Source organism: Ictidomys tridecemlineatus, unplaced genomic scaffold, assembly GCF_052094955.1.
Source record: "Ictidomys tridecemlineatus isolate mIctTri1 unplaced genomic scaffold, mIctTri1.hap1 Scaffold_48, whole genome shotgun sequence".
In the NCBI taxonomy this organism is placed as follows: Eukaryota; Metazoa; Chordata; class Mammalia; order Rodentia; family Sciuridae; genus Ictidomys; species Ictidomys tridecemlineatus.
Window position 1 is genome coordinate 1,663,506 of NW_027523119.1, and position 72,089 is coordinate 1,735,594.

A 72,089-nucleotide genomic window follows, 5' to 3' on the forward strand; every position below is an offset into this window, starting at 1 on the left:
TCTGTGATTTCTTTTTTTAAATAATAAAAATTTAATGATATAAGTAGCATATACCCCACATACGTTTTGGTATATGGAAAAGTACACAATTATCAACATTGTGAATTTTTATGTTTGGTTGCCAGAAAGTATTCATGTGATTTACAATCAGATGTAATAATGTTGTTCTATTGGAATAAAATCTACTATGACCTTATATATAACTTTTATTAATTTTATTCTATTGGACAATTGGAGACCTCCTATGATTTTTTTTTAAATAACAGAGTAGAGACCTCAGCTCATTTTAAACTTTTTAACTTCATGCTTGTCTCTAGCTAAATTTCTTCCATAAATTTCTATTCAAAGAAACATTGATGCAGCACCAAGCTAAGGCTCAAAGAATTGGTTAGAATTAATCCAGAAGTCAAATAAACTAGATTTTTTAACTTAAATATTTTTCTCAATTGTTATGAAGTTTAGTTGAAGAGGGCCATACCTGAATCATTAATAACATCAAATTTTTATGGCTTCACTGCTTAAATGTCAAAGCTAATGGAGATAGCTTAGGAGTCTGGGTACAGTGGCACAAGCCTGTAATTCCAGCAACTGGAGAGGCTGAGGCAGGAGGATAGTAAGTTCAAGGCCAGCCTCAGAAACTAGGTGATTTCTAACATAATTTTAACACTACTGCTGAAATTTTTAGTTTTTGAAAGTAGTTATAAATAATGCAAAACCAGCTATTTGTAATGTACAAATATTTGCACAAGCTCAGGCTCTATTGCTTATAGAAATTGGAAGTTTATGATACACTCTCTGGAAGAGAATTCCCTAATTTTAGATGCTCAGTATATGGAGAAACTCCTTCTTAAAACAATCATAGGCCTGGAATTATTTCTGGAGTGAATAAGGGTTGGTCAGTGCTCAAGAAGTGCTCAAATCTTATTGAGACTATCAGTAGTTTGCTTAATATTCCCCTTTTGTACCTATAACTGCATCAAGAGAGAAGGAATTCTTCCTGCACAGAAGTGAGCAAAACTACTGGTAAATCTCTTTTTTTGTGGACAAATTGACATCTTTGACATTTAACTTCTCTGCTCTGGCTTCAGGTTATGAAGGAAATAAAAAGACACCAGGTAAAAGATTACCACTTTGTCATTTTTATATTTATATATTATTTCTTCTCTAATCAATGGATATATTAAAATGAAAATCACAGAAATTTTAAAAGTAAGCTTATATATGATCTCAATTTCTTCTTATTTAAGATGACCCCTGATTTTGGGGGGATTTTTTTCTCACATCAGATACCTAGGTGTATCCCAGCTATCTCTATTCATTTCATTGTAGGTATTTTTTTTAGTTGTCAGATATATCTAAATCTCAATTGTCCAATGTATCTGAACTAATTTACAACTTTGTCAAAGAAGGACCCATAACATGAGTAGATGTGTAATCAATGAATCAGTAGAGGGAAAAAGGATTAGAAGCCTCATATTCTGCTATATGTCTGTTATGATACAGTTGTTGGTGTCCCCCAAAAGCTCACGTGTGAGACAATGCAGAAAGGTTAAGAGAAGAAATTATTTTGTTATAGCCTTAACCTCATTAGTGAATTAATGATCAACTATGGTAACTGAAGTGATAATGTGTAACTGGAGGAAGTGGAAATTGGGAATTTGGCTTTGGAGTATAAATTTGTATATTCCCCCAAAACAGTCTCTCTTTGCTTCATGATTACTATGTAAGTTTCTTCCCTATGCTACACCTTTCTGCCATATTCTATCTCACCTTGAGCCCTGAGAAATAGAGAAGTCAACCATAGACTAAGGCCTCTGAAACCCTAAGCCTGCAAATAAACTTTTATTTCTCTACTACTTCTATGGTCAATTTATTTAGTCACAGTGGTGAAAAAGACTGATTAAACAACTTCTAACTTCACCTCACCTGAACATCTGCTTTTTGTGATGAATATGAATGCAGTACCTTACATATTCTGCACACAAACTCTCAGGGAACTGTGACCCAAGCCCAAACATCTAACTTTAGCTTGTATTGTATTATCCATTTACTTCTAGTGTTATTTTGGATATGGATAGGATTAGACCATTCAATTGCTCTTAAAAATACAAAAATAAAATTGCATGCATTTGAATTTATCTTTGTGTTTGGTTCATACTATGACTCATGGCTCTTTATTATTGTATTATAGTTTTATAATATACATCACTGTCACTTAATGATACTACTAGTTCATTTGCTCCTCTGAAGCAGAGGTTTTGGGGGTATTTCATATATACTTTTCCTCCAAATTATTTTTTCTTTAGTCTCTTTCCTTTAAAAGAGAAGCATGCTAAAATTTCTTTGTTATTGTTTTTTTTCATAGTTGTATTTATATATAATACCTTTATTTTATTTATTTATTTTTATGTGGTGCTGATGATTTAACTCAGTGCCTACATGTGCTAGGTGAGCACTATACCACTGAGCAAAAACCCCTGGCCCACATGCTAAAATTTTCATTTTTACAAAATTTTCAAATTTTTCAGATTACATTCATGGAAAATTCTTTGCTTTGTAATGATGAGTCATATCTAAACATATATGTGTAACTGGGCCTTTTATGTCCTTGCTCAAGTTTTATTTTCCAATAAATTCTACATATTTTCTTTTAAACATATATGCACTTGTGTGAAGTAGTATACAAATGTGACATATAATACTGGTGTGGTGTTTTGTACTTTTGGTTAGGCTGAATATAGTGTGACCAAAATATGTGTCAACCTTAGAAACCATTTTATTCACACTTTATTATTTGTATCTTCTTATGTGTACATTATCTTTTCTGTCAACTTAGAGATTTCAACTGTATGGACCATTCAGCTCTACTTTATATGCTATTTTGATTTTTAAGGGCAATCATGTCTATATTTTAATGCTACTGGTAGAGAAAAAATCATATCCTTCAATAGTCAAACAATTTTACAAAAAATAGTAACTTATACTTCATCTGTAGTTCATAAAAACTTTTCCCTCCACATCTTCATGAATACTGTTTAATTTTATGTATTTGGTTTTATTATATTTAATCTTTTTCTAATTTCTTAAGATGCTGATATTTCTATGAGTACTTAGCACTTAGATATCAACAGTATAAAGAGGCTATTCAAGTCACTTGACTGTTCTTTTCTCAGTGTACTTGTCTCTTCTTATTAAATATATTTAGTCATTTGTCAGGTAAATTATCTTACCTGTCAATTTCTTGTTAAGTGTATTTAGACATTTTCTTATCTGCAAATGAAGCTTAATCATTTTCTTGAGTTCTTTAAATGGAAAAAAATGATTCCCTGTGAAAAATATTATCAAATATATACTTAATAACAACTCATAGTTTCTCATTTAACCTACAACCAGAAGAAAAGTACCATTACCATTTCCTTTTACAGGCGAATGTTGCAAGGGAAAGCCCATATTTGAGGCAGATTGTCAGAATCAGGGTCCTTGCCCTGCCCTGACAACAAACTAGTTGCTTGCCACCCCCATTGTATTTTTTTTCTCTACAAACTCAGAAAATTGAATTTTCTTAAAATTGAGAATTAAGCTTTTGAAGGAGTAGCTTGATTTTCCAACCACATTTTTTAAAAAATAAAAACATAGCATAATAAACACAACTCATTGCTCTCGTAGCAAGGGATAATAACACTTCTATTTTTTCTTTAGTTTCTTACCTACAAACGACCACTGGCCATGGGAGTGCCTCTCAGCAAACAGCTGTTATGTATTTTTTTTAATTCCTAAATTTAGTACCTTGATTTACATTTAAGAGAAATTCAACTGTATAACATGGACAAGAGAAATGTTATTACATTATTATGGCTTCAATTCATCTACAAAATAGTTAGAATTAACCATTATTAATGATAAAAATAAACAATTGTTTTCAAACTTATAGCCTGTGTTGAAACATTTTAGATACGTACTTATCAATGAGACTGCTTTCAGTGAGATACTGATATAAATATTTTTAAGTCTTTTTTCCCCTCTCTCCCAAACTTTATCCTATTCCATATCTTGGAAGGGATACCAGCCAACGATGTTAGTTATAGTTACCAAAACCACCACAAATAGAAAGAAAAAGTAGACATTAATAGAAATGTGATAGATTTGTTAATAGAAACAAAAAGTAGATTTGTTCATTAAGTCCAAAGAAACATTAGCTCTCTTCAGAATTACTCCTGGCTATTCTAATTTATGTTTCATAAGACAGCAACAGAGAGAGGCATCTGTGACCAATGTTAACAACAACAACAACAACAACAACAACAAAAAGACTTTAAGAACTAACACCTGAAGCTGCAGTTATACCTCAGCAGTAGAGTACTTGCCTGGCATGTGTGGAAGCATTTGGTTTGATCCTCAGCACCACATAAAAATAAATAAATAAAATAAAGTTATTATGTCCATCAACAACTGAAAAAATAAAATAAATGTTTTGGGGGTATTTCATATATACTTTTCTTCCAAAGTATTTTTTGGTGCTTGCCTATAATTTCAGCTGCTAAAGAGAGGCAATAGAATCATAAGTTCAAGGCCAACTTCAGCAACTGAGACCCTGCCCACAAATAAAAAATAAAAAGGACTGTAGCTCAGTGGCAGATCACCCCTGAGTTTAATAGCTGGCACTGTAAAAACCGAAAAAAAAAAAAAAAGAGAAAAAAGTAACATTTAGAATTTGCTCTCAAAGATTTTTTTCACAGATTTTAACAAAGTAATGTACCTCAAACATCAGTCTCTCCTAGGTCCTATTTTTTCTAATCTTTATTTATTTATTGATTTTTATGTGGTGCTGAGAATCAAATCTAGTGCCTCATATGTGTGAGGCAAGCACTCTACCACTGAGCTACAGCCCCAGCCCTCCTAGGTCCTCTTAATCCCACTCCTCACAAGCTAAGCACTCTCTCTATATTTTCCATGACCTTTACTTCCTCTATTATATTTATTAAACTCGAAGAAAAAAAAACATAGGCTATGCATCTTAACTGTTTGTCTGTTTTAAGTTCTCTGTGACTCAATGTCTTTTTATGTCTCAGGGTGGAAACAACTTAAATCACGATCTTCAAAGAACCATATTTTATGTATAAAATTTTAAAATATGGCAAAGAAATAATTAAAAATACTTGCAGAGAGTAAATGAGTAAAGAAAGTAATGAAGAAAGAGCAGAAAGATCAATAAATTTTAAAAAATAGAGAAAAATAAACTAATTAAAGGCTGGTTTGGGGGCTGGGGTTTAACAGTATAACAGTGTGTGCTTAGCATGTATAAGCCCCTGGCTTGATCCCAAGCACCAAAGGGGGAAAACAAACAAACAAACAAACAAAACTGGTTCTTTGAGGAGACAGATGAAAGTGGTAAACCTCTAGTTGGGCTGATCAGGGAAAAAAGAGAGAATATACATATTACCAATATCAGAAAAGAGAAAAGGTGATATCTTCATAGTTTGTAGAAATATGAAAATAACATATGGTGAAATATTATGAAAAAATAGGAAATATTATAAAAACAATTATGCCAATAAATCCTTAAAAAATTTTATGCCAATAAATCCTAAAGGAAGATGACAAATTTCTAGAAAGATACCATCAAACTCATCTACAAAGAAAACCTAAATTGAATTTATTTTTTAAACCTTTATTTATAAATAAAGGTTTATTTTTTAAAGAATTTGTGGTTTAAAAAATCTTCCCTTAAATTTTTTTTCAGATCCAGATAGCTTCAATGGTAAATTCCAACACACATGGAGGACAAAAAAAAAAAAAACCAATTCTATAAGAAAACTGAAGAGGAGGAAATACTTCCTAACTTATTCTGAGGCTAGCATTAACCTGCTATCAAAGCCAGACAGTTACATTAAAAAAGATATGACACCCCTCATAAACACAGATGCGGAATCCTATATAAAATTGTGTGGGGTGGGTAGGGTTGTAAAAAGGGATAGAACTCAGGGCTTCACACATGCTAAGCTAATGCTCTAATGTGGCTAGGATAATGCCACATCCTCAGCCCTTTTTATTTTGATACAGGGTCTCACTGAGTTACCAGCCTAGCCTTGAATCCTCAGTGCCACATAAAAATAAATAAATAAATAAATAAAGATTTTTTTTAAAAAGATACACGATCTCTCAGGAGACTTGGAGGCTGACCCAGTCTGCCACCAATCCCTGTGGGACTCTCTGGGCCTGATTTCTGTCCTTTAACCAACGAGGTCCTTAGGCTCATGACTCTCCAAATCTACTGCCAGCCCCAACAGACCAGCATTCAATGCACAAGTTCACCCTGGAGTTAGGAATGGACACAGTCCTGATGGTGAATAACCAGGTGCAGTGGCAGAGAGCTCAGTTCCACATTCTCTTATCTCTTATCTGGTGGCCTTAGGACAAGACAGTGATTTTGACTGTTCTTGGCTCTGCTCTAGAATGGGGCAAGGTATGCAGGCAGAAGTCCCGGGTCTCCCCTTCTCTGCTTATTCTTGTTCACTCTGGTGGGACAAATAATAGGACGCAGAGGGAAATCTCCTTTCTCCAACTTGACCATTCACAAGAATACTCCCAGCAGACCCTCAGAAAAACATCAAAGCCTTTCTCCTCCTACATTTCTTTTCTGAGTTTAAAAATAAAATAACTCTGTGGACTTGGAGGTGGAGGTGGAAAAAGTAACACAAAGAAGTGGGAGGAGAAGAGGAGGCTAGGCAAACTGGAGGTTCATCCAGCAGTTGTGATGGAGACCTGAGAGGACGTCCCAGCAGGTGTACATGTCCTACAAAGGCCTGGCCTGGCCCAGGGTCCACACTTCCAGGGTCCACAGCTTCCAAGCCAGAGCAGGACCACAGAGAAACACAGTGATGGAGCCCAGTGGATCTTGGGCCTGTGGGAGTTTTGTTATACTGAGTCATAGACTCATGGAATTGCACAAGGGCTTAGAACTTGTCCTCATGCGGGAATATCCTCCATGATTCCCTGACTGCTCACCCTTCAACCTCTGCTTAACCATTTCCATCAACAAGGCACATACTACTTTACAAGAAAGTCCATTTCAGGTGGGCATCTCTGATGATAAACATTGCTCCAAAGATTTGATAAAAATTGCCTCCAAGGAAGAGCATGAGAAAAAGATTTAACATTAAACAGGGATGAGAGGTGGGAGGGAAATTGCATGGAAATGGAAGGAGACCCTCATTGTTATACAAAATTACATATAAGAAGATGTGAGGGGAAAGGGAAAAAAATCAAGGGAGAGAAATGAATTACAGTAGATGGGGTAGAGAGAGAAGATGGGAGGGGAGGGGAGGGGGATAGTAGAGGATAGGAAAGATAGCAGAATACAACAGTCACTAGTATGGCAGTATGTAAAAACGTGGATGTGTAACCAATGTGATTCTGCAATCTGTATACGGGGTAAAAATGGGAGTTCATAACCCACTTGAATCAAATGTATGAAATATGATATGTCAAGAGCTTTGTAATGTTTTGAACAACCAATATAAATAAATAAATAAATAAATAAATAAATAAATAAATAAATAAATAAATAAAACAAAATTGCCTCTAAGAAGCCTAAGAATTACCATTTGGAGTTTTCTAGAATAAAATGTTGAATCATTTATACCTCCTTTAGCAATGTGACCAGGACATACCTCAAGACCTAGGCTACTTCTTTTTCATAACCCCTTTTAGCAGCTCTTCAGAAAAAAGATACAAAGAAAAATTAGAACCCGAAGAACATTCGTGTGCCTTGTGAATTCGATATTCTAACTCTACAAATGACAAAGAAGCCCAAGAAGATCTACCTACTTAACCTAAAAAGGAGAACATCCTCCAGCCCCATAATCTTCCTATATTTTCACATTTGTCTTGTTTTGCCCTCTCACTTCAATCAGAGAAAGTTGTCAAGGAGATGAAGTAATAGAGGAAAAGAATAGCTGAGACCTAGAAGCTCTGGGCTCTTGCCCCATCCATCTGCTAAAAATTTTAACAAAATAACCAAACAACTCCATAAAATGTAGTTAACACTCCCCTCTGGCACTCTGACTGATGCTCAATAATTCCTGGGTTTGGACTCAGAGTCATGGTGTGACACACCCTCTTACCTTCTAACTGGAGGAAGTCAGAATCACTGAGCTCCCCGTGGAAAGTAAGGCAAGGACCCTTTCCAGCAGCCCATCTAGATGAGGCCTGGGACATGGAGGTGGTCTCAGATCTCCCTGAGAAGATCCCTACATGTCCACAGAGCAAAGTTGAGTCTTGGTGACATCCTGTTACAAAGCGAGTAACAAGGGGGACAGGCAGCCATGCTACTAAGAAGGCTCAGAAGGAGGACAGCCTCTATAGGTATCTCGGAGACCTGCTGGGTCACATTGTCAGTCTGCATGAGCCAACATATGCCATGGTAAAGCAACCAGCAGGTATTGGCAAATCCAGAGCCCCATAGTGACCACAGTGCCAGGTTCTCTCATTAAGATGCTGTTAGGACACGATTCACCTGATGGAGGCTTTATTTGCAGATCCTGGCTCTTGCTGGGCCCTCTTCCGCCTTCCTGAGCTGCAGATGCAAAAATGACTCAGACTGCAGCAGATATTTCTATCTAAACAGCCTAAACTAAATCCAACACAGATTTTGCCAACGCGGCTCAATTCCCCAAACCTTTTACCACTCCTACCCACCTTGCCTTGTCCTCTGAGGGACCTTCACCTTTTCAGAGGACCTTGTCTTAGAAGAAAGAGCAGCAGGCTGGTCCCACCTGAGCATTTGGCTGCCTTCCTGTGATTACAATGAAAGTTCTGAAAGACCCTTCCAGAAGGCACTCTCCTCACTCCCCACTGGTCTGCCACAGTGAAAGACAGTCACCTCCTCCACCTTTGAATGTGTTGGGAAATCAACCCACTTCACACACTGAGTTCTATTAGTGAGTTTGTCTAAATACACTGTACTCCTTACCCTGTGACTCAGGCCTGGCAAAACTCACAGTGGTGGGCAATGACCCAAGACAGGTCAAAGAGACTCAGGACAAAAGTTTGGGGGTGACTCACAAAGAGACTCTGCACTGAGGACATTAGGTTGCCTGTGCTTATATATATATTCCTTTGGATTTGGAAGCATTAAAATTTCCTGTGAACACCAGGAAACATAACACTCTCAACTTGAACTCAGTAAGTGGAACTCTGTAGTCCATGAGCTGAGAACTTGAGGGCAACAGGGTGCTGTGGTTTGCATGTTTCACCCAAAAGTTCATGTGTTGAAACTTTAATTCTCTGATTCCATTTTGGGGAAATGTAATCTAGTGGGAGGTATTTGGGTCATGGGGACTGAACCCTTGAGAATGAATTAATTCCATTTTCATGTGAGTGAGTGAGTTCTCACTTTTGTAGGATTAGATTAATTGCCTCAAGAGGGGGTTGTTAGAGACATATATAGAAAGATTTCCAGTTGCTCTAGATTCCACAGAATTTCATTATTTTGTTTGAAGTAAATTCTGAGACCATAAGGCATCTCCCATATGTACACAATGGATGTAAACATAAAAGATAAATAAAATATAAATAAAGATTTTGAAGAAAAGAGGGGTTTGTTAGAAAGCAAAACCTCCTCATGTTTTGTCTCTTTGGTATATAGCTGCTTTCCCTTCTGCTTTCTACCATAAGTTGAAGTAGTACAAGGCTCTTTCCAGAAGCTGAGCAGATTCTGGAGCTCTGCTCTTTAACTTCCCAGAGTTGCCAAAAAACTCTTTTATCTTTATAAATCACCCAGTCTCCAGTATTTTGCTATAGCAACAGAAAACACAATAAGATTCAGGGTATGGGGTTGGTAAAAATAACACTAAAAATAAGAAGAGGGGAGAAAAAAAGAACACAGACATTTTTGTTGTTGTTGTTCTTCACAGTTACATTTCATTCCCCCCAAAGCACTTTTTTTTCTGGTAGAGATCTATTATTTGTTAAAGTCTGTTTTTTATAATTCTTGGAAAAGTGGTCACCTACATAGTGAATCCCTGACAACACTCCATTAAGTAGAGTGTCTGAGGAACCAGAAGGCCCCAGGGGTGTTCAGTTGAAAAGCATAATGATGATGAATCCTATCCATATTATTTATGATTTAACAACTGGTTTATTATGTAGGATGTTCTGGGTCACTACGGGAAAACTATTTAAACAAATAACCTGTAGTTAAATGATCTAATAGAACAAGTGTTGTCAGGTTCTTGGAAAATACCCATGATCTAAAGCTATTCATAGATTCTTAGAATTGAAAGGTACTTTCAATATCTTCTAATAAGATTCCTTTACTATATTAGTATATAAACCAGGGCCTAGAGCAATTGGGAAATTTGCACAAGGACAGAATTTGCCTTCTTTACACAATCCTTAGCATTCAATGGCTGATGTCATTTCCACCACTGAAATTTCCCTGGTGTAATGGAAAGACCTATTTCTACTTCAGGCTCTGACACACTTCCATGCATGATCTTAGGGAAGGGGCTTAAGCTTTCTGAACTAAAACCAGTTATATGGCCCCCTTTGTCATCAAATGGTTTCATGTAGTCATTATCTAAAAAAAACCCTGCTATATCTTGTGCCTCAGGTGTTGAACAAAACCTACTCCGCCACCTTATCATAATTGAGGGGACCAAGGAATGGCAGCAGAAAAAGGAAACATATCAGCCAAGGGTGAGAAAGACCAATCACTACAGAGATGGAATAATATGAGATCTTCCCAGAAGGCCACCAGCAGGAGCTGACAGCACTTATATGCTACATGTGACAGGATCTCTTGGGTCAAGCATCTCTCACCCCTTTCTCCTTCCCAGAAGGAGAAGTGTTCACATGTCCACACTCCCCTATTTATCTGTGTGCCTTCAGATGTATATTCTGAATATACTAACCTACTCAAGGTAATCTCATCTCTCTGACCCAGTGCTGACTCAGGTTTAGGCCAATGAGCACGTTTGTCCAGAAGTGGGCACATGACCTAAGGACGAATCAGGTAGGAAGGAAGGACATTCATTCCAGGGCAGGGAAGTATTTCACCCTAGCACTGTGTCCATGACTTCCCTTCAAAGAGTGTAGGAGTCAGTTTGGAGGGAAGGAAAGGGATATGCTTTCCTTGTCTGCCTATTTAGAAAATAAAAAAGCATACTGCCCCAATCACTGCTGCCATCTTGAATCCATGAGGAAGGGCTGGGTATGTAGCTCTGTGGTAGATCACCTGTCAAACACACACAAGGCCCTGGGTTCAATCCCCAGTACAGGAAGGAAGGAAAGAAGGAAGGAAGGGAGGGAGGGAGGACAGGAGGTGTAAGGAAGGGGAACCATGAGATAACGTCTGAGCCAAGACTAAACCTCTGAGAGGAAACCAATTCAGGCTAATAATATCTTGCCTAAAGTTCACCCTACCACCAGACTTTCTCTGTGTGAGATTTTAAATCTCATTCACTTAAATTTGAGATTCTGGATTTTGCAGTTGGAGACATCTTAACTAACAGATTAAGTAAATTAAAATGCAAAAATAAGAAGGCAAGTCTCTGGACATCATAGTGAACAGTAAGTGAGGTGGAGGGTTTGTTCAGTGCTATACCCTGCTACCCTGAAAGCACTGCTATGGAAACCACAGACCACATTGCTCTGTGTGTCTGAAGTGAACTCCAGGAACTGAAACTTGACCTAGGGCCTCTCTTTTAACCTTCAAGCATCTGACCAATACATTCTCTGGTTCTCAGTTTCCATCTGTAAAACTGCACTGACAATTCTTGTCCAGCTGACTTTCACAGTCCACCTAATAAGTCCATTTGCCACTTCCCAAACCTCATCCATTTTTCTTCTACTCATTCTGCCTCTGTGTCCATGACTCACCCTTCAAAGAGTGTAGAGGTCAGTTTGGAGTCAAGAAAAGGGATATGCTAGAGCCACCACAGCAGAACAGGCATGGTTTGCTCTGAGGACAGGCCAGAGGCTCTGAGACACTAGAAAATTCACTAATAGAGACTGTATCATCCTCAACCTCCACCCCAAGCCTGATGACACCTTGCAGAATGGGTGGAGGGCTCCAGTTCTTACTCTGAGTGCTCTGTCAGTCGTTTTAGCCTTTAGAAGCTAAAAGGGCTCAAGATAGAGCTGGAGCACAGCAGGTCACTTTGCTCTTTCCCTGAGAACTTCTGCCAGGTCGACCCTGGACAGGTTCTGAGAATGGGACCATCTTGGAGTGGATTGGGGATACCAAAGCTCATGGTATAGCCTCCTCCTCCCCAACACCACTTCACACCACACCATTTCAGCCAGGAGCTGCTGGTTAACAGTAAATGCAGAAGGCAACTCTATAAGGAATGAGAAATCAAACAAAATTTTATGATGGAGCCAAAAAGAGATACATACAGGCCTCCTTCTCTTTCCCAAGGGTACAATAAAGCAATCAATTTTCTTCAAAAACCAGGATTCAATCACCAAAATGTTCTTTTCATTACTTTCTGTCTTCATCTCTTTAGTATTGTGATGACAAAATATCACAGACTGGGTGATTTGTAAAGAATAGAAATTTATTTCCTCCTATCCTGAAGACTAGGACGTCAGAGACCATAGGGTAGGGCTGGCATAGAAAGGTTAAAAGTGGACCAAACTCATTCTTGTATAAGAACCCCACTCCTGCAGTAATGAGCCACTCTGGTAGTAACAGCATTCATCCATTCACCCTACCCCCAAGGCCTAATCACCTCTCATTAGGCCCCGCCTCCCAACACAGGAGCATTGGGGATTAAGTTTCCAATACATGTTTTCTAGGGCACAAACCATAGCACCTTGGTCAAGTTATAACAACATTCAGATGCTTTACCTGAAAAACAAAGAGATTGGGAGAGGGAATCACTTCAGACTATGTATTCTTGGTCATGACACCTCCTAGAAAGGAATTCATGAGGTTTCTGAAACTTAAGGTGTGAGCCAAGTGGCTTCGCTGTGGCCTCAGTGTCTTCAGCTGTCCCTTGGAGCCTTCCCTGTTCTTGAAGTTTTGACCCAGAAACAGAGGAGTAAATGAGGGGAAATAGTCACTTGTCCTATTTTCATATACTGGAATCATATGGAAATATTTCCAGGTGGTTTCCCTCTTTAATTTCTCCCTCTTGCTCCCTGACTTCCTCTTTGCCCTTCTCCCTCTCTCTCTCTCAGTCTCAGGAGGGAGTCACTTCCCACCCTGCTCTCCCTCCGTGTTGTATCTCTGGTCTCAGCATTCCTAGGGATTTGGGATACCACCTCTTTCCACAACTCTCTGCAGCTGGAAAAGTCAACTCGACTTTGAAGAAATTATTCCAAGCTGCAAACAGCCACCTTGTGTGGCTTTCTGCAGTTCGTCTTTGACAGAGCCCTTCCAGGTGTCCTGCCCCTGAAGCAGTGGCAGGGACACTAAGGCCAGCCTCCCAGTTCAGCTGTAGGTCACAGCATGGCCCGCGCACACCCAGAGGTTCCCAGCGAGGCCTTCCGGCTGCCTGTCTGGGGTGGCGACAAGCAGCAGCCAGCTCCACCTGGCTTCTGGTCTGTCTTGGAATGCTTGGGCAGTGGGGGAGATGGCCCACGGGGCTAAGGAAATGTCTGCTCCTCTTCCCTTTCCCTGTCTTTCCCTCTGTTCAGTTTAGCAACTAAAGTTCAAGTCAGGGTCAGGGAAAGGGGGCTTGAAATTGCTTGCTGAGCACCTACCACATGCCAGGCTTTCTATCTTAGCCTGGGGAGGTCAGCAGGGGCCCTACAGAGCCCATAGTGGAAGAAGAGACATCCTAATGATAACAAAGGGCTGACTATGTGTGTGGTTTGTGCACAGGGCCTCAGAACCCTGGGGAAGATGACAACAGCTTTGCAGTGCTACAGGTTGTGTGCCACGAAGACAGAACAGTCAGGGAGGAATGCTCTCTTCTGTCCATAAGCAGAACCAGCTATGTTTACGATATGATTTCTACAGTCACCCTTTCCTTGCCCTGACTAGAGTCAAGCTTCAAGTCTTGTGAATGGACTCTCTCATTCTGTGCATGACACACTGCCCGTGGGACCCATCGTGGCAGTTCTGCCTGAGGCAGGATCAGCTCAGGGCAATATTTGCCTCTAGTCTTTTATTCAGCACCCAATCAATTATTAAATATTAATTAAATGCCTACTGTATGCCACGACTATGCTGATTTGGGCAATGATAATTTTATTTAGTCAATTGTAGTCCTCATAAGACTACATATTTCATGAGGGCAAGAGAACAGGTCTGACCTGCTCATTCTTATCTCTAAAACTTCAGCACAGTGCCCAGTACACATAGGTCCTCAAAAAACATTTGTTGAATGAGTGAAACAAATGATTCAGCAGCCAAGGAGACTATGGTGAGTAGTATTCATAAAACCATGACTGCAGACAGGAGTCAGCTCTAATATCTTCTTCTTTCCCAAACCATAAATTAAGCAAACAAAAATCTAGGTACATCATAGCCATTAATAGGGTAAATGGGACAGAATAGTTAATTGAGAAGTTCCTGGGGAAAAAACCTGTAAGACATATAATCACAGTACAAGCTTAATCCTCTTCTTTCTTCCTAGCTTCTTCTACCTTCGTGCCCAGTCTAGCCCAGAGCCCATGTTCACCAGTCCATGCCAAATTATATGAAGTTTGGTGAAACACATTCAAAAAGAACTGAAAGAATAATCTCACTAAGAGGATGTCTGCACTCAGTGAAGGGTTCTGCAATTTAACAGTTCAGCCAACCATTGGTGAAAATTCAGTTGGTGAAGTTACCAGGAAATCACAGATAAATCAGACATCTTTCCAAGGATAAAATGAATTATACAAAATCACACTGAATGACTTTTAACTGAATGTTAAAAGTCTGAGAAACTTACAGAGGAATGTTGGGGACTTAGAGGAGGGGAAATCCAGGAAATTCTCATGGAACAAGTAGCATTGAGATAGAGCTCACCATTCTTCATGCAGATGACAGAGGGCCAGGTACTCAAAATGAAAGAAACTACATGAGTAAAAGGAAGAAACATGGATTTGGCGTGAACTTTTCCTGCCAGCTGGAGTTCAGAGCACCTAGAAGACTTAGGCAAGACGTCAATAATCATAACAATAGCAGCTAATATTTTTTGAGGTCTTACAACATGGTGGGTGTTCCTCATCTAACCCTCATGACTTAGTAAGTGGGTCACATTACCACTCCCATTTTACACAGGGAAGAAACTGAAGTATAGGGAAGCCACATAACTGACTCAAGCTCATCCCCCTTTTCAGCAGTGAAGCTAGGATTTGAATCTATACTATTAGAACTACCATGTCATAATGTCAGGACCAAAAAAGGTGGAAGATTCTGCATACCAGATTGGAGACCTCGAACTTCACTTTATGTGCCTTGGGATAGGATATGACCAGAGAACAGCAGTCACTAGAGTGGCTTGGAGGGAGAGAAACCTGAAGCAGGGCCTTCAACTAGAAGGGAGGAAAGACTAGGCTGTTTAGTAGTCAATGCATATCTCCTCCATAACATTCCACCATGGTGACACATTGGGGCCGTGGCAGATATTAGAGATGAAGTGAACTTAAATGGCCAACTCAAATGCCTTTATATCAGTCCACTTTATGTTATCATAATGAAATTCTTTAGACTGGGTACTTTATGAAGACAAGAGATTTATGGAGCTCACAGTTCTGAAGGTCCAGGGGCATAGGGCATGGTATTGAGGAAGGGCTCATGAGGGATGGTACTATTGTGGCAAGAGTGCATGCAAGAGGGAGAGACCACAGGTGAGACAGGAAGCCAGAGTGAGGAAGTATAAGGCCTTGTTCCTTTTAGAGCAACATTCTCTCAGGGACCCATGAGAATTACTTTACCCTTTCTGAGGACAGTACCCCCAAATGACCTCCCACTAGGCCTTGGGATAGTCTCACCACCTCTTAACAGCACCACACTAAGGATCAAGCTTCCTACACAGGAAACTTTGGAGAACCAATTCAAACCATATCCAAACAATAGCTGCCTTTTTATTCAGGTCCTCATACTTATTCATTGGTGTGGATTTGAATATTCATCTGTAAATCTGTAACTGCCTACCCTTCTTACTTAGGAATTTAATGTTGTGCTTTTCTAAAGCTTTAAGACATCTAAGGCCATATTTTTTAAACTGTGTTCCAAGGAACACTGGCTTTCTGAGATGCCACCTTCATTTCCTACTCTCTAAAAGAGAATTCTGCAGCAGTCAAATAAGTTTAAGAAGTCCCCTGTCCTCTAGCACCCTTCCCAAGAATTACCACACAGGTATATATTTAAAATTTTCATAAGTCTTGTGATAAAGAAATGTGTTTAACCCCATGTTTTTCATGTAGATTGAATGAGAAAACTACATTCAGCTGGCACTATTAACAACCCAAGGTAACATTGTCTGCAGGAAACTCTTGGAAAATACTGCCTTATAAATTATTCCTCTCATTCTCTTCCTTAATTACTTATAATTCCTGAGAGGAATAATAATAGTTTCTATTCATTTAACTCTAGGGGTTTTCCAACTTCTTTTACAAATATTATCTCATAATATTTAAAGTTTCAGCCAAACAAATTCCAAATTCCATCTTTTTCCTTCTTTGAAGAAGAATCCCAAAAGATTACAATTAGTAGTTCTATCTCAGAAAATTAATACTTAGGTCTATCTTTCCTTTTTTCAAGATTAGAGGGTGAAATTTTGTACTACTTAAAAAAAGAGAGAGAAATCCTTTTCTCCTAATAGATTTTATCAATTTTCAAGAATTACTTAAAATGCACTTTGTAAATGTCAAAGATTAACACTTCCCAGCTCCCTGAAAAGGTTTACCTCCCAGACATTTATTCTGATACAAGCTACTTTCTGTTGAGCATTACTTTGCAAGGAGCACAATTAATCTAAAGTAAAACACTGTATAAGAAAATGAGGGGGGTAGTTAATGAAGCATTTTAAGGAATAAAAGACTTCCTCTTCCAAAATTATTTGCATTCAAAAACTGAGAAAAACTGGAGAGCAGGGTTGGGGTTGAGGCTTAGAAGTAGCGCTTGCATGAGGCACGGGATTCCTTCCCCAGCACCACATAAAAATAAACAAATAAAATAAAGGTATTGTGTCCATATACAACTAAAAAAACAATAACAACAAAAAAACCTGGAGGGCAACACTAAATTCAAAGGAATGACTCCATACTGCTATGACTGTACAGGGAATACGTGGGACAGGGGTGGCGGGGATTTTCTTCTCTCAAGCGCCCACTCAGGCCATTGCCTTCCCTGTCTGTAGGGTTTGCTCTGTGTTCCCATCAGTCTTACCTACTCTCTCTCTCTCTTTCTGAATTCCTGGAATGCATGGATATAAAAATTTGAACTGGCATGAATCTTGGTCCTATGAGTAACTCATTGGGTAATGATTCTTAAACTACCTTTGCTTCAGTTGTTTTTTTATCATTAATTATAAAATAACACTTCAATAACACTTTGTTGTTGTGAAGATGAAACTGGATCTGCTGCAAAGTAATATAGCACCCTGCCCAACACATAGCAGGGAGCTGGTAAGTGTAAGGATAGAAACTTTCCTTGAAAAATTATAGTCAAGAGGGCCAAAAAGTAGCCACATGTTATGCTTGTGATTTCTACTCACCATTGGAAAAGTGAAGAAAAGCTTGCCTTCCATCTCCATGGAAACCCTGGAGGAAACTGCAGAAGACTTCTGACTCACCACCTACCCGTATTTCTCTACACCATTCATTCCACAACGATAGCTCTTCTGGGCCCCATAATAAAGTACCTGGCCCTAAGAGAGGCCCAGAGACCCCTCATTACTTCCTCTTTGCAGCTGTGACCACAAAACCATGCAAGAGAGTGGGCACTGAAAGAGGACCAGTAGACTGAGAGCGGGTCAAGGGGCCAGGGAGAAAGAATGCACTCAGTCAAAATGCCAGGTTCAGTAACTGGAATAAAAACCATCTTAACCTCTACGGCCCAGAGATTACCATCTGGAATGGAAAAGCATCGTGGACTGCAGTATCACAGGATTTTAAATGCTGAACCGCATGAGCTCAGGCTTGATTTCTCTTTTTAACTGCCCCTAGGTTCTTTGAAAGAACAGAGGCTTTGGGTCCCAAACCAAAACTGTGTGGCCTGGAATGGTGGAGGGGGGCGGCGCTATGACAAGGATGGAGTGGCCCGAATACCACTCTCCAGCAGCCTACACTTAGGGAAAGGGCCAAGTGCATCTTTGCTATTTTGTGCCCCTTGATTTCCAGAGCCTGGAGCTATGTGGGCAAAGCTGGCAGTTCTGAGAACACTTGCATCCACTGTAGACCCTTTTACCCCTTCAGCTCCATCTTGCCTCTGCCAGCCTGGAAGAGACAAGCCCTCCCCACCTCTCTGTTGCCCTGAGAATCTTCCACAGGTGGTCTGGGGTGTTGCCTGTAATCAGAGTGCTGATGAGCTTCTGTCTGCCCTGCTGGGCTTTGCAGAGTCCCTGAGTCTGGCTACTTCTGGCCCAACCAAAAAGCGGAAAGGCCTGATGCTACAGACGCAAGGACAATGGGACCGCTGGACTGAAAGCGTTCCAGTCGCCCACATTCAGGAGGAAGGTTGTGTGCAGACAGTATTTTCCAAGCCAGCATTCCTCACAAACAGCTGTGTTTATACAAAACTAGAAGAGAAGGAGAGACACAAGAGAAAGGACTTTGTCCTAGGGATGACATCATTCTGTCTTGTCTGCTTCAATTCCCACCACTGGGGGGAGTGGGGGGGGGTTGCAGGAGGCTGGTGACCACTCCGTGTCACATGCAGAGTGATTATTCAGTGAGTGTTTATTAGATATTTAATTTCCCTACTCTGTGCTCTGCTCCCTCCCTGTGTACCTCCAGAGCATCCTAATACATTTTTCAGAACACAGCTCTCCTGTAACAGCACCCTCTGAGGAAGGTTAGATTGGGGGCTCAAGTTCACTCCTCCTAATCTCTTTAACAAACCCACCTCACAGAAGAAAAGCCTGACAGGAGTCAGAGTCATTAAAGTGAATTAAAATGCATCCTAGGGGAGATTAGCCCCCAAGCCATTCCCATATCAGACAAAGGCCCCTTTCACCAAGACTCCAGGGCTAGGAGTCCTGAAAGCAGAGATTAGGACCCTAGAAGCACTCTCTCTTGAAGACAGGCCAACATTTAACCTTTCCTGATTAGACCTCAAGAACTCAACTTCAGCAAAGTCCTACTTGGGTTTCTTAAGACTCAGCCTGCAAGAAAAGGGACTCCGCAGGGGCAAATGGATTCCCTTAGTGTGTCTGTAACACAATCTAGATGCACAGCACCCTCACCTTGACCAAGATTTTGTCAGATAACATAATGTGACTATTTCCCAGGCCTCAGTATCAAGTGTCAGGTAGGAGGTCCTCCCACCAGCAGTCTGAACCTCCTCTCCAGTGATCTTACTGAGCACCTACTTTGTGGCATGCTGAGCCTTACAGCATGTGTCTGTGAAAAGATGGCCAGGATAGGAGTCTTCCCATCAAGGTGCTTACTGTATTTTGAGGAAGACAGATAAAGTAACAGTGTGTGCAATTAAAGATGATATGGTCCAAGGAAAGATGGAAGATGCAGGAAGACAGTAAGGCCAATTCTCCCTCTGGAAGGCTCAGAGAGAAGCCATAGGAAAAGTGATTTATGAAAAGAGTCTTAAAAAAAGGAGTTGATGTTCATGAGGTAACGTGTGCTAGGAGTGGAAAAGTGCAGGGGTGGGGGGTGATTCCAGGCAGAGGGTGTGGCATGACCAAAGTCATGAGAGCATGAAAGAGCACGTTGCCCTGGGTGACATCCAAGGGCTCTTCCCTAGAGGAGTGGAGCATCCAGGAGCAGTGTCGCAAGAGATAAAACAAAAGGAGAGGGGTCAGATTATGGCAGGCCTCGTATGCTGACCAGAAAAGCTAGAAGAAAGTGTTCTCCAGACTTCAGAGCTGCGGAAGGATTTTAGGCAGGGGGCATTGATGGTCCAGCTGTCCAGCATGCATTGTAGAGAGGTCACTCTGAGAGGTGTCCAAGCAGAGACAGAGAAAGCAGTTAGGAAATTATGGGGATGACTAGAATGAAGAAGGTGGCAACATGACTATTGGAGAAGAGAAATATATATATATATATATATATATATATATATATATATATATATATATATATATGTATGTATATATGTATATATATATCATATATATATAATGATATGTTAAAAAGAGAAAAAATGGAAGTAACTGGGATATGAAGGGTGAGGGAAATGGGAGAATTCCAGGTGACTCCAAAGCTTGGGGACTGACAGGATATAGTGTCAGTCTCTAATTCTGGATATCAGGGGAGGGAGGTTTTTGGAGAATGGGGCACCTTCTGCCTCTTGGGCACCTTCTCCAGCCTCTTGGTCACACCTCTGACTCTAGCTATGGCTTCAGCTCCCAACTGCACAGCATCCACCAGTTTTGAGCAGATGTGACATAGCTAACCCTGCAGCCTGAGCACTTTCCCTGTGGCTATTTGCACCAAGGCTTCTCTGGATACAGTGGCTTGTGTGTGCCTGAGGGAACTACTGGTCTCATTTGTGCATGCCCAGAAGGGTGACCAGCCAAAGCTTAGTCCCAGTAGAGAATTGCTCCTGGTACTCAGAAATTGCCACAAGGGGGATCAACTTGGTAAATAATTCATCTCCATCTTGCTTCTCCCTCCATCTTCATTTTATTCTCTTCTCCCCTTGTTTCTCCTTGGGGTCATTTTCCCAATAATAGGCATTTGGGTTGTTTTCAGGTTGGGTCCTTTACTAACAAATTTGATTTCCTGAGAAAGTTTTTCTTAGACGTATATTTTCATTAAAATTGTTGGGTCACAGGATAAGTATATGTTGATATTTAGTAGAAAATGCCCATTTTCCAAGCAAGAAAATAGCATTTATTCTCCCACAAGCAGCACATGAGAGTTCCAGATGCTCCCACACCCTTCCCAGTATTTCACACTGTACAAAATTTTAATTTCCTCCATGATAATGTGTGTCCAGTAATATTTATATTAGTTTATTTAACTAAAAATATTGAGCATCTTATTGGCCATTTGGATATCCTTGTGAATTTCTTGTTCAATCTTGAGCACACTTTCAAAACTGGGCTGTCTGCTTTAATGGGATTGTAGAGCTATTTATATGCATTTGATACAAGTTGTTTGGAAATATTTTTTTCCCTGATACCATATTTTGCCTTTTCACTTTCTAAATGATAACTCATGAGGAACATGATGTGGGTAGTCATTTTGTGGCCTAAAAAATATTTCCCTACCCTGAGTTACAAGGGATTCTGATATTTTCTACTACATGCAATTAAGTCTACAACCTATTTCAAACTAATTTGCATGTATGGGGTTGAGGTAGGGGCCATGACTTTCTTTTTCATCTTCTATCCAGACATACATTTGCTCCAGTATCAGTCACTGGAAAAAACTTTCTTCCCTGCTTTGAACTACAGCATTGTCTTTAATGAAAACCAAGTGATCATATATATGTGGGTGGTCTAGCTGTCCAAATATCCAAGATTTTTGTAACAAATCTGCCTGCAAATGCCTAATAGGTGGCTAAAAGTAGGATTAAAGACTTGGCATCTCTGCCTCCATTTTGCTCCAAGTCACCATAGATTCCAGGAACAGGGTCTGATCCAATAAACATCTTGTGATGAGTGGAAATTACCCGCCAGGCAACAAATTTCTTTCTTATTAGTGCATTACAGTTAAACATAATAGTGGGATTCATTTAGACATATTCATACATGCATGGAATGTAATCATGTATTTCAATCCCCAGTACTTCTACTTTTCTTCCACTCCTCTCTTCTCTTTCTCTTCTTCTTCCTTGTTACTGGTCTTCCTTCTATTTATTTATTGTTTTTAAACTGGTTATTTATAGCGGTATATAATGGTGAAATTTGCTGTTGAATATTCCTATGTACATAGCACAATTTGGCCAGTTTTATTCTGCAGTTCCTCTCTTTTCCTGTCCCTCTTCCCTACTCCTCTATCCTCTTCTATTCCATTGATCTCCCTTCTATTTTCATGGAATACTCTATTTTTCATTTCTTTCTTTCTCTCTAGCTTCCAAGTTCAAGAGAAAACATTTGAACTTTGACTTTCTAAGTCTCACTTATTTACTTAGCACGATATTCTACAATTAATCCATCATTTACTAGCACATGCCATAATTTCACTCTTCTTTATGGCTTAGTAAAACTCCATAACATATATATATATATATATATATATATATATATATATATATATATATATATATCACATTTTTTTATCCATTTGTCTGTTGATGGGCACCTAGACTGGTTCTATAATTTGTTTATTGTGAATTGTACTTCTAGAAACATAGATGTGCCTGTAATACTATAGTATAGAAAAAAATTGAAAAAGACCTTAGAAGTTGGAAAGACCACCCATGTTCTTGGATAGGCAGAATTAACACAATCAAATTAGCCACACAAAAGCATTATACAGATTTAATGCAATCCCCATCAATATACCAATGACATTCTGTACAAAATTAGGGGAAAAAACTGTCTTAAAATTCACAGAAGAGTAAGGACCCAGAAAAACCAAAGCAAAACTGAGCAAGAAGAGCAATGCTAGAGGTATCACAGTATCTAATCTGAAATTGTACTACAGAACTATAGTAATAACAAAAAGAGCATGGTGTTGGCATCAAAACATTCAGAGAATATCATCTTATAATTGGCAAAGACACCAAAAACACATATTGGAGAAAAGATAGCTTTTTTTTTTTTTTTAAACAAATGGTACTGGAAAACTGGTTATCCATACATAGAAGAATAAAAATAGATCCCTGTCACTCACCCTGCACAAAAGTCAACTCAAAGTGTTTCAACAACCTAGTAATTAGACCAGAAACTTTTCAACACCTTGAAGAAAACTTTGGCTCAACAGTCTAACATATTGGCCCAAGTTAATGTTATTTCCTTAACAAGACCCCTACAGCTCAAAATATAAAAACAATAATTAATAAGTATGGTGGCATCAAATTAAAAGGCTCTACACAGAAAAAGAAACAGAAAACAATATAAAGAGAGAGCCTACAGAATGGGAGAAAATATTTTCCAGCTACTCATCCAACCCAGAATTAATATATGGGCAAAAGAACTAAAGAGATCTTCTCAAAAGAATAAATACAAATGACCAATTATATTGTTATATTGGGTATCTGTAAAATTATGCAACAACAAATTCTACCACTATGTACAACTACAATGCACAAATACAAATTTGGAAAAAAGGAGAAATACAAATGATCAACAAATATATGAAAATATATGAAAAAGTGTTCAGCATCTGAACTGTTAGCAATCAGGGAAATGTCAATCAAACTACATTAATATTTTATCTCCAATTAGAATGGCAATCATCAAGAATACAAATAATAATAAATGCTAACAAAGATGTGGGGGGAAGATACGCTCACACATTGTTGGTTGGATTGCAAAGTAGCAGAGCCTCACTGGAAAGCAGTATGGAGATTCCTGAGAAGATTAAGAATGGAACCACCATATGCCCAGCTATCCCACTCCTAGGTGTTTATCTAAAATAACCAAAATCAGTATGCTATAGTGAAGAGGCACTTTCTTATGAGGGAAAGTCCCTACCTGGCCAATCCTGAGATAATGATGAACACATGTTCAAGGTCACCTACTTTGAAAGCTGTGCAGTCCCTCTGGTCAAGAGACCCCCACCACCACCACCATTGCCCTTATTTGCCTTTCTATAAAACATCAAAGCCCATTGTCAGCTTTTGGAAGACAGGGTTAGGGACATGGGTCCCCTTGCCTCCCCAGTGCCTTCACTGATCAAAGTCCCTTTCATGCTTTTCATCCTTACCTTTTCTGTTTGGTTTTTGGCCAAGTGACTGCATCTGATTTTTTGAATTCCCAGAGTCAGGCCCCAGGCCTAGGACTCTGGTAACTTCTCAAAAGAATAAATACAAATGACCAATTATATTCATTTTTAGTGATAATTGTTCCTATAATTGCATTTTATTCTTTAAATTCCCAAATATCTATCCATCTACCACATAACAAATTAAGCCCTGTTATCAATTTATACATTTGGGTCCTGGAGTACATTAGTCTCATATAACAGAAATGTTCTGGGCTAAATGTCAGAAGACCTGGGTTATAGATTACTCTAATTCAATGAAGATTCTCTTAGGGCCTTCTTTTGTGGGCCACTAGGATAGGGTGTGAAGTGAGGAGAGGAGGCAGAGATTAAGACACGTCCCCTACACTTGAGGAATTCACAGCTGGATGCAAGTATAATGATCTGAAACCACCTTCCTGACCCAAACTCCAAACCCTACAAAGAACCCTGGAATGCAGAGTGAAGAATTTGATAAATGTTTTCCCCTCTGTACTTCTAAGAATTTTAAGACATTCTTGTCAGTTCTATATCAAGTGATCTTAATCAATATGAGCTTTAAATTTCTTCTTGTCAAAGAAAGATTAAGAATAGCCTCACTGCTGAGTTAATTCACATAAAGTGCTTAACTCTAAATTTGATATCTAGGGTGCTTAATGGGCAACTATCATAATGATGATGATTCCTTCCAGGGACCAGATCAGTGGCCAACTATCAGAATTTCCTGGAGCTCTTATTTAAAAATACCAATTTACAGTCCTCATCCCAGAATTCTGTTTTTGTTCTAAAGTAAGGCCCAAGATTCTAGATATTGGAGCAAAAATCTCCAGATATTATATAATCTGCTAAGTTTAGAGACCACTAACTTCCACCATAAATTGAAGAGGAATGGGGTGGGAAGAGACCTAAATTTTTCTTAGAAATGCTGTTATGATACAAATGTGATTTGATTAACCAGATAAAGTTATTATATTTGTAAAATTCTGTCCAAGAGAAACAGCTAGAACAGGGCAAACACAGGGCAAAAATAGGCATGAGAAGGAGAAGACTGGGAGGGGAGGTGGATGGATGCCAGAGACACACTTCAACAATTTCACAATTTTACCTGGACCCTGCTTATGACGCAAGACCAGTTTTTATCAAGTTGGTGATAGATTAAACCAATAGATCTCGTATCCAATTCAAACTCTAATATGAAAAATAATCAGAACTAAAAACTATTTGAGCACAAGATAAAGCCAGCTGATATGAAAAACTCCTGGGAAAAGGTTTTAAGGAACAGTAGCAAGTTTCAAAACCTGAGGCATGGTGACCCAGCAAGACTATATCAAGGCACCTCTAAAGTTGCCAAAAATCCTACCAATGACAGACCAAAGAAAACAGGTTCCAAGATAGCTGAGGGAACAAAGCAAGAAGTTGGGACATGTTTTGTCCTCAGTGAAATTGTCCATGGGTCACTCAGATTTCTTTTTTCCTTTCTGAGTTGAAAGTGCATGAGCACTTTTTCGGGGGTGTTTGACGAGGGTGAGTCCAAAGATCTTGCTGAGAACAAACTCTCAGGGAAGAAAGTTCTCTGGGTCAGGACTGAGACCAGGAACCAGAATGATCCCACCCCAAATTCTCTAGAGAGGACACTCCAAAGGGTACATCCTCATGGTGCAGAAGGAAAAGCCACTATGACCCTGACAGTGGCCTAGATAAAAAATTTTCATTCCTTGGACCTCGATTTACACTTGTCAAAATATTATAGTCATGATCCATGAGCTCCCTTGAATGCTCAAGGGTGTTTTCTGGTTCATCAAGTTTTAAATAGAGAGCAGGAGGACCACTGGAGGCACTAAAATAATTCTTTGCCGACAAAGCTTCATCCACTTTTCCTATATCCAGTTGTGCTTCTCAGAATTGGGGGGTGGGGAAGAATCCTCAAATGGGCTCAGGGGCATGGAGCTGGGAAAAAGAAAGAAGAAAGCCAGGCCTCAATTCTACCCAGCAGCAAGCCCTCTCTAGGCTCAACTAGCACAGGCCTTGGAAGCACTGGGGGATCCCAGCTAACCTTCAATCCCACCACGTATGGTCATCTCCTCATCTGGGATAATGAAATGTGAAGACTTATTCACCAAGGTCCCTTCTGCTCTAGGAAGAAAGAAAGTTAAGCAAAGCTAAGGAAGGCACTGTACACTATATCCAGGAAGCCAGTAATAAAAAGTGTATTTCATCTTACAACCTAAAAATGCACAGGACGATTTTGGAATGGCAAGCCCATGCAAAAAAAAAAAAAAAAAAAAAAAAAAAAAAACTAGAATATTTGGGGTATAACCGCCAATCCCACTTCTTGTAAATTTCTAAAAATTTTACAAGAAGGACAGTTATCTTTGAGAGGAAAAAAATGGCACTAGAATCCCTCCCCCCCCATACACACACACACACACACACACACACACACACACACACACACATACACACAGTCAACATCATGCCCTACCACAATAACAAAGCCCAAGAAGATGCTCCACTAGAAGCTGGGGAAGAAGCTTACTACGATCTGTTCCTTAGAGTGTTTTCTCTGGCTCATTTTGGAATCTCATATTATCTAGGCTGCCCGGGTGACTTCGTAGACTCTATCATGCTTATGAAAAGTAGTAATACTGTCTAGCTCAGGTGAAATCCCTATAAATGGTGAGGATTCCTGAATTTCCCTTCCCAGAGGAAAGCATGCCATCATCTTGGAAAGCTGAAGTTGAAATTCAAATGAAACACAGTGATAGTGACCATGATTGATATGATACAGATGATCAACTTAATCCAGAGTTTCAGAATAAACACTCTCTCTAGACACACTATCACCCTTGAATACATTCCTGTTTTTTTTCTCTAAATCCAGCCCACTGCCTCATGTTGGTTACCACACAGAGAAGGGCAGGTCCATACTTTGGGACCCAGAGGCAGGTCATCAATTCAATTCACCTAAAATGACCTAAAGTTTCATCTATATTTACTTCCATGCTCAGCACAATATAGGCAGACAAATGTGTGTGGAATGGATTTTCAAGTTCAAGATGATAATCAATTTATTAAAAACCAAAGCAATGACATTTCAGAAGACATCAAGACCTAAATGCAATTCAACCAGCATAAAACAGATATAAAGGCAACCAAGTCAAGAATAGATTTCTAGCATTCATCTAGTGCATTTTCCCTTCCTTAAGGATAGAGCCAGAGCATTTTTCCTTCTTCTGGAGGATCATTTAAGCACACTTCCTACTTTTGCAAAAGGGTAGAGCTCTCTCTAGTAAATAGAAAACATTTAAATCTCTGGCATAAAAATAATTCATAGCCTGAAAAGATGTAGAGAATACTTAGACTATATTGCCCATAACCTGCAAAACCTCTTTAGGTCCAATCTTTTAAAACTTCTTTTATTTCCCATATTTTGAGAGATAAGTTCCCCCTACTACCAGTCCTTTTTAATACTCACAGCTATGTCCAATTTGTTTCTGAGGTCCCAAAACTTCACCCACTGACGTAAAGTTTTCTTCCTCTACCATGAGAGGGACCTACAAAGCAGCTCCACAATATACGTGTTCCTACCCAGGAAGGACAGAAGTCGCTGTCCACCCAGTGTAATCACTGTGCACTTGAACCTTTGACATTCTTTCAGACAAGAATCCAACCATTTCAACCCACTCATATGGAGCACGTTTGCAATGATGATAGGGTGTATAGTGTTGGGGGTGGGGTGAGAAACGAGAGAGAGAGAGAGAGAGAGAGAGAGAGAGAGAGAGAGAGAAGAGAGAGAGAGAGAGAGAGAGAGAGAGAGAGAGAGAGAGAGAGAGAGAGAGAGAAGGAGGAGGAAAAACAGTGGGGAGGCTGAGTGGGGAAATTTTGTCGTCCTTAGTTTTCTGGAAATGCCAAGATCTGTTTTGTCTTCATCTTAAGTAAATGAGTTACAAGCTGTAAATATGTCAGTTAAAAAGGAAGTATACAAGGTACATTCCATTACCAGATCAAATTAAACAATTTCTTCCACAGCAATCTACTTTCACTCATACCGAGGCTCAGCTGAGCTTCTCTTACTAAGCAAGGACTGCTCCATGGGAAAAACTCTTTCCACATTCCCAGACCCTGCTCTTGCTCATATTTATTTCCCCTGATAATTGTGTTTATTCTTTCTGTCAAGTGGTTGCTAAACTGACCTTTTATTTCTCCTGTTTTCTTTGATCTTTTCTCTTCAATCCACTTTTCTAAACCACGAAGAAGAAAATTATTTTCCAGATCAGGGAAACTAGACAAGTTCTCTTGATAAGGAAGGTGCATCCAAGGAGAGCTACAGAGAAGTTTCACCAGAGTTGGACTCATGTGTGGCTAGAACTGAGACGCCAGGCTTACTTTACTTGCCTTTGCTCTGGTTTCCCTGTCTGAGCCATCAGATAAGTGCAAACAACGTCTCTCAGCCTCTTTGGAAACCAGTCCCTCTGAGAGCTGGGTGCCTTCTAGGAATATTTCAGAGAGCTGTCCTCTTGATCATATTTGACTGGCTCCTTTTGACGGTTTTAGCTTTTAGATCTTCTTTCAAACCTCTTTCCAATTGACCTGTCTCCAAAGTTGTCAATCCCAACATGGGAGATACCTTGGCATTCCCCAAATTATGTATATACCATTTGGTTGTCAAGAACTAAGATCTTTTCTGCTAGACAATGAACAACCTGAGGAGGGAGAGCATGGCTTCCATGGTGTGTCTCCAGAGCTCATCCCGGGAACTTGCACATGGTTAAGTTTTTGGTGAAGATGGCTTAACAAATGAATGAAACCATGAACAAGGCCACCAGAGACCCAGCACTTAGTGAGGCAGACTTTGGGAGAGAAAGAGGGAAGATGGAGAGAGGGAGAGAGGGAGGAAGAAAATAAGGAAGCAAATGAGCAATAGAAGGAGGGAGGGAAGAGAAAAGAGGAAAGAAAAAAAGGAGTAAAAGAAGCAGCAGCGTAACACAGGACTGCTTCTTTAGTAATCTAAGATTTTTCTTGCATGAAATAATAGGGGAACAACGAACCAATATATTGCTCCCTGAGCTGGATGACAAATTGGATGAGGAAAGTAAAATTACATCTTCACAGGGAAGAAGTACAGCAGGAGAGAGAAAGCAAGAGATGGCAGGGTGGGCATAGAAAGGAAGGTAATGGCTTGACCAAGTAACCTACTGTCACGGAAACAGGTGCTGCAGGATAGATTTTGCCAGATCAGCTGTATCTACTCATCAGACTCAGTTAAGGCCTGTAGTCTCTGCTCCTTTTTGCCTGAGTAAACTAAAAGAAACTAAGAGATTTTGAGAGTTTATGCCCTTGTTTTGTTAGCTCTTCTGAGTGTGTTGTTAGCCAGAGGCATTGGTCACACCCATCTTTCAACACCCTCCAGGGGCCTGTTTTGTTTATCAAGCAAACAAACTGTCCAGACTGTCTCTAGCTTTGAGGAAACTGCTCTGGGACCAGCTAACATGTTGGAGGAGCTGACAAAATCAACTTCCCCTGTAGGAATCCACTTCTTGCCATCTTGAATGGCAAATAAAGGACAAGACTGAAGAGACCCCTTTCCCATTTCTTTTGTTGGCCTCCCTACCAATAACATCTGTGTTGTCAACTTAACTCCATAGTTGGTCCTGGAAGCTTTGTCTACAAAGGCAACCACTTGTCCACAAATGGTTTTATTTATTATATCACATGCTAGGCGTAAGGGCATGTCAGTTAAACTTCCAGAAACTCATCCTACATTGCATAGATGTCTACACACACACACACACACACACACACACACACACACACCCTGCAAGAACCCATTCACACAGGTTTCTGAAGTCCTAATTCCCCTGAGAGGCCCTTACCCACCGTACAGAGCTTATGTCTCCTTACTATAGATATTTCTTTGAAAAAATCTTCATTGAAAACGGAGCAAACCAAGAAGACAGCGGTGGAAAAAGGGGTCACCTTTTGTAACCTAAAAAAGAAGGCTTGTTTCAATTAAATACTATATATTTGTCATCATCTAGAATGTGACAGTTCAATAACAAGCATATTTTTATTTGAGTTCTATTCCATGTGCATATAAAACTTACATATTTGTTCAGCATTTACTGCCAATATTTATGATGGTCTGAGAATACTACAGATGTTAGTTAAGTCAATGCTTTTACATCAAAAACACCTAGAAGGTAAGACTCTGACTTTGAGCAGTGCTCCCAGCCACAAAAGTTTTCCAACTCCAACTGCACATCAAATTCATCAGGAAAGATTTTTTAATTTCAGATCTCACCCATGAATTTCTGAATCAAGATATCAGGTGTGGGGAGTCCTTATAATTTTTGCTTTTGACTACATCAGCAGTCAGCTCGGCTCTGGCACAGGAGCTAGATCCAGGACTCACAGTCTAGAAGCTGGGGTTGTTATCAGGATCTTCCAGATGGAGCCACATTTGCCTGCCTCTGAGTCTCTCAAAGCTAACACTCCCCACAGGACCTAGGAGAGCTAAGGAAGGGAGACCCCACATGCCAAGGAGTGGAAAAGATTTCAAAGAAGGCATTTCTTGATGCAAGACCTCAAAAGATATTGACGGTGGAATTCATTCCATCTGCTCCTTTCCATAGCATCAACCTCTTTCTAGCCATCTTTCCCCAAACTGCTCTTCTACCGGGAACCTTCCTATGGACAGTAGGGAAAAGTAGAATCTGAAAAGATCACTCAGGATTTCTCCAGAGTTCTGCCCAAGAATGTTCCAAAATTACACCTTCCGAGGTTTGCTCCAACTTGACATCTATTCAGGCTCTACCTTGGCATCTTTGCTCCACACCCTAAACAGGTGTCGGTGAAGCTCATGCTATCAGCAATGAGGACAACCTTGAAACTAATATAAACCTCCTTTTTTCTTTCATTCTTTGTAATAAAACCCAAGAAAATGATAGAAGCCAAAAATCACCCCTTCAGAGTCTTCACAGTCTCACTCCATATCACTCTACTTGTGAACACAGATGACCTGGGTTCAGAGAATCTGAATTCTCCCCTCTTCATCTTCCACTCTGGCAACTTTGGTCTCTTTTTCTCTGCCTTGCTTCTTCATGCAGCTTTCCCTTTTAATGCAGAGCAGACTTCCACCAAAACCTAAAAGCTAACCCCTTTGCAAGGCAGAAAAGGCTTGTGAATTTAGTTTAATCAGTAGTGATTATCTAAATTCACGGTGACTCTCAGAACCTCTTTTTGACATTTTCTCCAGAGTCTTCCATGCCGGGAACCTAAGTTCATAAGTCTCTAAGTTCTTTATAGCTATGGTCTCATCAGCATCTATGAGATGTTCACTGAACCCCCCTTTCCCCATGACCTGCAGCTGTACTTTTCTGCAGCCCTAAATAGTACTGACTTTTCCTTTTAACAATCTCCTCTCCACCCCACTTCCCATCCTCTACCCCTTAGCCCCACATCAGTCTGTGGTGAGTCACAGGGCAGATACAAAACAAATTGGCAGTTGCCTTTCCTGCCCCAGGTCTCTCTAAGTGATAATTTTTTCCAGCTTTCTCCCTACTGCCCAGATATTTGTATTTGGAATTCCTGTCTCACAGATGTATTTGTGCAACTTTAGGCTGGACTTTGTTAAGTTCCTGTGACTTCCCACCAGGAAAGGATCTCTAAGTGTGGAAAGTTCTGAATTCTTTGCTGTACCTCCTATTCCAGAATCCGTGAATGGCTTAAAGAGAAGATTAGGCAGGGCAAATATCCAGTCATCCCATCCAACAGTTGCTCCAATATTGGCCACCAACATTAGGGGCTGTTACCACCCCTCCCTGGGACCTACTTGCCAGTACCCTGTCAGAGAAGCCACAGTACCTCCCAAAATAATCTGTGGACATCTCCAGTTGAAATTAATAAGAAGTCCTATCACATTTTTTTCCTAAGATTCCAAATCTATAACATCTATGGAACTCCTTTCATCCAATTATTGAGTAATACTGTGAATGGAGAAGAACAGTGGAAAAGAAGACCATACCATCCTCCACCCACCCATTAAGGTTTAATGCTGTCTGTTTTGTTTGCCTGCAGCACTGGCAAGTTGGCCAGCCATGCCTTGCTCCCTGCTCAGGCTTTTGCCCCTTCCCCAGGGTAATCCAGTTTTGTTTGCCATGGGTGCTCTGACACATCTAGAGAAGAGGTCATGTTTGGATTCAGGATCCAAATATTTGCCACACTCAAAAATTAATGACACCTACAGGTTTCCATGCTTGCCACATGCATGGTCTTGGGATCAAATGATTTATCCATTTGACTGGCTCACTCTCTTTCTCTCTCTCTCTCTCTCTCTCTCTCTCTCTCTCTCTCTCTGAAATGTGGCACTCAGGTTATGTCGTATGGGTTTGGGGTCTGGGTAAAGGTGGATGCAGCTAAACTGACTCCCTGGCCCTCACTTATGACACCCAAGAGATCCCAGTTTCTTTTGCATTAAGATAAATCCAAAGTCTCCTAAGCTAAAAACATAAGATCAAGTCATATAGCAGTGTTAGAGGAAAGAAAGACCCATGAACCTAGTCACTACTCTATCATCAATTCTGAAAGTTGAGGAAGTTCTGCTTTGTAGAGTGCCAGTAGGTCAAAAGAACAAATGAATTGTTCTTTTCCATCTGAGTGTAGATATAACTGGTCTCATTCTACTGCCTTGACAAATATGGAAATCCGTGCAGTAAAAATCCCATTACATTGTCCTCTAAGGCATTGCCCATAGATATCTTGCTGAATTTTGCTGCCTTAAATGTTTAGGAAAATACTTAGAATTCTAGTTGTTACCTATTGAGTTTATGCAATAGTAGTGAAGAACCCTTGAGAAGCTAGATCCAGCTGCCATTTAACCTCATGTGCAGAACTCTGATACCGACAGAGGAGCAGCAGGTACCAGCCAGCTCTTTGCAACCCACAAGAAAGTGAAAGAGAGAGAGAGAGAGAGAGAGAGAGAGAGAGAGAGAGAGAGAGAGAGAGAGAGAGACTGACCTGACTTAGCAATAGCAGATAGAGATGAAAACCAGAGATCTACAGAGATTAACCCAAGGCACTCAGACTCTGGGCTGAATTTCCACACTCCAGTTACCAAGAGCAGAGTTTAACATGCCATTCTTAGATCCAGAATGTGTTCCAAATATCTTGATCTAAATCCCATGACCTCCATAATCTCCTAATGCTTAAATCCCCACTTATCCTAAGACAGAGCTTTGTATGCTGAATAGGACCTCTGTGAGCCCTAGTGGCTGGTGTGGACCTTTGACTTTGAGGGACCCCTGTCCTTCCAGTTTAGACCCTACATTCTTCCTGTCTCTACTACAGCTTGACAGGATTACACCTTGCTCTCAAGGCTCATGTTGTCAATTCAAATGCAGGTGTCTGGGTTTCTTGACCCAAAGTTATCTCCATTCAGTAATCCAGAACCAACTGTATTTGATGAAAACATTAGCTGCATCATACCTTAACCGTATCCAACCCAAGCTGCCATTTTCAGAAGCCCACTGAAAAAGAATATGCAAATGAAGAAAAATCTCTCCTTTCTTTGTGTTGCATGATTACTGAGTCACAGCTAGAAGTCACAGCCCCAAGAGAGTGTCTTCGACTCTTAACCAGGAAACACACACATTCAAGTTGTCCATTGTGAGATATAGTAGGAAAAACACAAACATTGGAGTCAACAAACCTATAGAAGTTTCACTCCTGGCTCTAACAGAATCTTACTAGGAGACTTCAGGAAAACATCTTCACCTCTCTGAGCTTGAGTTTTCTCTTTCTGTTTCAATATATGTGCCTATGAAATCCAAAAAGTCATTGATTTACAACCTGACTTTCCCACTTAACCTAAAACCATGATTATAACTTGGGTGTACACACACACACACACACACACACACACACATTCACACACACACACACTGTCCATTCTGTTTCTTCAGAGAACATTAGTACAGTCTCCAAGAACTGACCACCTGCCATGTATCCAGCCCTGCACTGATGACTGGGACAAATGATTCTGTCATCAAGGAGCACATAACTCATTTGAAAAAACAAGACTAATTTGGATGAGGTTCAGAGGAAATTTCAAGGAGGGGGTGGCACTTCGCCTGGGTCTCTAGTTCAGCTGGTATTTCCCCTAGGGGAAGAGGACAGGAGAGTGCCCTGAAGGCAATGATATCCTTGGTGGGTAAAATCAGGTACCCAAGGCAAATGAGTCTTGTCCTCACCTCCACCCACCCACCCAGCACTCCCTTACCCTACTCCTTTTCCATTAAATCAGTCATGTATCTTTAGATCCCACCCTAAATACTCAGCATCCCCCTGCTCTCCAGCCCCACAGCACCTCTCCAGTCCAGGCCATCATTATCTCCTGGACCAGGAAGTGACGTGGCTGTCATGTGGCTACCTAGCCTTTACTATAAAACCCCTCCAATGCCTTGCTCCCCACAAAGAAGAAGAATCCTTCAAATTAAGACTTTGATTACATCTGTATATGTTTAGAACTACAGCATCTCTGCATTTCCTACAGAATACAATCCAAATTTGTGTGACTTCGCATGCTGTGTTCTGCACATGTACCCCAGTTCCCCATCCACATCAAGTACCACTTGTCATCTTGGAGCCTGCTACACAGCCCTCAGATCCTGAGAAGGGCCCTCCTCTTTTCCACCTCCCAGCCTTTACACATGTGATCCCCTCTGCCTAGAATAATTTCCATTTTTCTCTATGAATTTCCACCTTCTGTGGGTCTCAGTTTTTGGAATTTCCAGGAGACAGTCTCCCCCAACTTCTGCAGGCCTAATCAGGGTTCCTCCAGCAGGACCTTCTCTCAAAACCTTTTCACAAGTGATGGTGGCCCATTTCCTACCTTCCCTACTAGCTTTAAGTTTTAAAAGGTTATGCCTAGCACATATCCCCAGAAATTACCATGGTACTGAAGTATACATAAAGAGACACAAACATTTCAAGTATTCTAGGTCTGTCCTGTTCTCTGAGAACCCTTCTGGGAACAAGTGAGCTATCCTCACAGAGTCACACTCTAAAGATAACAAATAAGTGCATGACACATAAAGGTAATTAAAGTTGTGAGAAGAACCATAAACGAAAGAGCCAGAGGGCTGATGAAGAGCACATGGAGAAGAAGTCAGAACACCTCCTTCAGCATACTGTGGTCAGGGAAGGGCCTGAGAAACTGACACTGAGCAAGAGCCTGAAGAATGAAAACCTAAGACCAAGGATAAAGCTACCATGTGCCGAGTATCAGAAGTTTTGCATGGCTGAACAAAGAGGGAAAACAGTACACTCCTGTTCATACTGGCAATTCTAGTGTGCCAGAGACCTATAGACAGCCACTTTGTCACGTCTAGAGTGAGTCACTCTGATGAGATGGTTTTGTTCCCTCCAGCAGGAGGGGTGCTTGGAACAGAGAAACTTCATACAGTATTGCCTTTCCTACCGAACATTTCAAAGCCCTGTAGCCCTGCTTTCCAAGCTCAAATTCCAACTCAGTGAGGTGAACCTGTTCAAATAAAAAATGTTCCATGTGCTAAAGTTAATTACCAACCAGCAAAAGAACAATAATAAGATCGGTGGTGGTCCTTTTGTTGCCTGGAGGGGGAAAGATTTGGATGGGGAGGACACAGGACTTCTTGTGTCTTTCCAATTATTGAATCAGGATTTGTCTCTTGAGAAGATGGGCTTCAGCAGTATCCCTGGGGTGAATAATCCTCTTTCCATGACTAAGGGCAGAGGCTTCTCATCGTATCCCCAGCCACACTCTCCTTATTCCAGGGTCAAGTTTGCTCCTGTGCATACTAGATCTGGAAAGTGCCCTGCCCTCGTTTGGCTCCACCCTTTCTCTGCTCCGGAATAATGCCCAAGATGTACTGACTGGGAGTAACCATGGATAGCAGGAGGAGTGCTGGAGCCCAGGACTGTTTACACCTCCTTCTGCACAACCTGTTCTCTTGTTCTGCCATCAGAATCAGAGGTCCCTCCCTCCGTCCCCCACTCTGCTTGCCCTCAGAGACATCCACATTCCCAGCTTAGGCAATGCATTCTTGCTGTCCTAACACATACCACAGGAGTGCTGACCTGCTTCATGAGGCTGGTTCGTTCAGGCTTTTTGTCTTCTAGTCAGTGGCTATATTTATCTGCCAACTGGCAGATACAAGCCCACAGACCCTAAAGTTTGAGGTCACTTAGTCTTTAAACAAATATCCATTTTGAATTCCCATGTAATGAGAATATAATGATGAAAATAACACAGTTTCTACCCTCAGGAGTCCTTCAACTTGGTAGAGTAGAGAGGAAATGAACAGAAATAAGATAGAAAATAGGAAGTAAATACAGAATCCAATGAGATACAGGATGCCAGCACAGTGTCCAGACTGACAATGGCCCCTCAGTGGCCCTGTCTCAAGCTCCTGCAGCTGGGCCACTGAGTTCCAGGCATTAATATGTCCCACAACTGAAGCTGTATCCTCCTGAGACCCAGATCCCTTTGTCCAACCCCAGTCCACCAGCACCCATATCATTCACATCATGGCCAAGACCATAACAAAAATTTACTCAGTGTGTAGCTCAGCAGAACTACAGATATAGAGAAAAAAGGGGCAGCAAGAAAAAGTATAGGGGCCGTAAAAACAACTGCTTGGTTCTCAAAAAGAATTACCAGAAAGAACTTAACCTAGATGAACACAAATTCAGCAATAATGAACTGGAAGAAAAATGTGGTTCAAATATTCCATGTAACACTAGAGCTACAAAGCTCCTTTTTTGGACAGCCCCAATACCCTCAGGCCTCTCAGAGAAACATCAAAGATCAGCAAGTTCCTTAACAGATGGTGCAGTGCTTCTCTTTTCTGTGGCTTTCCAGCTTTTCTGTGCTGGGTAGCATTTGTGATTCAGTACTCAGATGCTAAGCCTGCATCTCTAGGCAATGTGTATGTAGACTCTGTGCTTCCTCTGTTTATGGGGATCCTTGAATATAATGAGGTTAAAAAAACAAAAAAACAAAAAATCAACAACATCAAGATCAGCTTCAGTAAAAGTATTCCTCAGCAAGCTCTTATCATCTGAAATGCAGAGAAGAATGCACCTTGCAAGACAGCTGGAGGTCAGGCGTGGTAGAGTAATTAAAGGAGAAGCTTAAGCTCCTATGGACATCAGGTTGCTAGCTTCTCAAGAGAGGTTGGGGGAAAATATTATCTCTCACTAAGAGGCCTAAGCCCCAATCCTGCTTTTGTGACTTTGCTCATGACAGTCCCCTGGAAACAAAGAATCTGGCTTTACTTCCACAAGCTATCTGAAAGACACAGCAATTGGCATGGTCACAAACACCAGTTTGGGCACAGTCATGGACAGATAGCCTCACTGGCTTCAGGTGTTAGAAGTGAGAACACACCCACTAGTATTGCATTCGAGTGCTTTTCTTATACTGTGACAGGAGTGGCCATTGTCATTGGCCTTCTTTCCATCTTCACGGTGTCCTCCGGGTATCATGCCTTAGACTCTTCCATCTTCTTCACAGATATCACATGACCAGTGTACCTAAGGATCTTCTGGTCATTGTCACTGTCACTCCTACTGATGGAAAGCAGATAAACAGACAGAACTGCCTGGTGAAGAACCTGGAAGCAGCACAGACCCTCCATTCCACTTCATCATCTGCACTGACAAGACCTGGCAGCCTGACACTTAAAGGGACCCGTCTGTGGTTTGACAATCAGATCTATGTGGCTGTCACACATGAACAACAGTGAAATCAAGTCTTTGCCCACATCTCTGAAATATGGACATCCTTATTCATGATAATAACACTGTGTCACTAAGCTAAGTTTAAATTGGGACAGGAAAGTCCTTCCATAATCAAGAAAGTTGTGGTTGGAGATGCCTCAGAAACTGCCCATGGAAATTCTCAGGTCATTTTGGGTGATGTGATGGAAATAAGCAAATGTGACTGCAAAATAACCAGGCTGAAATCTCTTTTAACTCTATCAACAAATTTCAGCTCCCCATACATGAGACCGATGATCTTTTACAAACACTTCATCATGGCAATGATCTTAGGGAAGCACAGCACCATCATCACCAGTGGCCTGGAGCAGCCACTGGAAAAGAAATTCCACAGTGTCTGTGGGCCAGGGGAGCATGTTCTGCATTTGTATCATCTTCTACCTTCACACAAATACGATGACCTTTCCCACCTCCAACTTTTGCTTTGTGATCTCTTGTCAATGGTTGGTCCTTCTTAAGGCCACTCTGCAGGTACCAAACATGAGAGTGCTGAAATCACAGTTATTTTACTTTCTGCTGACTGTCCCTTCACAGCCAAAGATATTGCCAAGAGTATAGGTAGCATATTAGCCAACAGTGAGGTGGTGGAAGACATTGCAAAATGCCTCACTCTTGCTATGGAGCAAGTTAACAAATGGGACATGACTAGTATGGGACTGAGAGACATAACCCAGGAACAGCTAGATGAGTTCTTAACATCCATTCAGAAATCATCTTTGCTCAAACATGGAAGCTGATCACTGGAGGGCAGGGGGAGGAGGATGCAACTGTGCTGTGATGGAGGATGGAGATAAGAATTGAAAGAAGGCAGGTCTTGGGACAGAAGGCTTTGATATGGCTGAAAATGTAGGCCATTGTCTTACTTACTGACAATGTGATAACTCTGCATTCGTAGTCACAAGGTGGAGGAAGGCCACCTGATCTTTGATAATCTAAAGATTATTGCTTATACTCTGCTGGAGAACACTGCTGCATTTGTCCTTTTTTGTTCTACATCAACAGTAAACCCACCCTGCCAGTGACACTGCTAGCATCTTGTTCATCAACTTGATTATGGACACTAATCCTTCATTTCCTTACCCAATGAGAAAGCTGAAAGTGACATTATGGACAGGCTAGTAAACCGAACAACTTGCCATGTACCCCTGTCTGTGCACAAACCTCATGCAAGCCCTGGGAGCCTTTTGTTTTTTGCATCATCACTGATTTCACAGGAAAGGTTCAGACTCAGCACTCTCATTCATCTCTGTGTTGACTGTGGAGAAAGCTATGATAAGGGTGAATGAAGTGCCAGAAGAGAAGGCTAGGATTCACAAGCTACACAGCACCTTTGTTGACAGTACAATCCAGCAAATGGCATAGCTCATCACCTGGGAAATCCGAGAGGTTTTACCTTTTCATGAGATCTCTTCAGAAATAAAGCCATCTGGGTTTATAACAGCTTAATTCACGATAGTTAAACTGTGGAACCAAACCTAGATTATGCTTCAATAGATGAATGGATAAAGAAACAGTGGGTACTATACACAACAGAATACTACTCAACATTAAAAGAGAATAAAATTATGGCATTTGCAGGTAAATGGATGGAGTTGGAAAATATCATGCTAAGCAAAGTAAGCTAATCTCAAAAAGACAAAGGCCAAATGTTCTCTCTGATAAGTGGATGTTGATCCATAATTGGGAGGCATGGGGAAAATGGAGGAACTATGATTGGGCAAAAGGGAAGGAAGGATGAGGAGGGGGTATGGGGGCAGAAAAGATGGTGGAATGAGATGGATATCACTACCCTAGGTACATGTATGACTGCACATATGGTGCAATGATACATTGTGTACAACTAGAGAATTGAAAAGTTATGCTACAGTTGTGTACAATGAATCAAAATGCATTCTGTTGTCATATATAACTAATTAAAATAAATAAGTTCATTATTTTTTTTTAAAGCCATCTGAGTAGAGACTGTCTCATGCTTTAATGGACTCAGGAGTACAACAGCTCTAAATTTCACTGCACTCTTGGCCCAGGGATTGGTTCCAGGGTATGTCACATGCCACTCTTATTTGGATGCAAAATTATATGAAAACTTTTCACCAGAGTTTACCATGAAAGCTGTTGGGATAAAATGTTGCTACTGCCATCTTCTTTTTCAAATCTTCCCAACTTTGCATGGGTGATGATCTGCATCCTCTAACACCAGCTACAAGATCTCTTGTGGAATAATGACATCATCAAAATTCCACAGATAGACAAAATCTAAACGAAAGGCACTCAGTTGATGTTAATCATTTATAGCTGAAATGACAGTTTATGTATGACTTTTATCTCTTTCCCCATTCTGTTTTAAAACACAAATTTCAAGATGCTGGTGTTTGTGTGTATATACATTTCCAGGACATTAAAGATTTGCATAACTCAGATATACTCTGGGCTTTCCCTGCTCCTTATACTCTCAGTAAAGATTCATCAGACCATTCTACACTCTACTGAAGATTCAATTCCCTGCACGAGATTTTTACAAATTCCTGGAAAATTGGCCACTTCGTTCCAAACTTCAGCTCAAGATTTGCAGAAGATGGAAATAGGGCAGGGTTACATCATATGAATATAAACAACCTCCATATGGACTCTTAGATTATGTCATGGAACAATTTTCCTGGGCTCATAACCCCTCACCTAACCTCCTGCCATTTCATCAATTCTTTCTGCAACATCTCCTCCCACCTCATCTCTTCTACCTCCACCCATATCATCCTTCACCCCTTCCACTGTAACCCCTAGTCGGCTTTCTCCAAGTCCCACTGAGTTCTAAGTCCACTTTGCCCATCCCATCAGAGTGCCCAACTAAACATCCTATCAAGCTGTTGATTTATCAGGAAGCCATTGTAGTTTGAAGTACTATTTGTTTCTTGTAAAACATTTGCAAAGCACTTTTCAGCACTGATTTTATGTCAATCATGTTTCATGCTTTTAATTAAAGTTTATCCCTGAGTGGAACACAAACTTATGTTGACAGGCTGAAAGGCCTTGTTTCAAAATAAAAGACATTTTATAAAGCAAGGAAACAAAAACAGAAAGTGGTGAGTGACATAAGGGGCAGAGTTTGGATTATGTCTAAGAGATTTCTAATATCCCCTCTCCATTCTAATTTTCTATGATTCCAGATCATATTCCCATGATGCCACACAATTAGGGTCTTTGTGGCAGAGGTGTATCTGAGATAGACCAATCCATCTGAGCTAGACTCATCCAGATTAAGGGGACAACATTTATATAAGGTTTATCTGGCTCTGTCTTCCTTCGAATGAATCAGAAAACTTAAGAAGAAATCAATATAGGGACTTTGCAGTTTCTACAACATTCTCATTTACATTTTACCCTTTGTTACTTGCAAAATAAGAGGATTTCTCTGCAAAGGTCTAGTTTTCCATCATTCTTTCTTTTAAAAAAAACATTGAATGAGGGCCCTCTATGTTTGGGGTAGTGTAGTGGACACTGGAAATAGACAAGTGAGACAGAGCCCCCGGAGGAGGAGGTCCAGCGGGAAAAACAAACAAGGAGACAATTGCTACTCGGGCTCAAATCTTTTTTCAGTTCCTGCAGCCTGGCCATAGTCTCTGGCCTCTCCCATTCAGGTGTAAACACAATACACAGCCCCTGCCCTAGCACTCTCATTCCATTCAGTCTCTTGGTAATGTTAGTAATTCATATTAAGCTTCTCCAGAGCCAGGATCACCTCCAAGGTCATTTCTATCTCTAAATGCCCCTCAACTCTTTTTCCTTTTCTTTCTTTCTTCCTTCTTTTCTTTCTTTCTCTTTCTCTTTCTTCTCCCCACTCCCCTCTCTCAGAAGTGACACATATTCCCCTTCTTGTCCCATACAAAGCAGTTCTCTTACGTGTCACCCTCCACCCATAGTGACTCAAATATTTCTTCTAAATAAATATGGGAATCTCCTCAAAAAAGAGTTCTGGAGGGGGTGACAAGAGGTTTCCACCTGTGCTCAGACAATATGGCCACGTGTGCTTGGAATGAGATGAGTCTTGTTCAGCACAAGAGAGCAGAGGCAGCCTGGGTGGTAAAGAATAAAGAAAATTCTAGGGGATGAAATGTATTTCTTATTCTCAGTAAGACCATTTCAGAAATGTAGGGAGTTGGCCCACGGGCCTGCCAATGTTTGGGTTATGTTTCGACCTTGATTGAGCACCAGAGCTGAACACAGTGCCAAATCCCGTGTGCTGTGAGAAGAGCTGGGTACATTACACTTCCCTATTTTTGTTTTTGGGTCTTTTCTCCCATGTGTCTAGGATGTTTTATCTATTATAACCAGGACTTTTCCTCCCTCTGGACCTCTACACAGAATCTAGCCCAAGCTGATACTCCTAGGAGATGCTTAGTCCATTTAGAGTGCTGCCCGCACCCCCTCTCCCACCAAAAAAAAAAAAAAAAAAAAAACACTAGAAAAAAATATTTGTTTGCTCCAAAGAAGTGCCAATAATTTCACGGAGAACTGTAATAGGCAGTAGCATTTTCACTCGAGATTCCCTGATGGCAAGGAGATTTCTGGTCAATAGAGACATGGTAATGCCAGGTTATTGCTGTAGATATTCCTGCACAGGAGAGGAGGCAGACCCAGAGCACAAGGCAGATTCTCCCTATGGAGTAGTGTGGGAGTCTCTGCTTGTTCCCCACTGAGGACCAGACTTCCTCTATTTTTTCCATCTTTCTTACATGCAGGGTCTGGATCTCAATTCTGCACTCCAAATGCAGTGTCCCCAGCAGACGCAGAATTCTTGCTGAGGCAGTCTGAACAGAAGAATCCAGAAAGATATAGTCATTGTCCTCAAATAGCTGAAGGCCTGTCACCTAAAAGAGACATTAGATTTACTCAGCATGGTTCCAAAGGAGAGTGAGAAAAACAACAGAAGATGCTGGAAGACAAAAGCACCTTCATTATGTAAAAGATGGGTTTAGATGAAAACTAAAATTGAGTAGTCTGAATATCAGAAATTTGATCTCTTCCCAGCTTCCCCACCCCCTAAGTCAATGTATAGTGATGATATGCATGAGATAGGAATGCCCTAAGAAAGGTGCTCGAACCACGTCCGAACTTATGGTTGGGATGTAGAAAGAAGCATGATGAATTTGGGATGTGCGGGTAGAACATGCTACTAGAAACTGAATTTCAAGGAGCAATGCTGCAAAGGGTATAGAACAGCCAGGTCCTTGAGGTTCACAGTGAAAGCAGAGGTTCTGGGACTAGCAAGGAGGTGGCCTTGCTTTAGTCTTCTCCAGTCCCAGGCACTCTGGTGGTGTGAACCAAAAAAGAAAAGGCCTTGTGCCAATAATAGATGAACAATGATCTCAAAAGGCCCAAGCAATTCTCGGAAAGAACCACAGAAGAGCAAAAAACTGAGAAAAGAAAATCATTTCTGTCCTGGCCAGAAAAAAATATTAGCATCAAGTCGCTCAGAAGAGCAGGAAGCACATCACACTCCAGGACACAAGGCCACAGACCAAGAGCAAATTCAGAGACATAACCTGGACCAGCTACTAGAATTATTATTTCAAAAGAAAATAATGGCCCAAGCTCCAGCAGTGGTCAGACTCAGGAAGCCGTATAAAGCCATCATTACAGGGAGAAGGGAGACGGTCCTCTCATTATCATTATTACCATGAACACAGAAATTCTGTAACCACACAGAAATCATCAAAGTATCAAACGTTGTGACTACATAATTGTAAATATTTTTCCAGAGTCAGATGTATCAAGGTATAATTTTCACACTGCAAAATTTATCCTTCTTAGGTATACAGTTTAATGAAATCTCATATGTGCATATAATTGTAAAATCATTTCCATAATCAAAATGTAGAACTTTTTCCTTCCTCCAAAACACCCCTTCATACCTCTTTGTAGTCAACAAACACCTCTCTTCATCATTAGCTATTGGAAACCACCAATCAGGTATGTGTGTGTGTGTGAGTGTGTGTGTGTGTGTGTGTGTGTGTGTGTGTATGTGTGTGCCTGTATTCTATTTATTGCCTTTTCCAGAATGTCATATAAATGAAATCATAACATATATAGCCTTGACTTTTTGATCTGGTTTCTTTCACTTAGATAAAGCATTTTAAATTTATCCATGATGTCCCTATAGTGGTAATCTGTTCTTTGTCTTGCTTTACTGGTATTATTACATGGTATAAATACACCATATTTCTTTTATGCATTCACCAATTGATGAACATCTATATTGTTTCTAGTTTTTGATGGTTGCATACAGGTTTTAGCATGGACATGTGTTGTCACTGGGTAAATATCTAGACATGGAATGGCTAGACCATATGGCCAAGTATCTGCTTAACTTTATAAGGAAGCCCCCAAGCACCTTTCCAAAATGGTTGAACCACTGGACATCCACATGTGTCTGACTATTGCAATATCCTCATTTGCACTCACAGAAGCTCAATCTGAAAATACTGATGTTCTACTTCTATTGATTCAACATTCAGAAAGTTAGAAATATCCAGAGGTGGTATTTGAAGGTTATGGAAATAGTGAGCTTCTTGTCTCTGTGGTATCTGAGGTGGGGATGGGCACTGCTAGTCAGGGGTATGATAAAGAGGTGGATGACTTGGCTTCCAAATCTCCTCCTACTCTGGTTTCTGTGATACTGAGCATGAACGTCACCCTGCCCAGCATTCCTAACCCCACCCTCCCACATTTCTTACCACCCGGCTCACTAGACAAATGTGTCTCAGTATTTGACATCTTTATCAGTGTGACTGATGTGTTTCCCTAAATCTATATTTTTCATGCAATTAATTGGATATCTTAGCAGTTTTTACAAAGAGGTAGTAAGTTAATGAACCACCCACCTTCAGTTTTAGGTTCACCTATTGACCTCTTTAGGGCTATAACTATTTCACTCAATTTCACTCAGTTGTTCTCTACCTGAGCTTCCTTTCTGGGGATAACAGTACCCAGTAGTGGGAATTCTGCAGAGCACCCCAAGAATAGGAATAACTGAGCACTGATGCTGGTAATAGCAACTAGAAAGATGACTTTGACTCTGTCCTCCTTGCCCTGGATTCCAGAGTTTGGCAAGTCTGAATTTGGATTCTGACTCTTTTACTAGCTGTGTGATTTTCAGCAAGATAGTTAACTCTGTAACATGGGATTTCTCCATGAAGACTTATTTTAGGTAAAGTGCCTTGCATAGTGACTGGGACACAATGTACCACTTAGGGAATATAATTTTTATTTTTACTGGCACTGAATATACTCTCATATTCACTACTTATGGGGATGATAGCCATCTCAGATTGTTCTGGGAGGTGGCACTAGATAATAGAGCAGAAATCAAGATCTAAGTCAGGGAGGATATGGTGACCCAGGGGAAGTGATAGAGCAGCAATCACTGAGGAAATTGCCCCTGTGGTGAAGCTGGCCTCAGACTCAAGACTTGAAACTATTTCCAATGCCATTTCTGAAGACATCTTTCTGGCCAAAGATTTCACATATCTACTTCTCCCAGAGCTTCTTGACTTTTCACAGCCATATTGAGATTTTCCCAAAATTCTGTAGGGCCATCAAGACTATAGATATTGGGAAGAAGAACAAATGAGTGGTTTAGATGTGGTTTTCTCTTATAACCAGAGATAGTAGATGAATATGACTGGTCTCTACCAGAGAAATTAGTGACTTTTAATACCTATGGATTCGGTTTTCAAAGTAAGATTTCCTTAGACCAGGACTTCATCATCTCTGAGAATGTGGAAATGATAAAGTGAATATTTCTGAGAACATGGAAATGATACAGTGAATATGCTTTTACCTTGAGGAAAGTCTATCAACAATTCCCTAAACCATCATGCCTAATTTCCTACCTCCTATTCTCTGTGCTGGACCATTCTACCTCATCCCTCTTCTCAACCACTCTCACCTTCCCTAGGTTTGGGAGCCAAATTAATTCATTTCTTCTCCCAGAAATAAAGTAGACCATAACAGTGGGTTCCAACCTAAGAGCTGAGTAAGCAGTGGACATCTCTTTCTTGGCCCTGACCTGTCCTGGATCTCAGGGTGGATGGGAGAGTGATGTTTGCCCAGAGCACCATGTAGAGCTCACACTTAACTTGGATCCCAGACACATCATACAGGCCTTATATAAACATGGGCAACTGATGGTTTTTCCAAGATCCAGTGTCTAAACTCTATAAAATCCAGTGTCTATCTTCTATAAAATAAGGTAGTAACACTCAGCTGCAAGACTATTTTGGGAATTAGAAATTATATAAAGAGAATATCCAGTACATTCTAGGTGCTTAATAAACCATAGCTACTTTATTATTCTTATCTTCCTTCTTGTTATAAGATTATAAGATAGTCCACTAGACTCCTATATCACCAATTTCACCAGTTTCTTGGATGTATGACTATTAGGTAAAGATAAGGACTTGTTGAGCTCATGAGCATGGACTCTCCTGACCCTATTCCTTACAGTCTAAATAGGACACAAAATAGCTGCTTTTCATTAGCTCCCTTCTTGGAAGACAGCCTCAGAATTATGGATGAGTTAAAACTGAAACCAGTTGAATATTACTTTTCAGAAATTAACTTTAGAAATCTGTTACTAAATCAGAAGTTAATGCAGATGGTTGGTTTAGCATAATCATTGTTAATTTTTGGTCATAGACATTACTTCTTTGGACTCTCCAAATGTTCTCTCACCCTCCCACACCCAACCGAGACCATGGAAAATCAGGAGTTGGCCTTGAACAACATGTTCTGCCTCCTCTTATAGTTCACAGGTGATACCTGTTGTGGAACAAACAGAGGAGTACAATTTCCAAGGCTGTCAATCTGGAGGCCAATCCATTTGCCAAAAAATTGGAAACAATATCTCAACAACTTTCAGCTAAGCATGAAGGCCTTGGCCTCCAGAGAGGCTCTCACATTACAAAACTTGATGGAAACCACTTGTGTGGGGGGCTTGGAGAGAAAAGGCTCAGGTCACTTTGTTCCTGCTGTGGGAATCTGGATGGAAGACAGAGTTGTCTCCAGATCCCAACCTTAGATATGATCGCAGCCAGCAAACTGGTCCAGCAGCATGGGCTGCTTCTTCCCAGCCAGCCACCTCCCTCTTCCCTAACACTCCACTCCATCTCTGTTTCTAGTCATCACATCAGAAATCAAGCTTAGCTTGATTATTCAGCTTACTTGGAATTGACCCAGGTAGAATAGTATGCCTTTAGTGCAAGAAAAAGGGAATAAAAAAGATGATAGGAAGAGTTTAGATGGATGTCAGGGAATGCCATCTCTTTGCTCCTGGTTTCAGTAATAGGTTCACAGAGACCCAGATCCAGCAAGATACCCTGATAGCCTCAAGATGAAACTAAGATGACAGAGTGCAGGAGGACACTTGAGAGAAGACTCAGATATGGCAGTCACATAACGGACAAGCTACCAGACCACTGAAAATGACCTTTTAGACTAAACCATTAACAAAAGAAAAAAGATAATTGAAAGAAACCAGTTAATGAGAGCACTGATCTCCCAAATCAGGCATGGCCAATGGGTACTCTACCTCACATTTGATCCAACAAATTCCTTTTGGTGCTTATGTGACTTGGAGTCAGGATTCTGTCACCTGTAACCACAAAAGCTAAGTCATTTTCCCAGGGTCACACTGTAAGTGATAAGCATATCTAGGCTGTTAGTTGAGGCCTACGTGATCCAAAGGCATGCATTTATCCTTCTACATGTAGCTTTCTCTGTCCCTCTTTCCCAAGGACAAGTTCATCAGCAACTTCATAAGAGGTAAGAGGAAAGCAAATAAAGCACTTTATTCAATATAAAATGGGCCAAGAATTGTTTTGTTCCAGGTATTGGACTACAGTGGCGAAGAACTAGCAAAGACACAGCTGAGTGGGGAGCGGGTTTGTTAACAGACTGGATTGAAGAAGGAGGGGGAAAGGTGAAGAAAATAGGAGCCACAGCCATGCTCTGTGGCATCAGCTTGGGATTGTCCTCTCCCCTGCAGTGCCCACACAGGTGAGTGCCTCTGTTTAATTTCTTCAAAGTGTAATTTTCTGCAGAACTCTAACTTGGCAGATATCATGTGTGTGAGTTTTTCAGGACAAAGGACAGAACTTAAATATAAAACCTGCTTCACACATTTTGTCCTGTTGTGAAGAAAGACAACTGAGGTTCAGAGGAATAGCAACTACCACTCCAAGCTTCCCTTCTCCCAGATCCGGTGAGGGAGCAGACAAAATGGAGGTCTAAAAAACGGAGGTCTAAAAAGGTGTGCACACGTGACATGCAGAAGCTGAGGTATTTTTTGGGTTGAATCGCCTTTTTGCTGCACTTCGGGTGGAGTCTGAATAACATGTAGTTGACTTCTATAAATTCTTGTTTGATGAGAGTTCAGTAATGGTGACATGGTCAGGTGAGCCCATTTCCATTACATAAAGACACCATCCACCACTAGAAAAACCATGGAGTAAAACTCGTGGTTCCCAACATGTTCACCTATGACTGGGAAATAAGATTAAATCAGAGCCTCCAATGACAAGTTCTCCCTGGAAAGAAGGAAAGAAAGTAGTAAAGATATATTCTCACTTAAGAATTCAAGTTTGTGTACCAAAAAGATGAAGATCTTCAGGAATAGCCAGGTATGGTGGTACACACCCGTAGTACCAAAAGCTCAGGAGGCTGAGATATAAAGATTGCAAGTTCAAAGCCAGCCTCAACAACTTAGCAAGGCTCTAAGCAACTTAGCAAAACCCTGTCTCTAAATAAAAAATACATTAAAAGGACCGGGGATGTGATTTAGTGGTTAAGTGCCCCTGGGTTCAATCCCAGGTACAAAAAAAAAAAAAAAAAAATACCTTCAGGGTACAGCAGTTATGGTTGTGGGGTTATATTTGCAAATAATAGAAATGAACTAATAGTCATTCTGCTCATTTCTTGCTTTAAAAAAAAGGAATAAAATGGAACATCAGGTAGGTCACAGAATCAACAGGAAGGAGAGAGAATCTCACACTTAAGGGAGAAAAGCCAAATTCATGTCCAAGAAGCCATCTGCTCAATACCATTCCCACTTCCAGTTGACCAATGCCATCATTTGTCCTCACATTTGACCCTGGATTCTGGGTGTCACTAACACAAGTTGATTCCTACACCATTTCTGATCTTCCCGTCAAACTTTTTGAGACTCAAAGCCCTCCAATGGGAACATCTGACAGACACATATGAAGTCATGTAGCTATGACCTAACCGCCAAGATTCCAGAACAGGGACTGACCTCAGAGCTTTCTCTAGGGGAGCAGAGCCCTGCTGCCCACCCACTCACAAAGTGATGAATTCTCCTAGCATCAAAGAGGTTGAAATGACAGAGAACCAACATGGCACCCATTACCCCTGCCTTGTGTCTTTTTATTAACCATATACCTCTCTGCAGAGCTGTAATCAAGCCAGCCCTGCCAGGTGGTAATTTTTCCTTCTTAAAAAATAAAATTAAATTAAATTAAAATGTTAAATATGTATACACACATATACATGTATTTTATATATGTGTGCGTGTATGTGTGTGTGTGTATATATACATATATGTATAGGTGAGAGAAAATTCCATTGAGTTTTAGAAACAGGGTTTTTTCCTGATGTTTGATTCTGTTCTCTTCAGTGGATGTATACTGAGAGTTAGGAACTTCCCTCACTAACACCAATGAGCCTTTCTCCTGAGTCCTGTGCAGCTTTCTTTGGTGGTTTGGAGGACTGACTCAGCCGGGTTCACCTTACCTTGCCTCCAGCTTTACCTTATGCTCTTCACTTTCCCTAATCCTTCAAATTCCTTCATGCTAATCTCTCAGCTTGATGCTCCATCCTGCTCTTCTTCCCCGGAGCCTGGGCTCAAATGAAACCTAGAATTTTAAGGAGTGCCCTGGTAGTGGGTTCTTGTGGGGCAAGAAAGCGGGAGAGCAGACTGCACTCTCATTCCAGCATGGAAATTCCACACCGATTCATCTTCCTGTTTTTAACAAGATAGCTCTGCTTGCTCTGGCAAACAGGCCTAACCAAACCCCAAACCAAAGTGCCCCATCCTTGGCCTTGCGCCTTTACCCACCAAAACTAGTCTTTCTGGGTTTTCCAGAAGATTCCAGATCTCAGATCATTTGTGGGATCTGGGTGCTGACTCATTTCTCATGGACAAATTAAACCCCCTTTGGGAGAGAGAGCCAAGCTACAGGTGCCCCAAACCCAATTCCAAAAGCCCTCCAGGAACAGGGCTCAGAGGGAGCCAGGAGAAGTGGCGATGGGGTGGGTGGCAGGGCTGGGAGGGAGCCAGAAGACAGGAAATGAGCTTCTGCCCTTGGGTTAGTTTCCAGGAGAGATTCCTTCCAGCCAGACGGGATGGGATGCACACAGCTGCCTCCCTGATGGGGTTTCAACATTTGTTTCCTCTCCAAAGCTGCAGCTGGAAAGGACAGTCAAGCAGAAATGAAGACAGGACTGAGAATCCCTCTTGGGCTTTGATTCAGCCCAAGTGAAATAGAAATGCAGTCAGCAAAAAACAGTAGGAAATAATATTGTTGAAAATAATAGTATTTCAACACAGGGATAATCAATATAATTATTTGAGAAATAATTATTTCTTTGATTTTTACATTTATGGAATCCTGGGAAGCAAGTCTAGTTTAAAAAGAGAGGAAAATAGAAGCATTGAGATTTCGATGGAAATGTCATATGGGTATTTTTAACTCTAAGATAGTGGTCTTGATTCTATTTAAAATACTGTATTATGAAGCTGGGGTTGTGGCTCAGTTGTAGAGCATTTGCCTCGTACATATGAGGTACTGGGTTCAATCCTTACCACCACATAAAAATAATAAAGATATTGTGTCCACCTAAAACTAAAAAAAATTAATAAATATTTTTAAAAATACTGTGTGCAATTTCTTTGTGAAAAAAAAGCAATATTTGTTTATCACCACGAAAGATCAAAACCCACTTACAAGGAAAGCTCATTAAAAGTTCCCTCTCCCATAAGGTATACATAAGTTTTTTATGCACTTATTAATGCTTTGTTTTATAAAAAATGTAATCATACATATTTTGAATTTTTTTCCACTGAATTGTATCAATAATACCTAATCTAGGTTATTATTTTAAGTGGTCATATAGTGTATTGTCATGTGGACACCCCATCATCTATTCAACAAAGCACTATTATTAAATATTTGCCATGTTTTCAATTTTTATTATTATTGTTAAATGACACTATAAAATAAGCTCTCTATCTTGCATGCATAACTATGTTAATTTGGTCATTTCTTTAGGATGTATTTATAGATGTGAAACTAGCATGCAATAATCATTAATTTTCTATGTAGAGTCAACCTGCCATATCCATGGAGTCCCTGTCTATGGACTCAACCAATCACAGATCAAAAATTTTGTTAGATTTACGATGGCTGTATCTGTAATAAACAGGCGCATCTTTTTTTTCCTTGTCACTAATCCCTAAACAACACAATATAACACTATAAAGTACTTATGTAAGCATAAGATGATTAGATATTATAAGTCTAAGATGATTTAAGGTATTTGGGAGGATATAAGTTATATGTAAATACTATGCCATTTTATATAAGGGACTTCAGCATCCATGAACTTTGCTATCCATAGGGAATCCAAGAACCAGGTCCCCAGATACCGAGTGAATTCTGCTATGTCAAATTGCCTTCTCCTATATGGACCAAATCTAGGTCCATCTAGATTTCACGAACCTGTGAATACCTGTTCCCCACACACTCACTAATATGGGTCTTGTCTTTCTTTGCTTCTTAACTTAATCTATGTTTACTTGATAACTGGTAGCATTTGCTTTGATAAAAGTTTCATGAGAATTCTTTCTCTTTTGATTGCTTCTATGTGATAAGATCAACCTTAATAGCAGTCAGTTAACAGAAAAGGGACAGTGGGAGGGAGACAGAGTGGAGTCCATGGAGTAAATAAGCAGACTCAGAAGGAGCATGGAAAAGCCAAACCTTACACCAGGGGAAGTGAAGGAGGCATTAGAAGCTGAATTTAAACCAGACAATTTCCTGCACCTTTGGACAGAGGACTGTTTCGGTGCCATTCAAAGGGTTGTAAGGACCTGTGCCACTGGTTAATCATTTTAAAGCTAGACATTTGCAGTTCAGGTGATGTAAGTTACAGAAGCATGTTTGAACAAAGCTATCTTGGCGTTCCTACAGAAAGTCATCCAAGAAAAGTATTGTAGATGATCGGAAGGATTGAAATGTGCTGGGCCCTCACTACCTAATGAGACCCCCAGTCATTCCGTAGATCAGTGACACAGTTAACATCACACTGGAGCCCCAGCCCAAAACACTCAGGCCCAGGTAAAATAAATGATGACGTGTTTGAAGTACTCCTCCCGGGCTTCTGATTTCCTTTCTTTTATGTTTCGCATGTGGAATCTCTTATAATTCTCCCAACAAACTTTTGAAGTAGATTTTTTTTATTTTTTCCAGCCCTAAAGATGAATAGCTAAAGCTCAGACCAATGAGGCAAAGCATGACACTTGAATCTGCATCCTTCAGCTCCAATCTCATGGCCTTCACGCAGCCACTACCTGGTGGGATTTGCAGAGATGCTACTCACTTCTGGCACAGTTTGAGCAAAGGCTCAAACAAGACCCCAGAAATGGCCAACCTTCTTCCTGTTGCACCAAACTCCAAAGGCAATGTAATGAGGAGACAACATCCTCACAAAAAGAAGGTTCCACGTTCTTCCCATCATGGGGGAACAGATTCCAACACTTACAAGACTTCCGAGAAATGCTGAGAAACCAAACCCTTAAATCTAAATGAATAACACCTAATCAGCTTCTCCCTGGAAACCCATCCCGGCCTTTAAGGGTTGTAGCAAGTTGCTTGGAAACCATAAGGATCATGCAGGGACACAGGATGCAAATGCAAGACACCATCATTTTTTCTCCTTTGCATAGCAGCTTTCCACCAGGAGGCGAGCAGAAGGTCATGGCCACCAGATGTTGCTGAGGGCAAGAGACTGGTGCCTGGGCTTTGCTAGGGGCCTGCCACACCTCTGCCGCCCCCTCAGTGCTCTCACCTATGACCCCATGGTGCCATATCCAGTGCTTCCAGTGGCCCATCTGCCTGGGCAGCAGGGCTGGGGGACAGACATTGAGATACAGATCATCTGGTGCTGTCTGTGATGCTGACTGAAGTCTGGTATGCTGGTTTGAGAGCTGCTGCCTGAAACATCAAACCAATGAAAAATAAATACACAAGCCATTTTGAGATGGCCTGGGCAGTGGGTGAGCCCTCAAAAACAAAGGTGGTAGAATTCTCTTCCTGTGCACTTCCCCATGCTCTGCCTTTAGCCAGAGCGTCTTTTAGGCAAAGTGGAAGCTTCTGCTGATGGGGATTCAAAGTTCTCCATCCTGAACACCCCCCACTCACCTGAATTTGTTTTAAAATGTCATAAAGTGCCACCTCCACTCCCACAGAGACAAATGCCACCCAACTTCATTTGCCAGCCTCTCCCAAACCATCCCACCTCCCTAGACCAGCCGGCCAGCTGGCTGCCTAGGGTGCTGCTGCACTCACACCCAATTCCCAACCCTCTGGAGCCCTAATCACCGTGCACCCTAATTCACATGCTCCAACAGGCATTGCTCACAAATGTCAGAAGTCACACAAGCTAAGTCACAGATTTGCACACATTACTCTAGGAACTCAACTGTCCTGTGACAAATAAAGCTCAGAAATCTCACTGTAGCAGCATTCAGTGACTTCTCTCTTCCTCACTAATCCAACTACCTCCTTCCAGCAGATTCTGAGACCCTTTCCCATTCTAAGAACTTTTAGTTCTCATAACATCTAATTAAGTCAGATTTAATTTTCTCCATTTTACAAAGGAATAAATTAAAGAACTGAAGTTTTGAACACAGAAGTACCCAAGTTCACACATCTGGCAAGAACTTGCCAATTGAGAGTCACACTCAGCTGTTAAAAAGCCACACTCCAGCAAGTACAGCCTGTATTGTGCTGCTACAGAGTAGTACAATGGGGTTAGAAAATCAGAAATAAGAAAAAAACAGGTCAGAGGGAGAGAGTAGCAAAGATGAGCTAGATAGTCTTAATGTCAAGGTAAATCATTGAAGTTTTACATTACAGCCACACACCAAGTCAAGGTTCAGCCCAGCTAGAGGGTGAAGTCTTGGGCTGCAAACCACAGCTCCCCACCAAGTCACCACTACAGCCCTGCTATTCTGAGGGGCATTCTGGAAACAGCAAGGTCCATCGCCTGGAGCCTTGAGTGAGAGCTTAGTGGCATTTATGTATGATTTCATACAACATACACATAGAGTGGCTTAGATTTCTAAGAAACCATTCCACCTCGTCTAGATGGTGTAAAGGGAGCTCTTTTGGAGTCTAAAGCTTAAATGTGAGTTAGAATTTTTTTTCTGCTTCAGATATCTTTTCCTCCTCTATAGTTTTATTTATTTGCTTAAAAACTGCCATGGTTAAACATCTGCAATGCCACCCACCAGCACCCTTCGAGGGTTTATTCTTCAATTCAATCAGTTAGACACCGCCCAGGCATAAAAACATGAATGGTCAAGATGCCATGCCACCTTTTGACCATCTGATCTGACACTCTCATTTTCCCAATGAGGGAAACAAATCTCAGAGAGGGGAAATCCTTCTCCAAGATGCTGTAGGTGGCCTGTGAGCAGCACAGAAATCCATGACAGTGCAGGCAACTCCCACCTCTCATTTGGGAAAAAAACAGAACCACAAAGTAGAGGGAGAATTGTGGAGGTGGAGGTGGAAGTGGTTGGTTTCAGGGGTACCACAAAGGGGCAGAATGAGTGCCAAAGTCAAGTTTAGAAGACAGAGTCCCTGACTCTGCCCTGAATCCACAGAGCTACTGTGGACTGGCACGTCACCTTCTTTTCTCTTATAAAAGGGAGCACATCAGCCACTCTTGGGATGGTTTCAAGAAGCAGATGAGGATGGGCCTTGATAAGCTCTGCCTGTGTGCAACCACCTTTAGCCCATGTCCCCAAGGTTTTGAGGAGGCCTAGGGACCAGGTATCCGGCAGAGAGAGTCAGACAAACTCTCTGAGCAGATCCAAGCCTGGGGGGCTTCTCCCAGCAAAGGGGGCCCAGGGCACTGGGCAAATCCACAGCATCCGAACAGGGCTTAGGCTCCATCTAAGCAGCTTTGGTTTTAAAAGATTAGGAGGGCAGTGGAGTGGAAAGAAAAGCTGATGAGACAGCAAAGTCCAGCCGTGGTACCACACTGCCCTCTGCAGGGAACCTGGGGGAAGGAACCGAGCCTGGCGAAGGCTAAGTGGACCGCCCAGGGTTCCAGGATCCATTCCCTACTGCCACACAGTACAAGCCCTCCTCCCTAGGTTGAAACAGGGACTGCCCCCACCCTCACCATATGTCCTGTCTTCAAACAGCACAGGCTCCACTCAGTGCATGGCCTAATTCTTCTTCCTGAAGTCTGCCTTCTGAGGAGCCTGCCTTAGCAACTCACTGCTTATTCAGAAAACAGGATTTAGAAGATTCCACAAAACAGATCCACCCTGGATCCTGCCTGACTTGCTACACCTCTCTGCTCCAGAACAAGGTGATTTCTCCAAACTCTGGGACATGTTCCAATCCTTGGAGAAAGTACCCACCATGAGGGAGATGGGCCTTTCCTGAATCAAGAAATAAACCAGGGTCCCACAGATCTCAGGGATGAACCAGAAATTCTGCAACTTTCAAGAGTATCAGTACCGACTCCACAACTGATCTGAGAGTAGCAAGGAGACAACATTTGGGACCCAGAGCCTTCCCCAAAGCCAGGAGAGTGTCCTCACAGGCCTTTAATGAGTGAGAATCTCCCCCATCCCATCCCCACTCTCCATCCTTTCTGTAGCTGTGTAGTTCAGAGCAGAGCAACCTGCAGCTGGCTGACCAGCCTCCAGGCGTGGGCTCAGGCCATGCTCCCTGTGTGCCTTGTGCAGGCCCAGGGAGCTGCTGCAGCAAGCCTGGCCATGTGACCACACACGCAGGCACCCCAACCAGCTTCCCCTTTCTTCCTCTCCCAGGCTATCACAAAAGGCACAGTCTCAGCACAGAGCTGCATTGTTCCCAGGGTCAGGAGGGGCTGGAAGCTGAGGGGAATGAGGAAGACAGGGAGCCAGGCAAAGGGTGGTTTTCCATACAGCATACGGACCTCGTGCAGGCCAGGCCCACTTCCTGCCCTGGCCCCAGAGCTGGAGCTCAAGTTTACATCTCCCTCCCTTCGAGCCAACTTTGGTTTTGGTTGTTGGCTTCTTTTATTTTCCACTCTCTGACAGTATGCATTTCTTTGAAAAATATGCACGTGCTATTTCTTGTTTCTTCTTCCATGTGCATGATTCTTTAGAGACCATAAGACAAATCCACCCAGCTAACTTTGACTTCAGGACATGCTTTATCCTTTCTCTTCTGTTCTCCACCCCAAACCAAACAGCACGAGCAGGTAGATATGATTGGGGTAGGAGTGGGCAAGGCCAGGACTGGGCAGGGGTAGTAGTGCTGGTGGTGTTAGAGGTAAAAGGGAAGGGGCAGAACCTGGTTAGCTTTTCAGGGAAGCAGAAAAAGGGAACACAGCCAAGGCTGGGGCAATCTAGGGCTGGGGAAATTACTCCAGTTCTCCCAATTCTTTAATTATGAGAATCTTCAACTCTGGATTGTTGAGAATAAGTTCCTAGTAAATAAACACTTGAAATTAGACGGAATTCTGGAGGCCAGGTGGTCCTTTCTTCAGAAGGCCGATGGCAGGCTAGTCAGTCTGTCTCATGACCAACCAACTCAACTCATTAGGAAGCACTTCACATGTCAGATGGAAATCTACCCTCTGTGTGTCAGACTGTAAGAATGGCCACCCTTCTCCATCCTCCATTGTATCTAAGTCTTTGCACATGATCTGCAGGACCTATCTTATGACTTACTAAGACCAAATGTAAATTTAGGCTATTACTGAACCTAGGCCTCAAGGAATCTTGCAAGTTTCTTTCTCTTTGAACCCTGTCTCTGGCACAAGAAGGTCAGGACAGCCTGCTGGAGGATGAACAAACACATAAAGAATTGCTGAGTTGTCCCAGAGGAGACCAGAAGAGATACAGCCCACCTGCAGCTGACTACAGGTGCAAGTACGAGCCCCATCCCAGATCTGCAGAGCTGCCCAGCTGAGCCCAGAACAAATTGCTGGCTCCCAGAATTACGAGATAAATAAGTGATTGTAGTTTAAAGATACTAAGTTCTGGGGTATTTTCTTATGCAAAAAAAAATATATATATTGATGTACTCCATAATAGCCCTGTAGAGATATACTGAATGATCCTGATTCTTTGTCCCTGGGGATAGCCCTTTCAGTACTGAAATAAGTCTCATTGCCTCTGAGCACCAGAATAGCTCATAGGAGGCCATGCAGATGAGCCCCTGCCTTAGAGGAAAGCCCACCCGAGGCAGCCTTTGTCATAGCAGCTCCCATGGCCTCAAGTCAGTGTCAGTACCCTTCAGTAGCATCTTGCCCACTCACCAGGGCACTGTGACAGCCTGGGCACTCCAACAGTCCAATCTTCCCAGCAAGTTTTATTGAAAATTAAGAGAAATTAAAAGATTGAGGTAGGGCGCTAAAAGCACAATGAAAATACTTAAATCAATTTGGCTTCTTGAAGCCACTTCTGACCCAAATCTAAACTGCCAAAAAGTCTCCAAAACAAATGTCATTGGCAAACTTCAAATGGAGCCCTGGCTCTGCGGGCCACAGCAGCAGGAAGGTGGTCAGAGGCTGCTGGCTTCCAGCTTTTGCCACGTGGAGCAAACAGCAAAGGCACTGACCTTGGTCTTGGGGTCTGATGGGGAAGGTTCACCAACCTGGCCACAGGAGACAGATCATGCCAACCCCTGCCTTCTTTCGGAACCCGACTCGGAGGGAAGTGGCATTGTGGGAAATGGCTGCCATCTGTGGATTTTCTGGCTGTAGACTTTGCTGCAAAGTTTGCCAGTTTCCAACGAGCCCTTGCAGCTTGGCTTCCTGTTTTTCCTGTGCTCTGCCTAAGTGTCACAGCACAGTTATTCTGGAAGATGTTCTCAAAATGGATATGGTCTCCAATTTTCATTCCCTAATAACAGTGCAGGAAATAGGGGTGAGGGAGGCAGAGAGACAGGAAAAACCCCAAACTTCAGAAAAGGATGAAAACACTTCTAAGCTCAATGTTTTAAATCAGAAAATTAAAATCACCAAGTCATGGTACACAACCCTCTACTGGCTGAGCCCAGTCTCCCACCGCTGGGCCTACATTTACCCAAGATTTTATCCATGTGAATGCACTAACATTTACATTGTGGGAGTGCCTGCCTCAGTGAGCCTGGGTTTATATAAGTAAATATATCCACAGCACATCAACCTGATGCAAATGCCTTGGGAACCCACAGATGTCACGTCAGCCCTCGTGTGCATGAAAAAAAATTATGATTGTGTGCACACATGCAAGTGTTGCACACTCCACACTTTACTCCAACTTGACTCCATGTGTGCGCACTAGTCTGTGACAAGGTGTGCCTGGGTGTGCATGTGTCTGTCCATGCAAGCAGGGCCCCTGGCCTGCCCCCATCTCTTCCTCCCTTTCCATGAACCCAAAGCAGCCTTTGTCTGCCTCCCTTTGGGATGTGCCAGCTAATGGCAGGGGTCCCCCTCCCAGGAAACAACACTCCTCCCCTACTCATTTGTGTCTCCTCAGATAGCTGACTGGCATGGAGGGGCTCCAGCCTCCAACAGTAAATGGCAGCCCACGATTGCAATGGATGACTTTCTTAATTGCCCGTGATGCTTGCGGGTACCATGCAAACACGACGGTAGCTATTAGACTGCAAGGCCTGAGCAGGGCTACTTTTTGCGCCTGTGTGAATTTAGTGTTCCTGGGAGTTGAGAGGCCAAAGTGGGATAGAGCCACCAAGAGACTGTCATTATGGCCTGGCACAAGCCTGTCCTTAGCTTCTTGAGCCCCTGAGGCCATTTCACCACACTCCAGAATTGCAATGTCCCTAGAATTTCCAAACCAGGGCACCCCTGGGGGACAGTCCTCCCCGACCCTCCCAGTCCCTTTATACCAATGCACGCTTCCTCTTTCTCTTCTGCCTCCTTTTTCCTCTTTCCACTCCTTTTTATTCCTGCTGATTTCCTTGGTTCACCTTTTCTCCCTCTCCTTCTTCTCTTTTTCTTCTCTTCCCTCCACCCCTACTTCTTTCTACCTCCTTCCCCTCTTCTCTCTTCTCCTTCAGCCTCTTCGTTCCCCTCTGGAGACTTAAAGCAGGACAGTGACCAGACACCACCCACCCGCCACTGCCAGCTACCTCTCCTTTTGCTCCAGGCCCCAGCCCAGCCTAGTCTCTCCCTCTGCTCCCTATCCAGCCCATTCCTTAGAATCCTAGTCCCCAAAGTGAGACTTGCTATTTGCACTTATTTCCAAGGCTCTGGAGAGGCTGGAGTGGTCTAGCATAGGACATTTTGGTGTCTTGATTTCCCTAGGTTTTTCCTCTCCTAGGCCTCATGATAACTAGTGCACATTCCCTTATCTTCTGCATTGATGACTTCAGTTCACATGGAAGAAACAGAAGGTTTAAGAGGAGACTCAGAGAGACCCAGTAAGTTATAGGCAGGTGCCCAGCCTCAGGACTGCCCCAGAGCTATAGGCACAGAAGTGCTATTACCTAGAGGAGATTAGAAGATTGCATAGTTTGGAAGGACCTAGGTTCCAGTCCTCCAGCTGCGGCATTTGAAGACATTTGGAGAAACTACAGCAGACCATCTGATCCCCTCCTGAGAATCGGGAGGAGTAGGCCAGGAACCTGGCAAGTCTCTGCTTTACAAATGGCCAAAGGTCCTCATTCAGGAAGCTTGTCAGAGGATGTTGCGTGACTCAATAATTGTTGAGGGGTGAGTGAGTGATTAGTGAGTGAGTGAGCAGAAACAGAGGCGAATGGAAGGGATGAAAATGCCACTAGGTCTGGATGATTTCTCCTTAAAGTGAGGCACGCATGGGGGGACATCTGCAGGACTCTCCAACAGGAGGACATGGCAGTCACATGGTAAGTCCCCTTTCTTTGCCACACCCAAGTTTTCTTGCCTGTAAAATAAGTATCCATAATAATCCTCCGATAACACAGTCCTGGGAGGGAAGAGCAGTGGCGTGTTTCAGGTCCTCAGGCATCATCTCATGGGTACCACACCTCCATGGTCTTTCATCCCAGCCAGGACTGCACAGGGTCCCCAGGCACCTGCACAGCCTACCTGAGTACAGTTGGAAGGGCAGGGAACCAGTAATGCCAAAGGCCATTGCTACTGCCCTTCCTGGTTTTCTGCCCTTCCAGATATGGGGACACCATGTGACCTAGACGCTGTGGGAGTATGAAACCCAGATCCCTTATCACTATTTGAGTCAAACTCTAACATAGAACTTGTGTTCTGTCACTGCTTTGCAGGATCCAGGTAACCTTCTCTTCCACAGCTCTTTACCTGAAATTCCACACTTGCTTCTGTCCCTCTATTCTCCGCATGCCCCTTTTAAATTCCTCCCAGGACTACTTCATTAATAAGTTGCTTGTATACTAATAATTCCCTCTAGAGCTCTGCTTCTGGAAAATTGATCTTAGACAACAAGATACTCAAACTAAAATGCCTACAGGAATCTGTCAGAAGATGTAAATATGTGGGTGGGGAAGGAACCTCACACCATCTACAAAGGTAGCCACTCTCTAGCTGATTTTTCCCACTGGGAATGGCAACCATATCAGGCAAGATAACCATGACTTTTTTAAAGCACTAAGAGAACCCACCATTTTGCATGAGATCTCAAGATTTTTAGGTGTGAAAAACATCTGAAATCTTTTAAGACACTGCACAGGCCAAGCAAAACATATCCACAACTTGAATACAGTACTCTGACTACTAGATTCCAACCTTTGAACCATTGGTCCAAAGATTCCAGTGAAGAAATGAGTAGAAGCAACTTTTGTGTCCAGCCAAGATGGCATTCAGTCAAAATCTACCAAGCATTTGAAAGAGCAGGAAAATACGACCTACAAGGAGAAGATAAATCAGTCAATCAAAACCAACTAAGAACACATATAGCTTAACAGACACAAAAATTGAAGTTATTATATAACTGCATTCTAATTGTTCAAGAAGTTAAGTGAAAATAAATCTGTTAAACATTCAAATCAAACATGAAGACATAGCAATAGGGATGATTTGATGCCACATAGAGAGAAAAAGGAATTCAAAAAATGGGGGAAAATAACAGAGAATCACTGAGCTGAGGGTCAATTTCAGGCAGCCTAATATATGTAATTGGAGTCATCAACTTTGGGCCAGCAGGCTAGGACAAAAAATAAACATTTAAAGTAATATTGACTACACTGTTTCAAATGTAATGGAAACTATTGTACATCCACAAATCCAGGAAGCCAAGAGAATGCCAAGCCAAATAAAGTATGAGGAAAATCGTGCCACATAATCAAACTGCTCAAAACCAGCAACATAGACTCTTAAAAGCAGCAAGAGGAAGACATGTTTCACACAAAGGAGCCAATGTGATGATGTAGCCGATGTCTCATCAGAAACCACTCAAGGAAAAGGCAGTGGGGCAACATCTTCAAAGTATGGAATGGATACACTGCCAGCTTGGACTTTATACCTAGCAAAATATCTTTCCCCCAAAAGAGTGAAATAGAGTTTCCAAACACAAAAGCTAGGAGAGTCTCTCAGTGGCAGGCTCATACTGAAAAAAAAAAAAAAAAGTCGAAGTTCTTTAAAGAAAACTAAAGCCAAATGTAAATACCAATCTATACAAGGAATAAAAAACACCAGAAATAGTAGCTCATACCATATTAAAAATTAATTTGAAATGAATCATAGGCCTAAATGTAAAATATAAAACTATACATATAGACAATGTAGAAATAAATCTTTGTAATGTTTTGAGATTTTGCAAATACAATACCAAAAGTACATGATAGAACAAACAATTCATTAAAGTTAAAAATGTCTGCTCTTTAAACTCTGAATAAAAAGACATGGCACAGACTAAGAGACAATATTTGCAAATCATGTGCATTACAAAGGACTTGTATTCAGATTTATAAAGAGAATTCTCAAATGCAATAATAAGAAAATAACCCAATAAAGAGAACAGGCGGATTTATACAGATACTTTGTTATGATTTGAATGTGAATTGTCCCCCAAAAGCTCATGTGTGAGACAATGTAAGAAGGTTCAGAGGAGAAATGATTGGGTTGAGAGAGTATTAATCCAATCCTCGAATTAATTCCTTGATAGGGATTAACTGAGTGGTCATGAAGTGGTGGGGTGTGGCTGGAGGAGGTGAGATTTGGGGCATGGCTTGGGGGTATATATTTGTATCTGATAAGTAGAGACCTCTCCCTCTCCTCCCTCCCCCTCCTCTCCCCCTCTCCCCCTTCTCCCCCTCTCCCCCTCCCCCTCCCCCTCCCCCTCTCCCTCTCTCCTTCCCTCTCTCTCTCCCTCTCCCTCTCTCCCTCTCTTCCTCCCTTCTGATCATCATGTGAGCTGCTTCCCTCTGTCACACTCTTCCACTATGAGCCTGCCTCACCTTGAGCCTCAAGGAATGCCCCCAGCCACTTACGGACTAAGACCTCTAAAACTGTGAGTCCTCAAATAAACTTTTCCGCCTCTACAATTGTTCTACTAGGGTCCTTTAGTAATAACAGCAAAAAAAGCTGACTAAAACACACTTTTCCATAGAAGATACATGGATGACTAAAAAGTACACAAGAAGATATTCAACATCATTAGGGAGGGAAGGACAAATCAAAACCACAATGACATACCATGGAACACCTATCAGAATGACTAAAGTTTCAAGGACTGACTCTACTGAGTGCTGGAGAGATGTGGAGGTACGGGAACACTCCCAGTGTGATTAGAGAGCAGGACAACTGGCAAAGCAGTTTGGAGTTTCTTAAAAAGTGAACACTATATCTGTCATGTGATTCAACCATGCCACGCTGGAGTATTCCCCCAAATAAAATAAATCACATGGCCACACAAAGACTTGTGCAAGAAATTTCAAAACAGCTTTAATTATAAAAGCCAAAAACTTGAGATAACCCAATATCCTTCAGCAGATAAATAAATAAACAACTTTGATGGGTCCATCTAATGGAAAAATACTCAGAAACCAAAAGGAATAAACTATTGATACTCTCTACAATATAAATGGAAGATGCCAGACCAAAGAATGTACATGATGCATTATCCCATTTATATAAAATTCTAGGAAATTCAAACTAACCTTGAGAGACAGGCAGATAGATCAGTGGTTATGTGGGGGAGAGAAGCAAGAAAGAAAGATCACAAAGGGCCACAAAGAAACCTTTTTAATAGGATGGATATGTTCATTATCGTAATCGTGATGATGGTTTCATAAGTAGGTACATGTGTCAAAAGTAATCAATCATTAAATATGTACAGTTTGCTGTGTGCCAGTTTTACCTTAGTAATGCTGTCTTATTTATTTGTGTCTGGTAGACAGTAGAAAGCATCCAAGAAATATTTGTTGGAACTTTTTTTAAAGAAAGGATTAACCGGGCACAGTGGTACATACCTGTGAACTTCCGACAGGATCGGAACTGCACCAACTCTTTATTTCCTATAATCTACGTAGAAGTCTGCCTTTTATCAAGGTATAATACCTTACTTAGGCTTAAAAATAGTGGTTATTCTTCACCACAGAGACATAAATGTATTATAGATCAAATATGGCATCCGAGTGAGCTGATTGTTCTTACCGGCTGTGTCATGATATTACCTGTGTTTATAATAATCCAATTATGAATTTTTTATACATTTCTATTAAACTTTCTTGCCTAGGTAGAAACCCTCAAATGGCCATTCCAGAGTCTAATTCATGCCTCTTTATACAAGGATGACCTCATTGAAGCTCATTATGTCTTAAGCAGTTTCACTTGTCAACATGTGTTTCTTATCTCACAAGTATTTTCCCAGCAGCCCTCTGGGAGTCAGAGAGCAGATACATTATCTCCTCATTATAGATGAGAAAACCCAGGAACGGTGGAAAGAAGAGATGTGCCTGATCTTATAGAGCTAGTCCCCCAGATGAGAAAACAAAGTCCTCAGTCATGCGTCAGAGCTGTGGGTCGATGGCCTTGCTGCCCCATGGCCAGTGAGTGGAAAAACACTGTCTCCAGCCAGCATCTCACAGAGGTCATGACCTTCACTGGCTCTCTGGGGCTGGAGGAGTCTATTCTGTAGGGTTGGCTATGGAAGCCTGTGACACAAGCAGCCCAAATCTTACTCACTTTGCTGAAAGGGGGCCCAAAGCTGATGGCTGAAGGAACTACAAGACCTCATGGGTCTGGAAGCCAAAGGGGTGCCCTTTGTCTGACTCAGCTCCATCCCCAAATCCAATGAGCCAGTTAAATAAGCTCCATCTGTGCTGGGGCCCCCAAGGTCAGAGCAAGCTGTACACCTTCTCCATCAGCCACCAGAGCCACTGTTTGGGAATGGGCTCAGATGACAGGCAAAGAGGGGCAGGGCCGTTCTGCAGAGGACTGATCTCTGCAGGTCCTGGGAGCCTCACACCCAGTTTAGCATTCCAACATTACAAGTTTCCTATAGCAAGGCCACAAGCCCAAGAGGTCAGTTGAAATGCTAAAAGCTAGCATTGAACAGTGCCAGACCCTTCTCTCTAAATAGCTTTGAAATTAACCAGCCAGACACCAACAGGGATCCACAGGTCCAGAATGCGAGATGGAGGAACAAGGTATTCAGGAAACTAGTGAGTGTGGTGGCAAACAGCCCACAACCTTGGTATAAGCAAACCTGCCTTTAGACCCAGCTCTTCAGTCTCCTGATTTGCAATCCCAGACAAGTGACTTGATCTCTCTGAGCCCCTATTTCCTCATGGAGTGGATGGGGATGATAGAAATGCCCCTTCCTTGGGTCGCATGAGAATTCCATAGGCTAATGCATAGAAAGAGCCTAGTAAGGCATAGGGCACAGTAAGTGCCTGCTAAATGGGAATTGTTATTATAGTTCTGACTGCAGAGAGAAGCAAGGTAAGGAGAGCGCCTGGGTTTGAGGGGCTTCCTAGGGGTCCTAAGGAGGAAGAGGGTAGGATGAGTACCGAGGAGACCCAGGTCCAGAGGACGGGGAAGGAGCAGGTAGATGCTGAAAGCAGAGGAGGCCACCGAGTCCTCTGCTTCCCTCCTCTCTTTTCTAATTATTGTTCTCCTTTGACAGATGACCAAAAGGGAACTCAGCAGGCTGCAGGGCTGCACGGCAGGATCCCATAGCAGTTCTGGTTTCTGCATGGCTCCTATTCCTGCACTCTCTCCTCCACCCCTTTGTAAGGACTGGATCTCTTCCCATCTGGAGATCTGCTGGGAAGATCTCCAACACCCCGCTTCCAGCCCAGCTCAGCACATAGCTGACCTGTTCAGCTCACTCCTGGCTTCCCCTCTCTGCACCTGTGGATATATGCTGGCGCCTGCACCCTGATGAATGAAAGAAACCCCACCACAGGGAGAGCCCCACAGAGCCCAGTGGCCCACCCACCACCTGAGTCAGAAGCTCAAGACATAAACCTTCCAGCCGTAGGATGTTGCAACACCTGCACCAGCAGCCCGAGGCTAAATAAGTACAAGGCTGGGAGTGGAGGAAGGTCCGTGGAGATAAATCACCCAGGCCCTACTCACCAGGAGAAAACAAGCCACCCAGTCACAAGGTTGGCAGCTTCATGTGTCATAGAGGCAGGGACACAGAGAAAAGGCTCCAGGAGTTCTGGGAAGGGAGTTGAGCCTTCCAGCTGGAGGAAAGGAGCAGGCATTTGACCCAGGTGGCATTTCTGTGCCCCAGACGGCCAAATCCATGGAGATTTAGCTCCTGCCTTTCCCTGGTGAGATGCAGGAACAGGTGGTGATGGAGGCTGCTGGGAGCTTGTGCCCTGAGGACCTTGAAGGGAAGCCAGGGCTGACAGTGAGCTGTCCTCACCCTCAAGCCTGCTGCCTCCTCAGTTCTGAGATTCCACACTCTGCCCTCCCCACTTCTGAGAGCTCCCAGGATCAGCCTGACTGGACTTCCATGCAGAAGGAGTATCCCAGAGGCCTTGCAGGTGTGATCAGAAGACAGTTCTGATCCCATGATGGGGGATTGGGAATCAAAGGACTCACCTCCTCTGTTCTCACCTGAGTCCTTGGGCTTAGAGGTGGCAGAGGCATCCCTTGTTCCTCAGTCATTCAACAAGCAGGAAGGAGTCCCTCTGCTCCCCAGCCCTGAATGGGAAACTCAAACTACACCACTTCCTGGGACCTCTCCCAACGACAGAATCCCCAGGTCTTCTTTTCTTGTGTAACTTTCTTTCAGCCTTTTACTTAACAAACATTGGCTGGCTGAGCCCCCACTCTGCCAAGCTCCCCCTCCTTTTAAAATGTACATTCTATTCTTCTAACACTATGGTGCATAGTGTTATCCACCATATCCTGTATTGCTGCTTCTCATGTTCACACAGCCAGATTGATCCAGCTAAACTTTATTTCTGCAGGGCAGGATCTCATTTGTCTTCTTCCCCAAGTTTACTCTCTTAATCCTTTTGGAGGCTGCTATGATAAATACCATAGACGGGGTAGTTATAAACCACAGAAATTTTTTTTGCACCTGGTTCTAGAGACTGGAAATTCAAGATTAAAATATCAGCAGATTCAGTGTCTGGTAAAAGCCCATTTCACATCCCAAATGCCCCATCTCTTAATACCATCACCTTTGCAGTTAGGATTTCAACCTATTAATCTTAGGGGGACACAACATTCAGCCCATAGCAGTAATTTATACTGAACTGGGCACATTTTCCCTGATAGAAACTGAGAAAGGAATGAGAATGCATTCAGACTCTAGGTCCCTAAAAAGAAAAATTCCTAGGCAAGCTGTATATGGAGAATATTTAAGAAGTAATAGCACTCAGGCAATGCACAACCAAAGGGAGCCCAGGAAAAAACAATGTTTTTTCCAAATCCAACTCCCTGGTCCCATGACCTTGAGGCCTCAAGTTCACCAGGCCCTATCCTGCATCTGATATTTTCTGTCACTATCTTGAAATTCTTAATTCTATCCTTGAGTTTTTTTCAACAAAATTCAATGGGACATGGGCATACATGTGGGTGTGAGAGAGGAGAAAATGCCTCCCACCAATCTTTGCTCTCCATTGGCATAGAGCACTTGCAATGCCCCACACAATGTATGGCAGTTTATCAAGATGCAAAGCAAGCACAAAGTGGGGTTCAACCATGAGTGAATACCATAGGCACCAACAACCCCAAAAGGCTACATTTTCACTCAAACTGGAACTGCCTTTGAACACAGAAGGAAAGAAATGGCTTCTGAAAATTATGAACAATCAAGGAGGCCTACCAAATCCTTTCTTCCTTATGTGGGTTCTCTACATGAGCCAACCATTTATTTACACAACAAATGATGACACAGAAGAAAAGAGAAAGAGAGGACAGTGGGTGGATGCTTTGCCCTTCTTCCCTCCCCGTGTCATCAATAAGCAGAGGTGCAGTTGGTAGAACGCATGCATCTCAAAAAGTGAAATAAAAATAGTGGACTTGGTTTTGTGAAGATCTCTACTATGTCATATATGAAAGACGACTGTGCAATTTTCATGAAATAGCAAATGAAATGTGAGTGTGTAATTTTGGTGATTTCATAGTTAAACACTTTTATATGCAACTAAAACTGACATTGCTAATATAAAGAAGAGTAAACCCGATAATAATAACTTAATTTTTAAATGTTCATTTCCTTGGAAATGCATTAAATGGCAAAGTAAAAACACCATGAGAAACCATGGAGGAGAGGAAAGAGCTTTATTTTAATTACCTTTAATGGAACTTTTCCCCACTGAACAGGGGCCCACATTTTCAACTTGCACTGGGACCAGCCAATCATTTGGCCAGCCATGGATGCATCCACACAAGTACAGATGAATGTCTATTTATATAAAAGAGATGCTATCCCAGAAATATGGCAGGGGAATATTGGTAAGGATGAACAATGAGATAACAGTGAAAGAAGTTTGGCAGAGTTTAGCAGCGATCAGACCAGCTGTCAACAGGTGAGCATGTATACTTCTTCCCAAGACTTCATTCAAGGACATCATGTCGTAGATTGGTGGCTGTAATGGAAGTACTTGTGCCATGGAAATCAGCAGACACTACAAATCAGGCTTCCTGACTCTCCAAAAGAGTTGGTGTTCAAACTAGCATACAACTATTTACAGGTCATGCAGCTCAACTTCTCCATGATACAGAAATGGAAAGGGAAATAATTGTCCACTGTTTCAATCACTTCTAACCAGGATACCATCATGTTCTATTTCTGAGGTCCTAGCATCAAAAAGAGTAACTCTGGGGAGTCCATTGGAAACCAAGGTCCAAACTAACATATAGAATGCTGGCAGATATCCCAGTGCCAATCCTGCCCGCTGCCCGCTGCCCCCTGGATGATGCAAGCCTGCCTAGAACGCTATTGAGGTCAAATAGGGCTGATCTGTCCTCACTGCGTTTTCCTGTCACCAGACAGGAAGGGTAACCTCTGTTTATAAATGCTGGGTCTCACTCCAGAACATGCTTCCCGACCCATAATTGCTTTCAAAGCATGTTGTTTCCACTTAGGGAAACCTGAGCTTCCTTCCAAATGGCACTGGACATGACCTGAATTATACGTTTGCCTCCTGAAATGAACACGCAAGTCAAGCCTGCTGCCTGCAAGTCACAAAGGCCTTGGGATGTAGGAGGTACTGGCAAAGAGTTGGCTGAAGTGGGGGAAGCCAGGCTGTCTGGAGAAACAAATCAGAATCAGAGCTTCCTACAGATCAAGATGCCACACAAAGAACCTTCTTGTGCTGTTTCGACCTGTGCCCAGACCCACTCCAGGTAAGACTCTTCAGCCTGGGTACTGGGGACTGAACAATGCCACCTCTGCCCAAAGTCTTCATTCATTATGCAAAACGCACTTGTGAATCACAGTGTAGACATTGGAGATACAGCCCTGAGTAAAACATTTATCCTGTCCTTATGGGGCTAACAGCCTAGAAGCAAATAATCATGACTTAAAGGTCCCAATTGTTGTGATCCTGGAGAGGTGGCAGAAGTATGCTAAGATGATTTCAGGGAAGGGTGTGGGGTCCCGTGTGTTGTGATAAGAGGTGACATTCAATCTTGACATTGAAGACCAGACTGGTAGTGTTGGACACTTTGCGGTTTCAAAGCACATCAATGAACTTGATTCTACTAAGCATGTTATCAAATAAAATTAAAAAGATGGCATCAGCTGCATTTTCTAGAGGTAGAAAGGTTCAAGGTGTTAACTAATGAAGGAAGAATAGGACTGAACCCAACTGATGGAAAAAGAGGTAAAGAGCTAGCTACTGTCTAGTTACCAGGAGTTTCTCTGAGAATTGGTATGGGCAAGGCTGTCCTCCATGCCGTTCCCACGGTGGGTCACTGCCTCGGACCTCCCCCGCTTTGGCTTCTTTTGGTGCAAATGCCCACTCACTCCTATTCACCAAAAGTCCCTGACTCCTGAGCTTCTTCCTCAGTCCCAATTTCCCTCTGGCCCCACCTCATCTCCAAGGCCAGCACCAGTAGGCCCACAGCAACACAACACTCCCCTAAAGGGCAGGCCACTGGCCAGGTAGCCCGATAGGTAGATATGAGTCCTGAGGGAGAGGGTGGGAATCTGTAATCCCAGCAGCCCCACTGGCCCTATCCACAGTTGCGCCGGTCCCTCTGGCTGCTCAGAATCACCTGGAGAACTTGGGGAATACATTTTCCTGGCCCAACATTTGGAAATTCTAGTTTAGTAGATTATGTGACCAGGCTAAGAAATCTGTATAATTATTAAAGTTCCCAAGAAAAAATGAGAGGAGTACTGAGGGGCTTCTAATTTTATTGGTCCTATTTTGCTTAAGCAATGCCTATAAATACAAGGGTGTTCACTAGAGCATTTTGCAGAGCACATTAACATGAAAGGGGGTAGAAAAATCATTAAGCTCTCCAGGTAATCAGATTAGCCAGATTTGGGAGCCCATCCTCAAGGCCCTGGGAATCATCTCAGGAGTCAGCTCTGTCTTCAAGTAGAACTGCCCTTCCTGCAAAGCCTATTTTCCTCCAAGATTTCTGAGGAAGGAGTAGCAAGGACTCCCTCCTTGTTGGTGCTCTCAATCCCTCCCTACTGAGGGGTGGCATCTAACAAGGGCTCACCTCCATCCCACCCGTGAAGCTTGCCATCCCTCCACTCTGCTGAATCTTGACACCAAGAACATTTTCCTCTATACCCAAGGGGAATGGGAGCTTCCAGAGTGGTGATAAAGGTTCTAGATGAAGATAACACAGAGCTTTGACGTGAGTTTGTTAAGATGAGGCAGGAATGGGTGTGGGGAAAGAAGGGGTGGGAGGAAAAGGGAAACAGGGATTCTCCTGACACCTCTGCAGGGAGAAAAATGACAGGAGACCAAGTGTGCTCGTCTTCTCAGACTTCTATGTCAAAGTACCACATGCAGAGAGGCTCCAAAATGGAGATGTATTGTCTCACAATTCTTGAGGCTAGAAGTCTAAAACTCAAGGTGTTGGCAAGCTGGTTCCTTCCAAGAGCCACAAAGCAAGACTCTGTTCTAGTATCTCTTCTTGGCATGTAAATACAGTCTTCCCATGGTCTTCCTTCTATGTGTGTCCCTGTGTCCAAATTTCCTCATTTAATAAGGACACCAGTAATACTGGATTATGGCCAATCCCTAATGACCCCACTGTAATGTGATTTTGCAGTACTGGGGGTTAGGACTGCAACATGTAAATAAGGAGAGAGGGGACGACACAAAATAACCCCAAGGAAAATTTATTCTGTACTCACAGAATAAATAGCCCCAGCCCTCTGCCAGTTCCTCAGAAAGGCACAACTGAGGCCCAGCACTGCAGCCGGCCTGTCTGCTGGAGCTTCAATGAAGCTGAAGCCAGGAGCCAGAAGCTGATCCAGCAACCTGGACTCCCAGCCTGGAGCAGTCACCACAGGCTCCTGCAAAGCCAAAAAGCACAGGCTTCGTAACCGGAGAGTGAGTCCGTCCAATACCGTGTGGTTTGTTCAGAGAACCTTTTATTTATTTTAAAATATAGATGTATAGAGAGCCGCCTGCCCTCCAATATATGTGAAAGAGCCTCTGTTTGCAAAAGATCTGCAAAACCCTAAATTGTCCCCACTAGGTTCCCAGGAACTTCTTTGCTGAGCTCTACTGGACCTCAAACCCCACTGCCTGGATGGCCTCCAATAAGCCATTCCGGTCACTCTGGAGTCTAAAAATCCCTCACATGACCCCCATCCCCACCCCTTCTTTGCCACATCATCAAAACTAAGCCCATACTCAGTTTATATTCAAAAATATGCTTTTCTTTTGTTTCAAAGTGTTGCGTTAACTTTTAGGTAACAGGGAAATCCTGTCCCCGGTCTCCCAAGGCTGGCCTGAGAACTTGAATTTCCTTTGAATACTTGAGAGAAATCCCAATTCACCCAGCATGGCTTAGCACCTCAGCCCTGGCCACATAACTCCAACCAACCTCCAAGCTGGAATTCAGAGGGCACCTTCTCAGAGTCATCTGGAAGGAGGTTATTGGCTGGGGAAATTCAAATTCAGGTTCTGAAATTGAACCTGGTTCTCTCTGGGATCCAACTGAATCCTTAGCTGATGAACTCAGCTTCCTATGGATTTCCCATGTGGGCACAAAGGCGTGAAAAGACATACTAGGAAATCAATGCATAGCTAGAAAGAAGCAGGACTCTCGGTAACGATCAACAGAACTGTGGAGAACTTTCGAGCTACAGCACAGGGATTGAGGGGCACACAGGGGTTCCAGCTGACAGGCTTGACTCCCTGGTTTCACAGTCAAACAGACACAGTGGCAAGAACACTCTTAGATGGCCAGTGTGCCAGTCATTTGCTGTTTGCTCCCCACTCTCTAGCTCCTTGCTGCCTGCTCCGCCTTGCAGAAGACTACATTTCCCAGGATCCCTTGTCTGCTGGACTTGGAGCAGCTTTGCATAATGGGCAGCAAGGGAGAGGCTACAGGAAGAGGGAAAGAACAACTATTTCTGCCCCTTTCCA